Below are 72089 nucleotides of genomic sequence, written 5' to 3' on the forward strand. Positions count from 1 at the left end.
CTATTTCATCTTAGAAGCTGATTTGCAATCACTCAGTTACACCATAGGAGCAAATACAATTTTAAGGAGAATGACTAAGTGGCAGGACTTAGCCCTTTCTCAGACTCTACTTCTCAGTTTCTCAATACTTCTACAATGTTTCTGAACTTCGGGTTTGGAAAGCATTGATTGATAAGTTTCATTCTCCCTTACTATTACTATTTTTACAACAATCCATCATGAGTTTGTGGATGCTTTTTGGATTTCTTCTTTTTTTTTTTGATAAATAGACAAAAATATAGCAACTAACACCAAACCAAACAAGGGGTAACTCTACCCCGACACAAACAAATACAATAAAAAAGACTATTAACGAGAAACGAGTTGTTCACATGGCTTGTGTGCCCAAACCTTACCAACCAATCTGTATCCCAATTTGTTTTTTGAACACTTGCTCATAGCAAGCAGTTAACCACTCTTGATGATGGACAAGAAATGCAACTTAAAATGAGACCAAATCTATTTACCAAAACATATACTCCTGATGATGGACAAAAAACGTAATTTTTTTTAATCCAAAATTTACTTCAGGTGAAAGGGCGGTCATCTTAAATTTTATTAATCATTATCAAAGACTAAATAAATGATAATATGGGAGGACATAATCCGCCTTGCCCAAAAACTAAGAGAATTACAAACTCTCCCTCTCACAAACTCAGCCCAAACCCAACACAAAATCAGAAATCCAACCGCAATATAGGAACATTGATCCTCTTGACAAAGAGTAATGAGAGCTTGAGGAAAGTGAGAGGCAGCATCTAATACGACTAATATTCATGCCATCTAATAGTCGGCACAACGATTCCCCTCTCTTAGAGTGTGCACAAAAATAATATTCATGCCAGTAAGCATTGTTTTAATTGTCTTCAATGTATCAAATATCAACCAATGGGGGAAGTTTGTCATCCATTATATCAATTAGACTTGAATTATCACTCTCCACCTCAATTGATAGAATACCATTATTGCAGCAAAGCCGAAACCATCCAACAGAGCAAGAAATTCAGCTTGAAGAGAGGTAGCATAGCCATAGGAATTTGAAAAAGGCAAACAACAAATGGCCATCGGCCTTTCTAATTACACCTCCACCACCACTTGTTCCCAGGTTAACCCTGTCTACGTTTAACTTGAGCTCAAATAAATAAAGTAGGGAATTTCCAAGAAACCCACCTGATTTTCTTCCTTTTTGCTGCTTTAATGGGGATGTTAAGAAATGCAACTTAAAACGAGACCAGATTTACTGAGCAAAACATGTTGCTGGCTACATTCATCCAGTTGCACATCTGGAATATCAATGATATAAAATACAAGAGATGTTCCTAAGTGCAGCTGGGTGAATATGGCCAGCAATGTATTGTGGTCAGCAGATCCAAACTCCTTTAAAATCATAGAATTTCTTTTGGGTAATAAAAAATAATAGATTAGTTCTTAAAATTAGGTTAGACTATGGGCTCGTTTGGTGCGTCTTTTCGCACAGTCTTTCGGTTAGGGCTGTTCATGGGTCAGGTTGGGTCGGTTTATTACGGTTTTTCCAACCGACCCAACCTGGTCGGGTTACTTGACATAGAAACCGAAACCGACCCAGTGTTAAGCAAAACCGACCTAGTCGGTTTGAGTCGGGTTGGGTCGGTATGGGTTTTAAGTTCATCCCTGTGATAAAATCTTGCTAATTTTAAAAATAGTCATAAATTGAACATCATTTCAGCCATCTCCTATCATAAAATTTAAATGAAAAGTTAATCACAAAAGTTGTTCATTAATCACTATTCACTAATCCAAAGTTTCTTGCAACCATTCAAAAACTAGGTGGCCTAATGGGCTTTGGAACTTCATGTTTGAACTAGGAACTAAGTCGGTTCAGTTCGGGTTGGTTTCGGTTTTCACACACAAGATAACCGAAGCCAACCCAAATCATCGGTTTAGGAATTTGCACAACCCGAAACCGACCCGTGCTGATGAAAACCCGGCCAACTTGGGTTGGGTTGATCCAGATTGGTCGGTTTGATCGGGTTGGGCCTTTTTATGAACAACCCTACTTTCGATTGTTTACAAGCCCGGAAGACCAATTTTTTGTCTATTTGGCTCGCGAAAAATCTAGCCGCCAAAAGACGAAGCATCGGAAAGACATGAAAAGCCCATTTCAGGCTGATTTTGGGAAGCTTCAAATGAAGCTTCTCATGTCTTCCGCGTTTTAATCTTGCGTGGAAAAATGCACGTCTGCCAAACGTGGTTTGGGCTACTCAGATCTTCATACAAAAGCTCAATGCGTCTTTTGCATGTCAGAACTAGCAAAAGATCTTCCCAAAAAGACACGCCAAATGGGCCCTATGATATCGAAATCATGTCTTCCCCATAGCATAGATTTTTCATTTAAAACTCAATCATTAAATTGACTTTATAAATAAAATATAGGGTAAAAGACTTAAATACCCTGAGTTTTTCAAATGGACTTAAAATACATTGCAACTCTTTTATCATTTGTTTCCTTTCAAACTTTCAAAAAAAAAAAAAAACAAAGATTATAAATCTAAATAAAAATGAAATAACAGAATATCACTTTTTCCCCTCCAACCATTAGCAAGAATGGTAAGAGAGGCTTTAACATGGATCTTAAGATTGATTGATGAGCCCCACCCAATTCAAATTGAATTTTGTCTATACAGAATTTATGTTGCATGTTTTACCAACAATAGATATTGGATATACAAATACAAAGCAAGAAGACGATTTGAAATGACAAGTCCATATATAAATAGAAATAATGATTGAGAAGCAAATGCATCTTTAAAAGAATTAGATTTAACGATTCAAAGGTTTTGGCCTTATTAAGAAAAATGGAACCAGTTCAGGGGCGGTTTAGGGCTCCTCCACCATCTAAACTGGTTAGACCCCTGATACATCCACCATATCGGAGGAGTCTCGAGATGATATGTATCAGTCGATATATGTCGATACTTTGAACCTTGATGTACACAGTACACCACTCTAATACTAATTTTCAAAATTTTAAATAAAAAATGAAGGTCATCCTTATTATTCAAATAATGTAGGACAGATGAACAGAGAGCAAAGTTCATCTGTTAAAGAGAAAAAATAGGATTTAAATGAATTTATATAAGTTTCATTGTTTAAGTCCAAGTGGGGTTGGTCTACAATGTATTTTAAGTCCTTTTGAGAAATTCAGGGTATACTTAAGTTAATTAATGAAAACTCTAGCCCTGTTTGGTTCATAGGAATAGGGGTTTAGAATTGGAATTGGAATAGACAATTCCAATTCCAACTGTTTGGTTGAACAGAAGCAGAATCTCATTAGAAGGAATGACATTCCCTCATAAGGAATGGCATTCCCCCATATGAGGGAATGACCATTTCCTGCCCCTCATTTGGGAATGAAATCCCATTCTTGCTTATTCCAATTCACATTCCCATTCCCATTCCTGTCTAAACCAGACTATAGGGATAGACCATTCCCATTCTAATTCCGGCTGTGAATCAAACGGACCCTCTATGCTTAAGGCCCCGCTTGGTTTACAGGAATAGGGGTCTGGAATCGGAATTGGAATGGATTTCAATTGTTTGGTCGGGATGGAATCAAAACCCCATTCCCGTTCTTGCTGAAATGGCATTCCCCCATTTGAGGGAATGGCCATTCTTCCCTGCCCCTCCCTTAGGAATGAAATCTCACTCCTGCTGATTCCAATTCCAATTCCAATTCCAATTCCCATTCCTGTCTCAACCAAACAGATTATGGGAATAGGCCACTCCGATTCTGATTCCAAAAGATTTTGATTTTGATTCCAATTCCGATTCCGATTCCAACTGTGAACCAAACGAACCCTAAGTATTTTCCCCAATATTGTATCACTAGCTGCAAAAGACAACTATAATGCAGACTTTTTTCATGGGTTCTTTTTGGATTTGCAAGAGCATGAATCATTATTAAGCAAATATTTGCCAAGAGCATTTGTAACGAGTACTCAAATATTAGCATTTTACATCAGAACACTGGACGCATCAGAGCGAAATGGGTAAGGTAGCTGCTTCTACTCAAGTATACAACCAGGACCCTCAATGTTCAGGAAAATATTATTGACACACCCATCGCGAAGCAGCCCACAGCTACCCAAGGACTCAGACGCTCACCTGTATAGATACACCAAAAACATCAATTAATTTATAATATTCACAAAATAAGCAGCTTATAACTCTCAAACTTGAATTAGAAACCACCGTAGAAATGCGAAGATCAAAGAGACAACAGAAAGGACGAAGTTTTATTTCAGAATAAAAAGACCCAAGAGGTGCATCTATCTAATTAGTTTCCATGGGCATGGAGGATCACAAAACAGGGTAACTGGGTGAGCTGGTGAAGTTATGGCTATTGTTTAGTTCTTGAGCAAACGTGCATTTCATATTAATCTGAGAAATGAAAAGGACTTTTGCCTGCCTGTTGGTAGGGAGCTCTTGAATAAACACGATGCTCTTAAAATAAGAATTGAAATATCTCTTAGGTAAAGTTGCTGAAGTGATTAGATCCCATACTATAAAACAAAGCATCTATTAAAAAATTCATTATAAGAATTGAAATATCTCTTAGGTAAAGTTGCTGAAGTGATTAGATCCCATACTATAAAACAAAGCATCTATTAAAAAATTCATTATATCCCCCTAGCAAGTAACAAATTATGATGACTAACACGACTACAATACAGAAAATGTAATGGTGAAGCAACTTACCTATTCTAGCTGCCTTCCAGAAGAAACCTCGAAACCTGCCAGTTTCACACTTGATCAAATTTAGAACTTAAGAGAACTTGGATACATCATCATCATATAACCAAACAATACGCCAAAGAAAATTATTAGGTATCTTATGGACATTAATATATCACAAGAAGCATCACCATGCACCATTGATGATTAAACTTCTTGTCAAAATAAAAAGGGATAAATTGAGTGCACTCCACCTCAGTATTCTGAATTTAGCTGCAGAGCTACAACAATTCAAAATTATAAACACCTCAACCTATAACACCCATACCTGCCCGTGAATTGGCATAAATTCCGAGCTGGCACCTACCCCAACTGTATGGTGGAGCTAAGATTTGTTGGAGTGGACTGAACAGTAAAAACCCCAAATAAAAACTGTTCTATTTAGTTATCTGAATCAATAACAAATAATTTCAGAAATGACCATCAAGAAAGGCTGATGCAACAGAAGTTAGAATTGGTTAGTCTCTAGCTTATAAAGCATGTATTATGCCCCACAACATCCCCTATACTATAATGTAAGAGGTGTTAGTCAGAATGTATTGAGTGGCTCCTAAAGGCTCCAAGTTTTTCAATCTTACTCTAGATTTTATCAGAAAATAACTTAAAATTAATTTGCAAGATAAAATTAAAAGAAGGAAAAGCCTTTTGAGAATTGGTTTCGCATCAAAATCCCCAGACTATGAAAACCAAAACAAGCCTTTGAGCTGCAAGCCTCATAAACAACTAAATATTCTTCTTCTCTAATCTACTAATGACTTATACAAGGAATGACATCGCCAAACCTCAACCAGCAATATAAAAGAATAAGAATGGGAAGGAAAGGAATCTTGATTCTGTTGATAAAGATGGAAAACTCAGAAGGTTGAATCAAATACATTCATAATGCTTTGTTCTTCAAAAGTATTGTCCTTAAAATTCATGCTTGAAAAAATTCACACCAGAAAAGGATAAAGCATTATTTCCGTTTAACCATTATCATCCTAAAGAAGCTTCCAAACCATAAGTTCTGAGGACCTGGTAGACTGATGCCATCAATTTTCCACTGCATAAACTACCTGAATCTTTTTTCTTTTTCTTTTTTTTTTTTAGTTTCTTTTGAAGGGCTACAACAACAGGGGGAAGCCCATCCCCCAAGGGAAGATGGATACAAAAGAGAGAAAGGCTCACCCTAAACAAGAAGGACAAACCAGAAAAGAGCTGACTGCCAACAAATTCCTATGGAAGGTCATTCATCTATATTGTCCACATGCAGATACAGATATCAATAACAATCATACAGATAAAAACATAGATACAGGAATAGAAGGCGACACAAACATTTATGAAAATGTAGGTAGAGTTGTAAAGTGGGCTGTGCCAGGCTTGAGTTTTGAGGCCCACAGACCAGCATGGTACCGCCCATATCTATAACTATATCTATCAATTTTTATTTTCAATTTTATACTAGTTTATTCCAAATTTATTGTAATTTTTTTTCAATTTCATATATAAACAATTGTGTACATCAAAATTCATGTAGAATAAAATTTTAAGATTTTTTAGCTATCTTGTTAATTTATTTTAACTTTTCATTATTTTTATCAATTTTTCTAAAAACATTTGTGCCACCCATGGCCCAGCAATTACACCTCTAAATGTAGGACATGTGTTTGTATCCATTTCCTGGAATATAACTTTTACCCCTTTCATTTGTGGCATTTTTTTACAAAACAAATTATTATTATGTTTCATTTTCTGAGTTTTTTTTCAAATGTTACTGTCTTTTTCCCTTTTTCTTTCTGATTGTTAACAATCAACTTTATTGACTTATATAAACAATGTACAGTCTGAAAGTGCGAAACACCCCCTATAAAAGGAGAAAGCGATTCTTGATATAGTTGAAGACAACATGGAGTTCACAGCCACAGTAGTGAAGACAAAGGTAGGGTTGGTGGATTTTGATGCAGTAAATCTTCGGTTGGTGTTGCAACTAGTAGGGGCAAGGTTAGATTCAATCAGATACCTAATCAAGGTGTTTTCTAAAGGTTTAAGTTTGCAGGTGTGGATCACTACCTCCATTGAAGCTCAGTGGTGGAAGGAAGGAGTGGGAAGAAGAAGATGATAACATGGCAACCCTTCTGCCATTTGGTGGACAAGGAGAGAGGGTGCAGAGAAAATATAAAGTCACAAAAGGAAATTACAGGGTCAGTGAAGGAAAAAGGCATTGGGCAGAGGCCTTTTAAGAATTTCGGTTCTGAATTGGACAATGTGAATTGAAGGACCATGTTTACTTCTTATGCTAAGGTGGCATGGAACTCAAAAAGTCAGCGTCTAAAAGCAAATTTAAAATGGGTGGATGGCATTGGGGAGAAGGAAAAGACTTTCTGTAGGTGGTTTAGGTGAAGCAACTTCAAAAAGGAAATACAAGTTCGTTCTGGGTCACATGTTGACTTTTACAACTACATGATGTTGAAGGCAAATTTTCTAGGAGGGAGAAAATTTGCAAGGGGTTACCTCACTCATGTGAATACAGAATAATGTGAAGCTCTATCTTCGTCTTCCTCTGGAAGGGAAAGAAATCTGGGTTTGTCTCTCCAGGGGATGAGTAATAGTTTGAATAAATTGAAGTGGTGGTTAAGGATCAATGTTTCAAGGAGGAGAAAAAGAATGTTACTTAAAAATCAGCTCAACAGGAATTATTTAAGAGACCAAAAAGAGGAGCTTAAAGGTGGGAATGGCTTGTAACGAGATTTGTTTGAGAGCATGATCCCACTAATTTAAGGTCAGGGAGGAGTCACTGATAACTTATCACCTCTTATTCTAATCTCTTCTCCTTTCTATGAATAAATTTTATTTTTTATTTATTACCAGAAATAATAATAATTGGGTAGCCTTGCTACAAACCCCTATTTACAACTTTTCAAAATTTTGAATTCACACTACAGCCTTCCCCCTTGGGAAGCCACCTCCAAAGGGATGGCTTTTTCCCATTTTTTAATTACTCTTTGAACTTTGTATTTATGCACTGCTAATGAAAGTGATAAGGACTAGTGTGATGGATAGGCTGAAGCTCCTTATAATGAAAAAATCTTAACATATAGCCTTGCACATCTGAACCATATCCTTCTATCCTTTAGACAGTAGACAAAAAAAATCCCTCTTAATATATCATTTTTTTATGGATAAAAAATCATTTTATTATTAATCAATGGAAGCCATGCAATGAGGAGAAATTAGAAAGAAAAGAAATAAAAATGTTTTCTTCTCAGACCAACACCTCTGTCTTCCTTTTAGATATTCCCATAAAAAAAGAAACATTACATTACCCCCAAATGAACAAGATATTCACAGGTAAAGCCAGAAAATTTGCTTCTCTGATGTGGTGAGAGAACTGCCATGAAACTTAAGTTTTCTGTCCTTCTAGCAGTATCAACTCCAATTTGTCCTGGGAAAGCATAGACAATATCACCATTCAACTTCTGAAGACTACACCTATCCTTGAGTTACCTGGGTTACCTGGAGAACAGCCATCCAAATTTAACTTTATAACACCTTCGGTGGTGGAGACCAACTTTGCACTTAGTTCTGTCTTCCTTTTTTCTTATGAATTGGATGTCTTCCTGTTGAGGAATTTGAAATTTCTTGCCACGATCTAAAGATGTCATTAACTGAATAATCAGCAAACTTTTCCCTTGATAACACCCATTGAGCTACCCTCAAGCAAATCCTCTTTATCAAGACTTGAACTTCTCCTCTTGAAACACTCTTGCATTCCCCCCCCCCCCGCCCCGACCAAAGAATTGCAGCTCTTGTGCACCTCTAATAATACCTTTCTTTTCTTAGTTGATGATGAGAAGAAAGTATTAAAAAACATAGGCTAAATATCCACATTTAACTGCTACCGAATGCCAAATAAAGATAAGAAATCCCAAACTTAGAGACAAAGGAGCAAGAAATGACGAGGTGGAAAGTAGTCTCCTAATGTAGGACAAAGTAAGGTGTCTTACAAATCTTGGATCTGGTAGTGGGCTTTGTGAGGCAAAGGAAGCTTTGAGAGATCAAGGATGAAGGGTAGGGATAAAGAAGCAAGTAGGCAACTTGCTGTCCTCCAAAAAATGAATAAGATATTAAAAAGAAAGAAAAGACTCTTGCTGTCAGCAAAGAGATATATTACTTCGAAGAAGAAATAGGAGAGAGGAGGAAGAGGCAAAAAATAAACTAGCAGCAACCAGAATTCAATAAAGCAAACTTTATTTCATCAAATCACTTCAATAAGACTTTACTGATCCTACTTAAACTAACTTGATGTAAAGAAACAAGAAATTATCATGAATGATAATTATGTGATTGCTTTAAATAGAAGTCCAAAATTATCATGAAAAGTAACTTGGGTTCAACTATGACACTGGAAAAACTTGTAACCAATCAACTGGTATCATAAAAGTGGTACCAATCAGGTGGAATGGGAATATACTAAAAGACCTGAGAAATCAATTTAAAAAAAGCCCCAGCTTGCCAAAAAGATAAAATCTGGGCACCATTAAAAGCCCTTTGTTCTTTTTTTTTTAGCAAGCCCTTTGTTCTTGACTGATGCTACATCATTATAATTATTGTCAAAAATCCAGTTGTTCCTTTCCTTCCAAAGAGCCCACAGGATAGCAGCTGGAAAAATCCTCCAAAGCAGCTTGCCCCTTGGTTCAAACCAGGAAGGCAATTTATGAGGGTGCATGGGAATTCCAGATTACAGCCCAAGGGAAGTCTCCATCCTCACCAAACACAAGGTTGTTGTAGGACTGAGAAGAGAACTTACCAGAGGTCTCCCAAGACCAGATTCTTTCATCATCAAACTGTGGTTTGGGCTTGAAACCATGAATGTGACTTAGTAGCTCAGTTAGTGGACCAATTTCCCAATCATTGAGATCTCTTCTGAAAGTAGGGCCCCAAATTATCTCACCATTCATTGATTCAAAGTAGTCTTCAACCACAGCATCTTTATCCTGTGTGATATCAAAGAGAGGGGAACTTCTCACTCAAAGCAAGGTCCCCACACCATTTGTCAAACCAGAACTTGATGTGATTACCCTTGCCAACCTTGCATCTCATCCCCTTCAAGAAGTCAGGAAGAATAGAGACAATATTACTCAACAGGGCACATCCCCTTGGGAGTAGGCCAGAACCTGAGTCCCACCACAGATTTGTGAGCCCATACTTATCCACAATGATTCTTTTCCAGAGGCTGCTCCTCTCTTTTGCTGAGTCTCCAACACCATTTGCCAAGAAGGGCCTTGTTGACAGTTTTAATATTTCCAATGGCTATACCACCAGCTCTCCTTGATTCGCACACTGTTTTCCAGTTCACCAAATTACATCTCAAGTTGTTTCTCCATCCAGCCCATAAAAAGACTCACAATTTCTTCTCTAAGAGCTTAGCAACACTGGCAGGGATATGAAATAATGCCAGGTAATAAATTGGAAGTGAAGACAAGACACTCCTAATCAGAGTAAGTTTACCACCTTTTGATAGGTATTTAGACTTCCACATCGACAGTTTCCTGTCAAATCTATCAATAACCAGATCCCAAATCCTCCTGGTGCTGCTTTTGGCTCCAAGGTGCAAGCCAAGGTAGGTGGTGGACACGTTCCCAGTTTTGCAGCCCAAAATACTAGCTAGTTGGGGGTCAGAAATTTCCTCTGTCTTCATTAATTCACTCTTAGAAAGGTTGATTTTGAGGCCTGAAACAGCTTTGAACCATCTAAGAATGAAGCCCAAAAAAATCAGCTGATCAGTTGAGGAATTACAAAAGAAGATGGTGTTATCAGTGAATTGAAGCAGGGAGATCTGTTCGCTGTTCTCTCCAACTTTAAACCCATGAATGAGTCCACTAGCCATTGCCCTACAGGAATACTTAAAACCCTACTTTTAAGATACCTACAACTAGAAAATAAATTTTAAGAAATCAAAAATATCAATATCCCTAACACCCAAAAATTCTGAAATTGGTCAAGAAATTGGAAAACTGATTTTTTTAATCAGTAACAAATGCTTCTTTTTGGTCAACCATGAACATTACAGGTCTGTCAGGTCATAATCTTTATATGATACACTTCCTAACAAAAAAGGCTCTAACTTTGGAAATAAGAGGACCCTGTCAAATAGCTTGTACTGAAAAATACATCTGGAGATGGTACTTTAGGATCAGCAGTCCAAACTCTTTTGTTCCAACCAAGGGAAGGAAAAACTCCCTTTATAGTCTAAGGTAGTGATTGGAATCATGGTGCTAAATTCCTGTTTTGACTCCACATAAGTGCCACATAGGTAATTTGATTTTCATATGAAAAGAATATTTGGTTGGGCATGATTCAACTTCAAATGGCAATACCACTTTTACATTAGGTTATGTGCATGGTGGTGTGGAGGAGAATATTAAAAAAAAAAGACATTTCTAGCATTTGGGGCCTTTTCAACTTGTCCTATGCGACACCTAAAGACACCTATATATTTAAAACTATAGAAACTATTGTGCAGTATGTTTTGTGCCAAAACATCTCCCTTTCCTGATTTTCAATGTAATGATTTAAGTTAAAATGTTGAGGTTTAAAACACAATGGTATCAAAGACCCACTATAATATTAATAGTATTTTGTAATATAGACTCCCTATGGAAACAAAAGTCCCGAGAAAAAGAGGAACCAAATCAAGAGACACAAGAAGCAATAGAGGAAAATTTAAATTGTGAAAGCATAAAGATTGGGAAAGTGAGAAGCAAGACATAAATAATCCCACCAAAGGTCCTCTCATAATATAATATTGAAACCATTCAAAGATCACACCTTGTGAACTTAAAGAAAAGCAACTGAACCAAGAAGATGGCTTTCCGAGGAGAAATTATTCTAGCAAATTTATTTAGACCTACATCCCAATCATTACTGAAGGTACCATGCATGCTTTTAATAACATATCCTCTTCCAATGGAAATATTCACTACCACTTCCCTAACAATGCAGAATTTTTATCACTCAAATATCTAATTCCTAACCCCAACTTCCTTACTAAGAACCTAAGACAATTTGTTTTCCAATTAACCAAATGATTTCTTTTCCACCCCCAGTTCCCATAGAAAATCTAATAATTCTCTCTACCTTCTTTACTAGTCAAATTGGAGCCTTGAAAACAAAGAAATAAGTAAACTGGAAGATTAACATTGATTTTATTAATGTAATATCCCTCCAAAGATATGTAAATCTTTTTCCAAGCAAAGAGTTTCTTGGCATATCTATCCACCACCAAACTCCAAAAACCTAGATCTTAGATTACCTCCGAAAGGAAAACCATGAGAAGACATTGAAAGTAAGGATGCCTTAAATCCTAGGACTTTCAGCTAACCTTTCTAATTCTTCTACATCCACATTAATGATTAATCACTGCTAAACCTCTTACCTAAAATAGTTTTCAATCCCATATATCATTTCAAAAAGCTTGATTGATATTTGGATTAAAAATGGCTCCCATCTCTTGAAGTCAAATTGGACTGAGGTTACATTCAGATACCATATATCATTAATAAAACAAACTGTAAATAGCATAAATATTACATATTAATGATAAAGCGAACTAGAAATGGCTTTAATATATGTCATTAATAAAATGGGTTAATAATATCTTCCAGAGACTTGCATCTATGATCCTTCAGTAAAAATAAAAAAAAGGAACACTTAAAAACAAGTTCTCTAATAAATATATATAATTCTTATACAGATATATGAAAAAACATAGTGATATGGATTGGACCTTCTCTTTAAATAAAACAGATTGGCAAAACAGGATTCATGTAGCCGACCTCATATAGTTGGGATAAGGCATGGATGATGATGATGATGGATTGGATCTTATGTTCTTAACTGGATTGAATTGGGACTAATCCACAGTTGCTCTGATTATAAGTGAATCTGATATTTCATATTTGAGATTCACATCTAGCTTAGTCAAATTAGTTTTGAATTTGGATTCAGATGATCAAATACCAATGTCAGCTCTACAGATACATTCTAAACCTGGGAGGTGACAGTTAACTAATTTGGTACAACCTGTTTCTAAAACATTAAGAATTTCAGCAGGCATTAGATTGCCTAAGGAGTAACTATCAAAGTAAAGAATCAATTTATCCTCTGGATGGGACCAAATCTTCACTATGTCAATGTGTAAAGGGGAATGACCACATAATCTCCTATAGGGATCAAACAAGTAGGGTATTCCAAAAACCCCAACTGAAGGGTGAACATAGTTGATGAATTATATAGTTCCACATTTTCAGTAAACAGCAGTTACTTCCTTGCCTCTGATGTGTAAATGGTTTTTTCCTGAATTTTTTATAACTTCAGTAAACTCTCAACTTAAATTCCATGCTAAATATTAGCACCTCTGCAAATGGTTCTTTTCCATCCCACGGTTGGTCGTATTTGGGTTATTAGTAATAACAAACACGAGTCATAGATTATTCTAAAAAACACAACACCGATTGACTACAAAGGACCTGATCTCCTAGCCTCTGTTAAAATCTTAGAACTCAAAAGATTTTCAGAGAACACTTGTATTAGCAACCAAATATGTATACCATTCACCAAGCGCAGTAAAACAATATATATAATAGAAGAACATTACCCAGTTTTCTGTTCGAGGATAGCTGGGAACTGCATCTTCACGTAAGTGCAAGTGCAGATTACTAGCAGCACTACCGACAGAAATGAATGGAAATTGAAGAGCGCAGACTGCAAAATCCAGCAGAAATAAAAGCCTCAAATCCTATTATGGCAGAATTTTATAGAACCCAAAAGAAGTTTTTGAAAAAAAAAAAAGTTTCCTTCTTCTAAGATCTCCCTTACCATATTTGAGATCCTTCTTCAAGTGGCTGATTTTTCTTGCCTTGGATCTGCGGTGATTACGCAGGAGACTTAAGAAGAGAAAGGAAGAGGCCCATGATCCTACTGAGAAGAAGTTTGAAACTAGGGTTTATAAGAGTACCTTTTCTTGTATCCTTTCCCGGAATACCTTCAGGACGAAAGACCGTGAGAGGAGAGAAAAAAAGAGTGGAGAGCTCGGAGCTCCCAAGACTGCAAAAGAAACAGACGCTTGGCAGGTGACAAATGGCTTGTAGCTAAATTGCAGATGCGTAATAATAAACTTGAAACAAGGATATTTTCGTGAAATAGAAATAGAAGCAGGTGACTAATGGCTTGTCGCTAAATTACATGTAATTCATGTAAATTAGATAGAAAAATAAGGTCAGTTTGGTAATTCGGTCTCATTTATCCCATTATATAATATATTGGGTAAATTAGATGTAGGCAACGGTTAAGGTATACTCCCCGTTGTATATGGTACCAGTATCCATGATTATGGATACGTTAAGATTAGATCATAAGTCATCCATATTAGTATGATATGCTTTTATATTGGGTCATATTAGACCATACATACTGATACAGAGGTGTATCTTTTTTTAATTTGACAAAATTGTATATTGAGTACTTTTGAATTGTTTTTCATCTTTAATATAAGTTAAAAATAGTATTATGAAAAATGAAATAAATAATTTAAGATTTAATTTTAAAAAAAATTAATAAAATCTAAATATTATAAAAAATAATATATTTCATCTACCTTAGATGATTTATATATTTTATTTTACACATAATTATATGTTTAAAATGAAAACATTGTTATTATTTGAAAAAATAGTTATTATATAAAAATACTAAATAAATAAAATTTCCCAACAAAATTAATGGAAAATAGAAAATTATAATTATAAAAACTGAAATGAATAATTTAAAATTTAATTTTCCCAAAATATTTAATAAAAACTGAAAATTAAATATAATTTATTTTATCTATCTTGAATGATTTATTTGTTTTATTTTACAATTATGTGTAAAATAAAAATATTATATGTTAAAAATGAAAACATATTTACCGTTTAAAAAATAGTTGTTATTTAAATAAAATACTAAATTAATAAATAATCTAAGAACTTAATAAAATTTGAAAATTATAGTTATAAAATTGAAAGAATGATAATTATTGTACAATGTTAGAATGTTCTTGAGTCCCGGTATTGTTTATTGTAATATTTCTCTTCATATAACCTATTGAAGTATACATTTCTCATGTCTTTATATCTTATTCATAGATAATTCAACTTTTGGTTTAGTATTATTAATGTATTTATGTGATTTGTATGCATTTCACTAGCGTATTTAAGTGTTTCTATATCTATTGTTTGTATCCATTATACCTTTCTTTTTTTATAAAATAAGAAGCAACCGAGCTATCATTAAGTAACTGAGAACTATACAGATACTTGTAGTTGTGCCTTACAGCCACATAAACGAACGTGTGTGTAGTTTGATTATCTAGTTTATTTCTATACATAAAAGAGGATTGAGTTATATTAGATAGAAGACATCTAATTCTCGGCCAGTGAAGCCTCTCGATCCAGTACTTTGCCTTCATGCCTTCATGGTGGCATTTAAAAAATCTATTGGCTGTAGGGAATAAGAAAATATTAGTAATTTGGTTGCACCTAAGCTCATGGTTGCTTCCAAACCTGCAACTAAGGTTGCACTTCAGCATCATAGATGTTGACGGCCCAGCAAGGTTGTCCTTGTGTGGAGAGGATTCCTTTTGAGAGACTTTGGAGGATGTTCTTGTTTTATCATCATATGAACCATCAACCATCATATGAACTATCCAGCTTTGAGTAGATGAACTAGCAATTATTGCAGAAGTTTGCTCACAGTATTGCTGCTGCTTGAAAGTATGAGATCTATTTATAACATCAGCTGGGCTATGCCAGTAATTTTGAAAGATGGCTTTATTATGGGCATCCCATAGTAAGTAGAAAATTATGCATTCTCTTTCCCAAAATTCCTGAACTAGGTGCTTTGGGAGATGCCTTCTTAGTGTTTGGAACCAGTTCAACATGAACTCATGTATCATTTGGTGGGACCCATATTTATCAGTAATCCCCAATTGAGCCTCACACCAGATAGCTCTTGCAAAAAGACAGAGGACAAAGAGGTGCATCATTGATTCTACAGTTTGCTTACAAAATATACAGAGCAAGTCTTCGTCTCTCAACCATCTTGAACATTTGTTTTTTGTAAGGAGCCCATCCCAAATGAGCTTCCAAGTTAATAGTGCGCATCGGTATGGTATTTTCAACTTCGACCATTTAAATTTAAAGCAAGACTCAGAAGATGAAGGATCTGCAACTTTGAAGGTTCTGTAAGCTGATTTGATAATGTATACACTACTGTTGTTCCTCTTCCAGATTAGAAGATTTTCGTCTAAGTTTGGGTTTGGGGTGATCTGTAGTATCTTGTTAAGAGTTGTGGGGTCAACTAATGTTTGGAGTAATTCAGTGTTCCAATTTGCGCCAGACATCAAGTCTGCAACTGTAAATTTACTGTATTGAGTTTAAGCAGTAGGAGCCAATTGGGTAGTACCACAAGGCAAGGAAGGAACCCAGACATCAAGATTGTCTAGGTTTTTTTTGCTGTAAATAGACTCATGTTTGGAAAATACTTCTCTTTAATGACTTTACACCAAATGGAATTTTGAGAGATCAACAGTCTAAACTTGTTTTCTGGAAAGAGCTTGATTCATGAATTTCCAATTCTTAAAGCCTAAACCCCCATCTGCTTTTGGGAGACACAATTTCCTCCAGGAAGTCTCTAGATAGTTTATCAATCTTTGCATGGAATTTTTGGGGAACATTGTAGTCATCATAGAGAAAACTGGGATGGCTTGTATAATTGACGGTACTAGTGTTGTTCTTCCCGCTTGTGAAAGAAGCCTAGAACTCCGAGCATCTATCCTCCCTTGAACTTTTCTAGAATTTCTTGTGGGGCTAGGTACTTGGAATTCTGTATGTGAATTTTTGCTCCCAAGTATTTCAGACCATTCATGTTAGTGGCTTTTATCTTGAAGATATGTGAAAGTATTCTCTGGTGTTGCCTAGGAACTGAACGGCTGAACCAAATGGATGATTTGGAGAAATTTATTTGTTGGCCTGACAAATATTAAAAAACTTGGAATATTTGGGTCAGCTCCTTTATTTGACTTTTCTCTGCTTTATAGAAAATGATGCAATCATTAACAAACATCAAGTGAGTAATAGGAGTGCCATCTTTACAAATCCTAACCCCTTCAAGCCTTCCATTGAGAGGAGCTTTTGTTAACAAGCCGGAGAGAACTTCCATGCCTTTAATGAATAGGTAAGGTGAGAGAGGATCACATTGGCGCAGGCCTCACTTGAGTTTGAAGTGTTCAAAAACTTCCCCTCCAATTTTGATTAAGTGGGAGTGGACATGCATTGATGGATCAAGTTGCACCACTTGTCCGGAAATCCCATCTTTTAAGTACTTCTCTTGTTAACTCCCATCCCATTCTATCGAACGCCTTGGACATATCTAATTCGAGAGCCATGTAACCCTTGCCCCTCTTTTGAGTGTTCATCAAGTGAGTGATTTCCTGTACTAATAGAATATTGTCAGTGACTTGTCTGTTCTTCAGAAATCTAGATTGATGGGGAGAGATGAGACATTGTAGAATGGGTTGCATTTTGGATACCATCCATTTGGATATTATTTTGTATAGCACATTCGTTAAGCTAATGGGCCTAAAATCTGATGGGTTCTCTGCTATGTTACTTTCGGGAATGAAGATGAAGCTTGTGTTATTGAGTTCCTTGAGGAGATGTTCTGTGTTGAAAAAATGGGTGGTGAGATGAAAGATATCTTGACTAGTGACTCCCCAGTATTTTTTATAGAAAAAAGTTGTGAACCCATAAGGTCCTGGTGCCTTGTGGTGCCTTGTGGTGCCTTGTGGGGATGCATTTACTGCACCACTTGGCATATTTCATCCATGCTTGGGGTTTGCAGAAGCTCTTCTTTTTGTTCCCTTGTAAGTTGGGGTAGGTCAATCTCACATAAAGCAGAGGGACTAAAGAATTCATTCACTCCCCCGATTTTTAGCATATGGGCTTTGAAAATCTTAGAGATTTCATTTTTACTTGTAATCCAGTTCCCCTCTTCATTTTTCAGCCAAGTAATGTCATTCTTGGTGTTTTTCTTTTTGGAAACTTGGTGAAAAAAGATTGTGTTTTTATCCCCTTCTTTTAACCATAATTCTAGATTTTAGCCTCCAAAGTTGCTCTTCCTTAAGCAACCAATAATTATATTGGTTCTTCAAACTCCTGAGCCGATGGCTATCCCTTTGATCTATGTAAGACTGCTGGAGTTGAGTGATTTCTTCTATTAGCCTCTTCAAGTGTTTTTGTATGGAGCCAAAAGTTTTGAGGTTCCAACTTTTTAAAGTTTTCTTGCATTCTTTCATCTTTATTTTAATTTGATGAAAAGCGGATCCATGAGTCGAGATATTCCAGGAGTCCAAAATGATTTTATGATAGTCTTCATGGTTAGCCCATATGGGGAGAAAATGAAACTAGGATCTCCTCTTGTCCATTTTGTGTTGTAGGTTATGTTTGATTGGGCCACGATCCGACAACAAAATGGGTAGATGGTGGACTATGGAGTCGGGGTACATATCCAGCCAAGTTTGTGTTAACAAAACTCCATCAAGTCTTTCCAAAACATTAAAAAGACCATGTTGGCCATTTGTCCATGTGAAAGTTGTGCTTGTATGCTCTGATTTTATTAACCAAAATTGATTGATGAAATTAGACACATGTCTTGAGAGTTTTGGCCTTTGTCTTCTGAAGTTTTGGTGGTCCTCTGTCTTGTATATGTCATTCATATCACCTATTAGAACCCAAGGTAGCTGGATTGGCTCAAGAAGTTTTGATAGAGAGGCCCAAGTTCTTTGTCTATATTGTCCTTAAGGGTGACAATAATAAAAAATGATTTGCCATCGTTTTCCTTGGGGAAGGTTTTCCACTTTAAGTCGAATGAAATTAGTCTCAATATAGGACCACTATGGATATGGTGTTGTGCCAGCAACAAAGTGGGCCACCTGAGAGACCTTTGGTTTTGTTATTGACATAGTGAGAAAAATGAAGTTTTTTGGCAAGGGACTTAGATTGGGCTGTGTTCATCTTTGTTTCACACAGGAACAGTAAATCCGGTTTCTCTTGTTTACATAGTTGATACAAAGATCTTATTTTATTGGGGTGGTTTGCTCCCCTTATATTCCAAGAGAGAATCATATTAGCTATGTGAGAGAAACAAAGACTAATATGGTATTGGAGGGAATGTAAATATTAACAATATTAACAATTAAAAGAAGGAAAAAGATTATATGGAATACCTGAGTGCATTGAGGTAACGGGAGTTGGTCCAAAGATATCCAAGAAGAAAACTGGTTTTGTTCTAGACTTGGGTTCACATGCCGAGCATCTATATGTGCGAGTGGGTTATCCATTAACACATGGTTTGGACTTTTGTAGCTGAACCATGGATTAGTAAGGAGAAAACCTGAGCCCAACTTGTGAGAGTTTTGTCCTTGTTCTCCTTGAATGAGGTAGTGGAGTGTAGGCCTGTTTATGGGCCTTGAACCTATAATTCCTCTGGAAAATATTTGAAAATTTTCCCATTCTCAATTGTGATAAGATTTCTTTTGCTTTCGTCCAATATTCGATTGAAAGGCCTTCCACGTTTGCGCTTCCCAGCGAGATTATCTAAGATACCTATGTGACTATTGGTGGTTATGTAGTACATGTATCGGTTATCATCACTTGCTAAGTTTGTGATCCAGGGTTCTTTCTGTTTTCCTGCATGTTCGCTATGTAGCGAGGGGTTTTGGAGTTTGTTTGTTGTTGCATGAAGGGCACGTGCAAACGGGGTGGCAACCATTTGCTTCATTCTGACCATAGATACCTACTTGTCGGCCACGTGCATGTAACGTTCTACTATGACCTGCATTTTGGTTGGGTGCCTTCGTGTGACGAGTCGACTCAGATTGGACTGAGTTGTGTAGAACGGTCTGGCTGTCGATATCCACTGGGGATGGATCTGTTTGAGTTTCAATGCATCTTTGTTTGCTTGCACTGTGCTCATCTTCACTGTCCTCGTCGAAGCTAAGATCACTATGACGAATTTTGTAGGGTGTTGAAGCAATCTTGTGGGGATGATAGACTAGTAACTTGAGAGGCTTCTCCGACCTGAATTCAGCTTTCAACCACTCACTCACTCGGATGGTCGATAGTCCAATCCTCTAGGAACTTATTGTAATCAGTAACAAAGGAGTCCAGTCTTTTGCAATTTGTCCACGCATGTCCAACTAGTCCACAATTTAAACAAAACCTGGGAAGTTGCTCGTAACAATACCTCAACCATACTAGCATACCTTGATGCAGTATAAATCGTCCTATGTACAAGGGTTTTTGCAAGTCCAATAGCACATTTTTTCTCACAAAAGGACCACATTCTAGATGGCCGACTAGAATCTTCTTTTAATTAGGGATTACAACTCCTACAAAGTTTGCCAGGTAGCAAATATGACTATCTTCTACTACCCCTTTGGGGACCATGTGAATTTGGAGCCAAGCTTGTCGCTTTCAGACTTTTTCTACTATGCCTAATTGTGAGTCAGACCATTCCTCAAGGAGAATCCAGCTTGTATGATAAAACCATGGCCCTCCGTTTAGTGTAAAGTTCCTTTCATCTTCATCTCGAAAAGTAAACTCAATGTTGCCGCCCTCAATAAATTTTGCTTTAACTGAGATCAAGATTTTCCATAAACCTTGACGTGGTTTGCTATAGCTTCTTCATCCGCCTGTTTCCTTGGGAAAATGCATCCCTTTAATATTAGTCTTGAAACTTTAATGGCTTCATCAATGGGGTTAAAAGATGGTAAAAGTTGGTCTTCTATGGAAACAGATATGGCAAACTGTTATGCTATTTTCTCATGTGACTATGGTGATTCTCTCGGGGAAATCACTGCTTTGCCCTTATCTCTTGTAGCCATTAGGGAGATAACTTTACGTGGAGTGAAGGAGACAAAGGAAAGTGTGAATGGAAGCTCACTGTTGAGTATAAAAAAGGATGTCAATAGTGAACCCAAGTCACTACTGGAGAGCGTTACAAAGTTGGGGTGACAAAAACAGGGTGAAAAGTTTGAGGGTAGAGGAAAAGGAAAAACGAACAGCGTCAAGTGGGGGACATGATAGGGGGAGTAGGAAAGTACTAAGCTCAAGAAGAAGAAGAAGGATTAGGGTCATCCGGTGAGGGAATTATAGACTCTAGGTCAAATGTTCAGGAGTGATGAGAAGAATATGGTTAGTAGAAGCTTACTTGGTAGTGACAGATAGATACCCTCAACTTTCAATTGCAATATTTGAGTACCCTTAACTCCTAAAAATATTTTATAAAAAAAAACTCTTAAAAATAGATACTTGTCCTTATGTTAGTATTCCATCAGTTAAACATTACATAATATCAAAAATACCATTTTCATGTATAGAAGAGATCATTTCAAGTAACCAAACATCTCCCAACAATGACGTTCTAACATGGATAGCAAATATATTCAATTTTTTTTTATAATGGCATTTTCTGGTGATGATTTTGCTTCGCATAATGATCTAAAAAATACACAATAAGGGTATTTTTTACATTGTATAATGTTTAACTAACGGAATACTAATGGATGGGCACAAGTGTCTATTTTTGAAAGTTCAAGGTACTCAAGTGTTGCAATTGAAAGTATAGGGTACCTATCTGTAATTTACCCTAATATACGTATGTACTTTCAAATCATCGTTGATTTGAATAGTTCTGGTTGTTTTTACCCTGAACCGTCATTTATGTTGTGTTTGGTTGCAATGCAAATTTATTTGCACTAGTATAAATGTATGGGAGTGCAAATGAAAAAAAAAATGTAAATTTTGGTTTAATTTTGTTTGAGATTTTACTTTATTCAGCTTTTGATTTTATTTTACTTCATTTGTACTACAACCAAACAAAATAAGGTAAAATTTGAAACAAAAATAAATCAATATTTACACACAAATCATTTGCACTACCATAGTTATGCATCAGTACAAATAAATTTACACTGCAAACAAACACAACTTTAGGCACAACAATTGAAATGGTAAGAGAACTGTTGATTCAAATGGTTGAACTGCTAAACCATTCAACCTACAGCAATATGAGACAATTTTTTTTTATATAGATAATAAAGATTATTTTAAAAAAGATTACAAATGATACATATTACAAAATCCCACAAAGAGGCGAGTTAAAAAGTTTACAATTGAGCCCAAAAAAATGAATTCCTATGAACCATGTTTAGCTAAAGAATTTGTCAACCCATTTGTCGATCTTCTTTCCCACTGAGCTTGTGATTGATATGTTTGATATTAACCATCTGAGCTTTCTCTCCTTTGCAGAATTAGGTTGCAATTTTCAACTCTTTTATCCACCCAATAAACTAGTTTAGAGTCATCTTCAATGATTAAGTGTTCCAAGCCCATCTCTTTGGCAAACTCTAATCCTTTTAGAGCAGCTTAAACTTCTGCATTAACTGAATCTCCCACACCAATAGGACCAGAATATAAAGCTATGATCTAGCCCTCACCATTTCTAAAATCTCTCCCAATTTTGGATAGTCTTAGGCTACTTAGGCTACTACCATAAAAATTTAACTCAATAACTACTCCAGGAGTCTTCCACTCCACCAAAGGCTTAAGTCTTACAGCAAAACTTTTGGTAATTTGCTCCCAATTCCTCTAGAAATCATTAAAGAAAAAAGGTTGAAATAGGTCCAGTAACTTTGCCCAACTTATAGCTTTATCTAGGATACTTACCCATATACTAATTTCATCCCTTCATTGAAGATTCTAGCATTCATTTTCTCCCAAATAGCCCACACCAAAGCAGCTCTCGCACGCCTCCACAAGACTCTACCTCTTTTCTTTGGCCACCTAAAGGTTGTGGGGTCAAAGAGATTACAAATTTGCCTTGGTTATGAAATTGCACCCAAAAGGATCAAAAAACTTCTCCTAGAAGTCTACAACAAAAGGACAAAAGATTAGTAAATGGTAACAACTTTCTTCATTTACTTTTGCAGAGGGTACATTAGTTTGGAAAGATGCAAAGACCATGTCTTCTTTTTGCAAGACATCCAAAGTGTTTATTTTTCCAAGAGACACTTCCCAATAGAGGGCTCCCACTTTTGGAGGGATAGGCTTGGACCAAACCTCCTTGCTATGAAAAGGCTGAGGATTAGGATTTGAGCATAAAGATGATACAAAAGAGGCACAAGAGAAGGAACCTAGGGAATTAGGCAACTAAGGTGGCATTTGATAAATCTAAAAATTCAGATCTGAAAAGTTAAAAAGATATTAAATGTGTTTGAAATCTAAAAAGTGGCATGGTTGCTTTTTTACTTTTCAGAGGATCTAAATCCATAAGTTTGTTTGTGCTGGATCAACCCTTTACCATCCGAAATTTACTGATTTTACTATTTTACCCTTAAAACATACAATTTGGAAATGTTGGAATTCAATTTACATTATCTCATAAAAAATAATTTTCAACCTCAATATAATATTGAAATAATACAAATAAAAAATAATAAATTAATAATTACTAATTAATAAATGAAATGATTAATGATTATAAAAATATTAAAATAATTAATAATTACTAATTAGTAATTTACACAAATAAAAATTAAAATAATTCTTAAAAATTAATGAAATAATTAAAAATTACTAGTTAATAAAAATAATTAATAAATAATAAATAACACAAGTAAATTTAATAAAAAATATTAAAATAATTAATAAAAATAATTTATAATTAATAAAAGCATTATTATTATTCACCGAACCACCACTACTACTTGTTGTAGCGGCGGTGGCGGTGGTGGGAAGATAGGGAAGGGAGAGAGAGAGAGAAGACAGGGGGAGAGAGCGAGAGATAGAAGACAGCGGCGATGGAAAGACAAGAGAGAGAGAGAGATAGAGAGAGAGAGAGAGAGAAGACAGGGGAGAGATAGCCATCGCTACAAGTTGCAACGACGGTGGTGGGAAGACAGGGCGAAGAGAAAGAGAGAGCCGCTGCAACTTGCAGCAATGGTGGTAGGAAGACAGGGCAGAGAGAGAGAGAGAGAGAGAGAGAGAGAGACAGAGAGAAAGAGAGGTTAAATGTTTAGGTTTTTTGGGTTTGGAGGTATCAGGGGTAACTCGAGTCATTTACGAAAAAATGTAAGGATATTTTGGACATTGGGTCGACTCTGAAATGTGTCTGAATGCGTTAAGAGTTGGCCCAAGGTCTATGATTTTCAGATCTGGAAATCAATTTCAAATCCAATTTAAGAGGTACAATTAAGCAAGGGATGAGGTCTGAAAAGTAGCATTTTCAAATTCAGACCTCTAAAAAGTACAATCAAATGGCACCTAAATGTGGTTATCAAGAGAGGAGGGGTCAAAACAAATAGGTTCAAGAGTTTTAAGGAGCAAGGGACAATTGAGAAATTAAGGCTTAGTTTGGAAGGAATACAAATACAAATATGTAAAGAGCGAAACCTTGTATTTTGTATTAGGGTAAATTATAAAGACCCCTCTGTACCATGGGGTCCAAATACCTCTTAAACTTTCACTTTATGACAAATACCGCCATCATTAAAGTTGTATCACTTAACTTTAGAAAAAGGTTCTCATTCACCTATTTAAATTTTTTTAAATTTCCAAGTTACCCTTTTCTTATTTATTTGAATGATTTATGATTTGATTTGTTTTCTAAATATAACATTGAAGCCCTCTCGGTTGGTTTAATGGAAAAGTTTTAATGTAATTAACGTAACTACAAGGACTTACCCTTTTTTATTTTCTAAATTATCTTTAATTCCTATTTATCTCCACAGTTATCTCTAATTTAGTAGAGAGTTTCTCTCCTAAAATATCTTTAATTCCTATTTATCCTCTCCCATACTTTTTATCTATATATATCAAAAGAAATTTTGGACTAAAAAATTTAAGAATTATCTAAATATTCTAACAAAATTATATAATAACTTTAAAATATTTATTAAAAACATAGAAAATAATTTTATATTTTTATAAAATATATCACAAAATTATGTACTAACAATTTAAATTATGTTTTTCTAGATAATCAATTTAAATGTTTTTCAAATATTTAATAATATTTAATAGCTTTAAATAAATAAAATTCAAATAACAAAAAAATAAATATTTTGTAGATTATTTAAATATTTAAATAACTACATATCTATCATAACTAGATTTTAAATAGTTAAAATAATGAAATTATGTAATAAATTAAAAAAATATTTAAACCAGAAAAACAATTATAACATAATATTGAAATTAATAATAATGTATTATATTGCCAAATTAATAATGAAATTATGTAATAATAGTACAAATTATGATTTTATGGATAATTAAATTCAATAAATAACTAATATTTTAAATTTTAAATATTTTACATATTATTTAAGTATTTAAATAACTAGGTATTTTAAATAACAAAATATTTAACATAACTAGATTTTAAATATTTAAAATAAAAAAAAATTATGTAGTAAATTAAAAAAATTCTGAAAAGTAGAAAAATAATTATAATATAACATTGAAATAATAATAATTTAATATTTTTACATAATATTGTAAATAACCAATTTCACTTATATTAAGTAATAATTTTAGAAAATAACTTTCAAAAAATTAATATTTATTAATAATAATTTTAAACTTTTAATCTATATTTATTATATAATTATATATACTAAAATTAATATTTGTTGTATTTCAGTAATTATTTATTGTTTTTGTGATAAATGTATTTTCAATGATTATGTATAAATTTATTTTGTTTTGTTATTTAATAGAAAACTTTCAATAATTATTGGATATTAAATTACTATTAGTGAAATTTTTAAACTTAATTTATTGTACTTATTGTATTTATTATATTTTTGTTATAACTTATTGATTAATATTTATTAGAGATTAAACTATTTTTTGATATTATACTATTTATTGACTAAGTTAATATATTTTTAGTACTATTGTATTTTTGAAATTCTTGTATTTTTTTCATTATCAATATATTTTCAATAATTATGTATTTTTGCTATAAATTTTCAATAATTATTGGAAATTAAACTATTGTTATTTACCAGAGATGAGACTATTAATTTAGCTAAAGTTATGAGTTTTCATGAGTTGGTTCGGTTCTATTCGGTCATAGGCTATTTGACCAATCAAATTGACATAGTTAGGTTGGGGAGTTGGTCAGCTAAAACCGATTGATCTTTTGTGAAAACGGACCCACTCAAGTTGTATCGGTTTTGGGTCGATTTTTTGATTTGGTTAGTTGGTTCAAAAGATTTAAACTTAAAAATTAAATTTAAATTTAAAAAAGTATAGTGCAATTATTAAAAAATAAATTTAAAAAATAGATTTATGATATAAAACATTTTAGACTAAGAAATATGGAAATTTTTCTACTTTTTCATATTAAAAATTATATTTAAAATATAAAATATTAATATATATCCATTGTTGGGTCGTTCGATTTTGGTTGGTTTACAAATGGCCAAAGTGAAATTGATCCAAATTGGTCGAATTGGAAAAATTTTGAACCAAAGCCGACCTATAAATCTAACTGAAATTAATTGTTGTTATTTTTGTATTATAAAAAATTTATTAAAAGTAGTATATAAAATATGAATAATTATTAATTACTTAAAAAGTTAAAAATATAAAACAATTGTATACTCTTATGTGATTCTATTAGGGTCATTTAATAGAACACATCTTATAGTTTTACATATTTACTCAAACCTACCTTATAGTTTTCATTTTATTAAAACATTTCATATATTTTACAACTTATTTACTTAATCAACCTTTCATTAACGAGTGTTTGTTTTGACATTAGGCTCATGATTTTTATTCCAAAAATACCCTTAATATTTTTTTTTGTACAGAAAACAAAATTAACCAAAATATAGCCAATAGAGTGGTTGTTTGTGTCTTATAAAGGGCAAAAATGGTATTTTTTATTTTCTTTTGATTAAATTTATTTAAATGAACATTAGGGTCAATACTATCATTTTCCACTGTCATTTAATGGGAGATTGATTAAATCCATTGCAAATTATAAGTGGTGTTTTAATAAAATTTTAACTGTAAGGAAGATTATAGTAAATCCATAAAACTATAAGGGGTATTTTAGTAAATGTCCATTTTTATTATTTAGCTTTTGCTTAATAAATCCCGTACATCACATAGGTCCCCGCTAGTATAAATATATAATCGGGATTGGGAAAGGACGAAAACCTCAATCTCCATCCCCTATTCCAACCCCAATCAGGGATTTTTATTAATCTCCGTCCCTATTTCCACTTTGCAAAAACAATTCCTATCCCCAACCCCATTGGGTCCGAGAAATCGAGTCCCAACCGGAATGCCATCCCGAGGAGTATTGGTAGGAATGATCATCGAAAATCTTAATCATGCTATCAAATTGAAATTTGATATTTGGCAAAACATTCCTTTTTTTTAAAAAGCCTAGCTTCGGTTGAGGTTTGTATCCTGTGGACTTCCATTGAGGTTTTTGTATCCTGTGGACTTCAATTTGTTTACAATTTTATTTGAGGAAAGAAAGCAGAACACGATATCGTAGTAGTGTCAACTAGTCGGAGGAACAACGAAGGAAGAAGGAAAAACCAGTTTCATCCACTGCTCAAGTTTAACATTCTTCTCATGAACGTCAAGAAAAAGTAAGTATTAACTTGACCTTAATGTGTTCTATTACTACTTAACTGTTGCTGGTTTCACCCAAACCAACGTTTGTTTCTCTTTGTCAACATATTACATGGTTACCAGAATGGATGTTTGGTTTAGTCTGTGGGTATCGATGCTACTTAGGGTTAGTTGGTTCAATAAAACCCGTCATTGTCCAGCACCCACCTTCCCAACTCAAAGAAAAAGTGAGCTTCTTGGTTGCTGCTACCAAAGTAGGACAAATATCCTAGTGGGCAACGGAAATCTAGGCCTCAAAGGTTGCGTGTTGGAAAGTGGAAACACCAACCAGGTTCCGTTCAATCGTTCAATGTATCATCCTTGCCAATTTCGTGGGCGTTTGCTCTGTTTCTTCGATTCGGATCACACATCCGTTATGGAGCTCGGAAAAAATACAATAGCACCTTTTTTGAAAAAATAAAATTCCGTACTTCGCCATGTTTCAGCCATGTCCTTATTATATACAAGATTTTTTGAAAAAATAAAAAAGCGTATCCGATTTACCCTTTTCTTGCCTCAGGAATAAAAACTTCGATCCATCTAGCACCTTTTTTTTTTTCTTTCTTTTGGCAAGTACTTCGCCTTTGCTTTTGTTTAGTTTCTCGGTTTCTCTCTTATATTTTGCCTCGATTGGTATAGTTTTCCACTAACAAGTGACGACATCGTTATTGATACTTTCAAATGCAATGAGGCTTATCTTTCATTACAAGTTAGAGAGACCCGGCTATTAGCTGTCAATGTCATACCAACGGTGAAAGGGAGTGATGGGAGGAGCTTGGAAATCAGTTGGCATCATCTTAAACATGGAAACCAAGCACAGATGAATTCTAATCATGCTTGTGCTGCGTAGATGGACAACTTTGGTCTTTGCCCCCTTCAATCTTTCGGTGGGCAAGCTCAAGCTGGATTTATAGTTGGGTCAGTATGTTAAGATAGTTTTAGAAACCAGATTTGTAGCATTAATACCCACAGACTTCACTTTTAATTAGTGGGAAATCTTAAATCTGTGTGAACTAATTTGATTACCTTTTTCTCTTTCTTTTCTTTTTCTTTTAAGCTTCTTTTAAGCTTATGTCTTAACTGTCAAAAGGATCCAAATTAAGCATAAATGGGTTGGGCTTGGTCCAATTGATCACGTAGGTCTCAAGATCCAAGCTTAAATCCAGCCTTTTGCTCAACTAACTCCGCTAATTTCAGTTTCTTTTTTATGGTCTGGCCTAATTTGAAAGCTGCATAAAAAAGTTATGCTTAATCTTAGATAAATGGTCTTTTTTTTTTATTAATTCTTAGGTGACTGCCCCATCACCTGGAATAAATTTTGGGATAAAAAAGGGTCTTTTTTTTTGGTGTTATAGCTATCGGGAGCCTCCTTTATTTTCTTTAAATTTGGTTCAATACACACGCCCTATTTATATAGAGGACGTCTGTTGGTTGTGTTCCCGCTTATGTAGTGGTTGAGTATGTCATTTCACTTGCGAGGTGTGGTAAATATGGAAATGCCAATTCTTAAATCGCATACCATCATCGGCCGTGTTTGGTGGATGCTAATTCAGCATTTGGCCCATAATACTAGAAACTTACAAAAGCATGCCTCGCTTTATGTGCAAGCCCATAAAATTAAGGTTTGTCAAGCATCAGCAGCCCATAAAAAAGTAGTCGCCTAATAGAAAAAAAAAAAGAAAAGAATTTCTTAAGAACAAGGTTTGTCAAGCATCAGCAGCCCAACTGCCCAACCGGTTAGACGCACCCAGACCCAGCAGGCCAGCACAAACACCGCCAAACGCCAATTGGACACACACTCCAATTGCAATTGCAATGCACCCATTCCGTAGTTCTTACCACCTACTAACTGGCCTAACCTAACTATGTATTTAAAAAAAAATTAAAATAATAAAAAAATCGGAATATGCTACCAACAATCATTCCCAACACTGTATCAACATCGTTGGATCAGCTACCAACCATCGCTTCCCTGCTGTATATTAGAAACAGCTCTCATGAATGATTAAGAGATATTATAAATGTGAGGCTGCATGGGCTATTGAGACTGGATTAATAGTATTAGGTCACATCTCAGTTGGTGTTTGGCATAGTGCTGGGAACATATAATATTTTCTCATAAAGAGTATTGGGTATGTGGAGTTGCAAGAAAATGGTGTTTATTTTTTGTTTAGAACCTGCTATATAGAAATTTTTTGAGAAAGATAATATTAGTTTTGTTTGGTATCAATGCTGGTAGCAATGTTTTCAACATTGATTTACATTATCCAATGTCTATGATGATGCCACATCATTGCACTACTGAGAAAACATTGAATTTTGTATTGTTCCATGCCACATTTTTTCGATTTTTAAGATATGTTCTGGAGCAACATTTTTTTGAACAAACGGTGCCAAACAAGAGGCATTGTTTGAGGCACTATTTTCTTTGATGTAGTGCCTACGTGGTGTTGTTTTCTTAGAAAATGGCATCGATGCCAAACACCCACTGAGTTTGCATTGAAAACATCCCCAATACTTGTCATTGAAAGATGATCTCGACTGGAATGTACTGTGGGGCATTTTGGGGCGCTAATCTAAACTCCTCCCTAATTCTCCCATGGATAGCAAAATAGTGGGAAACTGTTGGGAGCATTGAGTTGGTAGCAGATGCTTACCCTGAACAAGTAAATGAACATTTATTTAGGGTAAATTGTTGAAACCTCCTCTAAAGTTTCTAATATAACTGTTGCTAAAACCTCCTATGAACTTTTTGATAGAATTGCGAGTAGACCTCTTTTATTAAAATCCTTTAAAAATGGCATAAAAAAATCCAAAAATACCTATGCAATTATTATTTGGTTTCTATAGAAAAACAACACAAATTTTATGAATAAAAATAAATAAATTTGTAGCTTTTACCTTTTAGCAATTGTTATAAGGTAAATTTAAAAAATAAATCATTTTCAGAAAAGAGATTGAAATTTGAGATAGCTATTAATATGAAAAAAAATAGAAAATAATCATATTGATAAAATTTATGACTCTTATTACCAGATTGTAAGAAAAGAATCTATTTGTAATTATATTAAAAAAATCAGAGGAGGTAATTGCAATTAATAAACCTAAACATGTTTCGGCAACAGTTCTAAACAGTAGTTATAAACCAAGCAATCATCTTTTAAACGGTTAAACCTGAAACTGTGAGAACTCCTCGCTAATACAAAGTTGAATTCCAGACATCTATACTGGTTTAGTTAAATTTCCAAGTAGCCAAATCGAGAAATTCTTAAAACGGAGTCCAGCTGGCGCAAAGTCGCAAACCGTAGCAGCAGAGACCTGGGATCAAATCCCACTGTATAGCCCCAAAAATAAAAATAAAAAACTTGCACCCCTCGTAGACGAAAGGCGATGGACCGTTTTCCTTTCTTTCTCTTTTCTAAATTGTCCACTAAACCTGTTGTAGGAGCCAGGAGGTCCATCTCTGGTTTCGTTCACTACAAACTTCCATAATGCTTTTACGCTACATCAGCCTCGTTGGCTTTCCATTTGCAACTCCGGACACGTGGCGCTTGAAGCTTGTCCATAACTACATATCTTGACGGTCCCCGACTCCTCTCCCATCGAAATCAAATTAAGGTGTCTCCAGTCAATTACCTCCATTCCTTCAACTGGTTATTCACTCTGACTCGGTGGATTGCTTGCAGTTAATCCAGAATTATACTTCTTGGTTCATAGCCGTAAATCTGAAGATTCTGTCAACATTGGTCGCACCTGCAAAACCTCCCAATTGTCCATAAATAAAAGTTCATTAATTGATGGGGCCTCCTTTAATCTAATCGTCTGATCAGTGGTTTAATGGTTTTGCATCGGATGGCTTTCCCTTCTTTACATGCCAGGTGCTACAGAGACGGTGGTTAGGCTAGCAACTAGAAAATTATATAAATAAAGAACAAAACAAAATTCTTTTATTCTTTTGGGAAGGGGCCGTTGAAGAAGATTTTATTGTTTTCGGACCTCCTTGAAAATGCCCAATAAAAAATGATTTTTTGTCTATTTTTATGCTGTTTGGGTCCCCTCAGCGACTCAGCCTGGCAGTGGCAGTTATTATTTCCTCAAAGTCCCCCACAGCATAAATTGATTTTTTATCTATTTATTTTAAATTAAAAAAAAATGAGTAAAAAAAGATGTAATAATGTAAGCAAGAGGACTGACACTCGTCATCCGTCCCTCCGTTGTGGAATTCTTCCTTGGATCTGAAAACAGATTGTGGCGTCAAGCAAGTTCCCTATCCATTTGGTTCATCATCTCTTCAATCCAAGCACTCTTCTTTTTCAAGAATGTTCTAACCAGGTTCTCTCCCTCTCTTTCCCCTCCTCGAGATCTGAGAAAAGTTTGTTCTTTTTCTATAATTTTTACCGTCTATGATTCATGCTTTGAGTCTGTAAGATTTAATCCTTCCCAGTCGTTTTATGAGTTTAAGTTTAGTGTAATTTCCGCTTCTTGTTCTCTGCGTAAGGATACATTGATTCATAAGGATATATTGTTTTGTGGTGGGACGGTTATTTCTTTTTTTTTTCTTTTTTTCTTTTTTTTTTCTGGTTGTTTCTTATTCCTATTTCATTTTCATAAAAAAATATCTTGAATATATTGATTGCATGGTGTTTCTGTGTGCTACTATCTCCGCAGAGGTGCTGTAAATATCAGGGGATTTCTTAATTGGGCTTCCCGCCTCCCTTCCCCTCTATTTTCTGTGCCTCTGTGGTTTTGAACCATAATTTGAACCCAGTGTTACTTTCGTTGCTTATGGTGAGTTTTGGAACTGAGCTTTTTTTTTCCTTTTATTAAAGATGATGATGGCTGATTTTTTTTTTTGGAGATTCTGAGAGATCTTGCAACTTATACTTACCTGGACGGCGGAGGAGAGATCTTGCAAGTTCTATATCATCTATTTTATTTTCTTTGCTGCATGAATTGAGTTTGAGTTGGGTAATTTCGGTATTTGGAATTTTAAGTGCATATATCAACGGTGGGGGCGAATCCGTTAATCAATCTAAAATGTGTTTATTTTGAATAAAAAGTCACTTGTTTTTTATTTCGCTGTTTTTGGATTGATTTTGTGTCTTAAAAACTATTATTGGTTTTCGTTTTTGTTGAGTGGCAGGACGGGGTGATTCTTTCAATTCATCTTGTTATCCTGAGTATCCTGAGTATCATGAGTACATGGGCATTCTTTTATTTATTTATTTATTTATTTTTTATTTTTTTACTTTTTTTTTAGAGTAAGACTTTACCACATTTTCAAGATGATCATGAATTGGATGCCTGATACTCCCAAAGAGATGATTACAATTTTTTCAATTTTTCATAATTAATTAAGTAGATAAGGTTAAATCTTGAATATTGATGCTTCGTTATATTGTTATCTCGTAAGGTTTGTTCATCATCATAGGATACTATATAAGTTTAGGCAGCCTCCTTAGAACTTGACTTTCAGCCTCAACTAGTTCTCATTCTGTACCTTTCAACACCTGAACAAACTTTTCTGTCTTGATGTCATTGAGAAATTTTACTGGACTTGGAACTTCTTTGAATTGTATTTGATTTTATCTTGTTAAGGTAACTTGAATTTTCTTGGATAAATTTGATTTATTGGTTTTTTTGTGTTTTAATCCATTGTTTTTTTGTAAGTTCCCCCACATACTTAGTTCTTATCCTACTTTAAATGATTTATTAATTGTCATCATTCATTAATACAAATGGAGCTTAAAAAATAACCTCTCACTAAACATATTCAAATAAAACCTGAATATGCGGTTCTAGTTATATCAACTATCATATTTATTTAATTTGACTTACTCGGATCCCTCTTCATAACCATCCAACCTTCACTAGTGCATGTTGTACTGTTTCTTCTAGAAACTTAGGTTGTGGATAGTTAAGTAATAGGACACTTGTAGCTTGGTCAAAGATCTTCTGATGATTTGTAGGAGTCCTTATCAATATGTCGTACTGGGCTCTAGACATGAAAGGCGGTGACTACTTTCTGGGTTGTAGCAATTTCCATAATGGAACTAAAATCTCTCTGCATCTCATTTGCAGTCCTAATATTTTATTTTATGGTTTTGAGACATGCCATCTGGTGTAAGACAGGTAGGTCCAATTTTCAGATCTGATAGTGATCTATGTAGGGTGATTAAATAACAAATAGATAAATTGCTTGAATAAAGAATCAAGAGAGAGAGAGAGAGAGAGAGAGAGAGAGACTAGTTCACCATAAGGACATGGACTCCAAAACTGAACCCAACCAACTTGTAATTGCTTTAAAACTAAGATGAACCAACCCATGGATAGCCCATAGTGATACTCAAATAAGGACTCTAACTTCTAAGCAACTCCAAAAATTCATTATAAATCCTTCTAAAACGAACTTAATGTAAAGAAAGCATAATTGCAGAAATTATAAAAATAGTAAATGACAACTTTACTATAAATAGTAATTATGAAAATTGCTATAAGTCTGAAAGTTACTATAAATAATAAAAAAGGCCATTACCCAATTCTGGTCCTAGCTGTTTGGATTCTGGGGCCTTGGGAGGCCTGGACTGGATACAGACCTAACCTTTGGCATTTTTTTTTCACAAAGTGGCTGCTCTTGTCAGCTCAGGATTTTACGATTACAATATGCAATGGCCCCTATGAATAGCAATTTTGGTTTTTAGTTTGTTACTAATAAAACTAATTCCTAGAAGACTTAAAAACCATATTTCTAAGACAAATTCTGAAATTGCTGTAGGATTTGGGAAACTGGTTTAGTACTTCCTGTATTCTTTCCCTGCTTCCATATCTCAATCACCATCCCTTAATCAAGCTTACATTTAACTTTGTGTGTCACTTTTTTAGTCCATGCATTTTTTTTTTTCAAACTAAGTTCAGAATTAGGTCCTATTTCCATGTTCACATTCAACCACTTGTTTTTACTTTCCCCCCCATAAAGACATAAACCTTAACTGACTTTGTTCTCCCACTTTTAAGATGTGAGATACGAAGAGATTGATTATGCCATGTTAGTAGAAGAATGGTGAAAAAGCAATATCATCTAAGAAGATCATAAACATATCCCTAGGCAATTAGAAGAATTTTGAACATACAGGGAGGCAGTTGGCAGTGCTTTGTTGGAAGATACTAAATTTCTATACATTCATATCTTAACATGAACATAATATTATTTAAGACCATACAGATCTATAATTTTTTTCCCAATCCAACATGTCAGACATTGAAACAAAGTGGGATAGCCTCATAGCCATAGATTTAGGATTAGGATTATGTCATATTTTAATGCAAGTCTTGTAAACCCCCTTGTTATGATTGCCATGAAAGGACTCCTCATGATTCTTGTGCATAGTCATGTGTAGAATAGCTGCAAAAGTCTCTCCATAAAGAATTCCATGCTATTTTACATACCTTTGACAAAAAAGGTTAACTAACTTCATTCATTTTTCATAGTTTCAGCCTTTCAGGATCTTTTGATGAATTATTAGTGGGAGTCATTGCTATCCCCAATAGGAATGTGGCTCTGCACATGTAAATACAGACTACATATTATATTCATGCAGCAGTTGTACTTACAAGCTCGAAGGTGTGCTCAATGATTTGAAAGGTGCACCTAGGTGCATGGGCAAGGCGCATTTTAAGGTTTGTGCCTCACCTAAGCCCTAGGTGCAGCATTTTCAAAAGGCGTGCACGTGGTGCACCTTGCACTTTAGTCGAGGTGTGCACCTTTTTATTTTTTTGTGCTTTTTGTTCTTTTTTGAACCTAGTGAAGCTTTGAGAACAAGGTATGTGCCTTATTCTATTTTTCCGCTTCAGCCAGTTCGCTCACTCACCGAAGCTTTGAGAATTGGCTGAAGCAGAAAAAAGGCCAACCATTCTTGAGGCAAGGTGTGCACCTTGTTCTATTTGCTAATGTTGTTCATTCATTCATCCTAATAAAATATCTTCTTGGAAGGCAATTAAAATTATAAAATCTTTTTTTTTTTTTTTTTTGTGTGTAGGGATTAAGAATTTAAGACCCTAACATAGACCTGTTTGGGCTTGCCTCAAGGGGCTTGGTACAAAGGCAGCTCATAGAATCAGTAATGCAAAATGTTTTACATCACATTAGCTATTTGAAGTAATGTAATTGGACAAAAAAAAAGAGATTAGGGATTTTCTATGCTTGAATATGTCTCGTGTTTGGTTTTATTTTTCAATTTTCATTTGAATATGTTTTACATGTTATGTTTATGTATTTTAATTTTAGGTAATAGGTTTTTTAATATTAATATAAGTTTGTATTTTTAATTAATATTATGTTTGATATTTTTATTTTCCTTGCATTTTTTAATTTTTTGGCATTTTTTCGCCTTGCTTCAAAAAGGTGTGTGCCTGGTCTTACGCCTTGCACCTTGGGCACAAATTACCCTTGTGCTTTTTTTGGATATCTTTTGAAGGGCTACACAACGGAGGGTAACCCATCCCCCAACTCATAAGCCCCCAACCTAGGTTCAGGAGGGATTCGATCCCAAGTCTCCGCTATGACCAGCAGGAGACCTTTCCAACAAGCTGGTTGGCATATTGTTCCTTGTGTTTTTAAAACACTTGGTGTGCTTCTATTGTGGATCCAACAATAGATCCCACTCATAGGTAACCAGCAGATTCAAAGTGTTTTTCATCTTCCCAAGAGGCAGATTGGCATACTGCCAAATTTGAAGTGTAGCTCTTAGGCTGAAGATCAGCTTCTTCCTTCATGGACTAACTCCATCAATCTTGGAAGCTTTAGAAACCAAGGAACCAATGAATAGAAGAGAACATCACTGGAATTTTGTTTGGCTTCTTTAAGAAGGTCAAAATAGCCATATTAATTTATCCTTGAGAATACATTCTTAAAACCCGATGATGAAGTTGGCATGGAGCCAGAAAAGACTGATCCATAGTTTGAAGAAAACAAGTTGAAGACTTGATGTGAGGAATAGGAAATGATAAAAAAATCGAAGGAAGGACTAGAAGGGTTACATCTAGGGGTTTGGAGAACTCAAAATTACATAATCCTAATAGAGTGGGGGCACAAATCAGTTACTGGAAAAGATAGGAAGAAATGATTTAGATTGTGAAAATTATTTTATCTTATTTGATTTGACCCTTCTGTGGTACAGTAAGAGCTCTGGAGGCTTTAATTGGCAAAAGTATTGTGGAAAAAGTGTAAGTTTTATACCCAATTCAATCAATATTTGACTACTACTCAAATATGTAAAGAAAGCTTGATATTTAATTCTCACACTAAAGCTACATCATAAAAGACCAACAAGCCCCTAATATAAAACAGGGGGTAGAATCTCCATTGAATGTGCAACCAACCAAAAGTTCTCACTTGATTTGAACCAGATTATGCTTTTGTAGTTAACTTGGTAGTAGCATAGGCTTGATATTTGATAGGAACCTGTGAGATTGGCTTGGAAAATAGCTCTCAGGTAGTGTCTGTCAGCCCTTGTTGGCCTGTAAATGTGCCTTGTTAATAGGCTTTCACAAAGTCATAGCTACAACCTATGAATATGGTTGCTAGAAGGTCCATGCAGTTTGCTTATAAGTCCAACGTGTATCTCGTATTATCTCTAATTCTTTGGTTAGGGTTTTTATGTAGCACAAATAGTTGCTTTGCATTGGGAAATAGGCACAAAAATTTGCTTTTTTCATATATATATATATATATATATATATATATATATATATATATATATATATATATATATATATATCCATTCAAAGTTTGTTTTAAGGGTTAATTACTTATATATACCCTCAATTTCTAAAAACAACTTATATGTGCCTCATTGGCTGGCCCTACATAACATTAACATGACCTCTGTTATTGCACCATTTAGAGCTGTTAGCAGCTCACTCCAAAGGTTTTCATAATACCGATCTTGCCCCTAAATGTTCAAAACTATGGAAAAAAAATGTTCTCATTGCACTATTCAAAATGTTCAACCATGTTCAACTATCCATTCAAAAAAAGAACAAAGAATCGAAGGCAATGCTGGGGGTGTTCAAATCAGTGGCTGAACCGGGTCGCAAGTGATTTCTGCCTAGGCCAGTGGACGGTGGACACCAGACATGAAGCCTGATTGGCACCAGCTTTGCATGTAGGTGATTTTTATCACCCACGATAAATCTGTTTAGTTGGGAGCCCAATGAAAGAATTTCTTTCTGGAGTAATTCTGATTTTTCATTTTAGTGATTAGTCAGAATTAAATTTCCTCCAAAGAGAGGTGGGGGAAAATTATAGCAGCCGGGCTTAGTTTTGCACTTGATTTGACAAGATCTGCAGGAAAAAAACTGGACAGAAATGAAAAATAGTAATAATAATACTAATAACAACAACAACAACAACAATAATATCCTAAAGATACAGGGTATATATAAGTAATTAATTAGTAAGTTCATGAGCCATTCTTCAGAGTATTACTTTAGAAAACTAAAAATGAAAATGTCTTGAAATTAAAAATAGGTAAGAATTATGGATTTAATTTCCCATAGTTGGACCATTGAGTGATATGGTAAATTTCTTGGAATGACTACACTGATTAATGTTCTTAAAATTTCTTGATTTTTTTATGTTATTATTTCTTTAATGAAGATCCAGTTCAGTAAATCTCTTGCATCATCTCAATTCCTAATTGAAAGCATACAAGTTGCTGTTTTATCTGTTTCTTTTTCTTTTCTGTAATTCTCCTGTTTCTTAATCCATATACTTTGTAGCCTTTTGTTCCCTATGTTCCCTCTATCCTACAACCATAATCTGATACCACACCTTATTTTTCTGTTTGACCTCTAATTTCTCTTGCTCGGTCAGTCCCAGTTGCCCCAAATCCCTTGGATGATCATACCTTTCAACCCTACTATGAGGTGTCCCTTCACAGGAAAAATGTACAGATGGTTCAAAATCATATTTGAAGTTATGAAGATATGTGGCTTAAGTGACGGATTTTCGTTTTGAGAATTCATGATTTGTCAATGCCTGAATATTTGCAACTTTGAACCTTGTTGAATTTATCTTCTAGTTCCATCAAGTGCTTCAGTGGTTTCATCAGATAACCATTTAGATGCATTAATAAAATGCTTATCTCAAGTGTGCAAGACACAAAGGTAAGGTAAAAAAGGTGAACAGATTTAAGAGGGTGTAGTCCATGGTATTGATATAATACATATATTCATTTGCATCAAGGGTTAACTCAATCACTTGGAACTAAACTCCGTCATTAACAAATAAGGATAAGTGAATATCCTGGCATTGAACTCCGTTACTAACAATTAGGGTTAAGTCAGTCTCCATGAATTGAACCCATTCAAAATCGATTAGGTTAAATCAGGCGTCATGCATTGATTTACATCATAATCAAATGAGGTTAAGTCAATCTCCTTGCATTTCACTCTATCATAAACAAATAGGGATAAGTGAAGCTCCCTTCATATTAGCAGTTGGACTATTTTTTGGATTTCAAGCATGGGTTTCTCATGCCTGTGACCAGTTGCTCAGGAGTTCATATTTATTATTGGAGTGCTAGAAGTATTTCTCATGCCTAAAATAAATAGAAGTGCAATTTTTCTCTAACATTGAACTCCACAAAAAAAAAAAAAAAATGTAGCCATTTAACTCCTTTCCAGTGGAAAAATTTAGGCGCTCTAGTTTATACCAATGTTTTAAAAAATGACCCGGAACCGGAACCATTATGGCCATTGGTTTTTGGGTCGACAGTTTGACGGTCTGTTTCGAATGGACGACCTGTTCTGACAAAAAATTAAAAAATATATAATTAAAATAAAAAGCCATAAACTGTTGAACAGGTCGAATGGTTTGACAGTTCAACTACTCGGGTCATCGGGTCGTTGACCAATTCAATGGTTTTTTGTCAGGGATTGGATTTGGGGTAAAATGGAACCAGTTGCCTAGACAGTTCCTGGGCTGAACGGTCCAACGTCCGGCACAACGACGGTTTGAAAACCATGGTTTATACAATGCTATTATTAGATACCTGAACATGTTTAATATAACTATTTGTAACATGGTTAAGTGCTGGTACAAGACAAGATACTGCATGAATACCTTTAAATGACAAATTATAATAGCTTTAACAATTTGCAGCTGTTTGTTTGTAAAGACTCTTTCAATTCTGTTTTTAACTGAAGTGAATAATCATATATGCCTAATTCTTGAATCTTGACAATTAAAACTGATTCAACTTAAGCAGGTAAGGATTAGATGGTGATTATTAAGTGTAACAATTACTTCATTCAAAAAAGGAAAATTTATATGAGAGTATGCACAAGAAAATACAAAAAAAAAGGAAATTTCACATACCTATTTTAGCTACACAATCATCAGAATTCAGCTATCTTGGGGGAAACGGTAAGAGAGTGTTTCTATTTGGAAAGCCTCAAATAGATATCCTGTAGAGAGACTGGGCCGAATGACCCCTAGCCCATTACTATCTTATTGTTAGTTCTTCCTTGCTGTTTTGTTCTTAATGGGCCTTTTTTTGTGGGCCTTTAATCCTTTTTTATGTTTTCTAAGTATGTTGATGAGGTGGATGCCCACTTAAGGGAAAACTTGTAATTTATCTAATCTTAGTAAGATTAATAAAAGATTAGAGAGGTGGAAGAGGAGATTATCGAACTCCTTCTTTCTCCCTTCTTCTCCATCTTTCCCTCTTCTTCTTGCTATCTTCTTCTTCTTCTCTTCCTCGTCTGCTATAATCTGAAATACTTTTACTGTTTTTTACTGGACTGAATCACATCTTATCCAAATAGATAGATAATGATTCTCGGGTATCTATAATCCAAGATTTCAAAGAGGAAACAGATTCTTCATTCTTGCTGATGTCACTGCATGATTTGCAGATACATAGGTCCATTTGACATGTAACAGCTGGGTTATATAAAGTACAGTATGATACACAAAAAGATAAATAGGATCTGGACCCAGACCATTGTATATGCATATTATTAACTGGATAAGGTTGCTCAATTGATGACTCAACCTTGCAATGTTCAAGGAGGAAAAATACCTGGTATTTAGCTGTTTAAGAGTTGAATTTAGGCTATTGTTTATGAATGATCAAAGTACAATTCTCTTGAATCAGAAAAGACTTAATCTAAAGATGCCAGCATTCAGCTGAATTGGGTCTATGTTGGGATGATGCATCCATAGTTGTTGAGGGAATGCCTAAGTGGCCACTCCTAGGTGATAAGGAATTTTTTATTGTCACCTTATGCCTAACTCTGGTGTTCTTGTATTGGGGGTGTAGCCAAACCAGTACACCTTTACGTTTTATTTCTCGTAGACTATGTAATATTTCTTGTATTTTACTATTAGTACTTTCTAGTTGCTAATTCACTTAGGAAAGCAAACTACCTATAAATACCTAGAGAAACAAGCTACATTAACCAGTTTTTGTTTCTATATTATAAGTCATCACATGGGTGTAGCAATGCTTAGGCAGGTGCCTCTAGATGCTTTTTTGGCACCAAGTCTTGTCTTGCCTTGGTTCCATGATAACCGTGGATGCACCTAGGTCCATAAAATTTGCCAGGATTTCTAGACAAGTGATTTAGGATTGAGGTGATACACTGTGGATCCAAGCTACTGTTCTTTTTTAGAAAATCTGTTAAATTGGTTGAACTCTGGAACTAAATATTTTTATGCATTATGTTTTTCTTGTCTTTTTTACTGGTAGCAAGATCAAAGAGATCTTATCAACATGAATATGGAAGTACAATTGGAGATTCCCAATAATAGGAGAAAAAGGAGACCAGAGAAAGTTCACTCTCCCAATAATAGGTCTCCCCTCCCTACCCATTTTCTAGATAATAAATAATTTATAAAGTTGTTTGATTATGGTACCAATTTGTTTTGCCTTTTTCTCCTTCCCTAGAAATGGTAAAATTGCTTTTATATCCTTTTTGAGTAGCCTGTTGCAGATTAAACTCTTCCCACTTAAAATATTTCCTGAGACTTTTTTCCTTCAAATATGAGGATCTTTATAGTTTTGTCTCTGATTTTCTTTAAGAATGAGTCTTCATGTCTCATATATGATGTAGAGGAAATCCATGAATCTTATTGTCCTACCCATTCTAATTTATTCCAATTCTATTGCAGTAAAATGTACAAGAGAAGAGAGTAATGGCAGCAGCAGAAGTAAGGGCTGCTTGGCAGCGAGCAGCTAATCGGTGTTTTGTCCAAGAAGATGCCAAAAGAGCTCCCAAGTTAGCTTGCTGCCCATCATCACCTTCATCATCTAAACCACAAGTTGATATTGGAGCTGGCGATTTACCAAATGGGCCAGGTCATTCCATTGCAGGTTTCATCCCTCTCAACTGGAACATTTCAAATTCCAATCTTCCACCTGATTCAAAATGGTGGCTTCAGTTGCAGCCCAACTTTGGTTATCAGAAGGATTTCACGTGTGAACAGTTAAATCCCTTGGAAACCGAGCTGGAAGTCCTGAAAGGTGGAGAGGTAAACAAGAACTATGGACTCGGAAGGGAGCACCCACTTAGCAAAGAAGACAGTACTTATGCTGAAAGTGGCAAGAATGCTGACTCTTATTTGGACTCATGTTGGCAAGTCCCTGCTACATGTGCAAAACTCGGAGCAGAAGCTAAAATGCGTGAACTGAAGGCTGCAAGTACTAAAAACTTACAGGAGATGCTTAAACATAAGGACATAGGGAACTACTGGTTCCAGGATGAGGAGATGGATTTTGATCCCAGCTTAATCTCAGAACAGCCTGAAAAGCTTACTTCTGACTCAAAATCCCCTTGGATGGGAGCTGAGAAGACTGAGCCATGGTGGCGAGCTGTGGATAAGGATGATTTAGCCTCCTTGGTTGCACAGAAGTCACTTGAGCATATTGAGAATTGTGATCTCCCTCGACCACAGACCATGCATGTTAGTAGAGGCCCATTTGTTTCTCATGAGTGTTTTAACTGTGACAAGATTCTCCCCTCATATTTAGAACAAAAGACACATGGTGTTTTTTCCCACTTCACTGATTTTTCATGGAGCAGTCCCACTTCAGGAAACATGGATGACAAAGAATTGTCTTCAGGCGAAGTAGGATCACTCTATGGTTCAGAGAAACCTTTCAGGTATTGCTTTACTTTATACTGTTTTTTTTTTTTATTATTATTATGTGGTCTAGTGTTCTCTTTAACTACTTTAACTGCGACACTTCCTTAGTGTTTGGATATAATTTGTCCCTAAGTTGCACCAAGTATCATTAAGGTTGTCTTTGGTTTGAAAGAAAAGGTAGGGAAAGGCAAGAAAACCTTAACAAACCTTGTATAGGTTTCCCTAACTTTCACTACTTATTCTTTCAAACCAAACACAGCATAAAATAACAAACTGGAAATTGCAATTAGTATACATTTGTACATCAACAGTAGAAATTAAGACTAATAATATATTTATAGAAAATCTATTTAAAGGGAGAAACTAACCAATAAACTGAATTATCTCGTACACTTATCTCCTTTTTATGATTTTTCATATTTTGTCAGAATTTAAATATTACAAATCCTCAAATGAAAGTAGTTGTATACAATATATCTGAAATTTATCTTGTTCCATTTCTCTGACATGAATTGTGTTTTCATATAAATAAATAATGGCTCTCCAGAAATTAGAGAGGAAAGACAAATTGGTGGTTGAACCTCATATACAAATACAACTAAGTCATTGCTTAGAACCTTTTATTAAATTGGGTATATATTGTTATACCATGTTGATGCCTGTAGCTAAGCATATAAAAAATATCTTAAAGTACTTTGTTTTATGTTGTTAAGAAGCACAAACTCAATTCCTGTAGTCACTTCTAGCAGCTCTAACAGCTACAGTACAACAAACAAGAATCGAACAGAGACCAGGGGCACTTCTGATGGTGATCTAAGCAAAGCTCAGCTGTTAGAGGCACTTTGTCACTCACAAACCCGGGCAAGGGAGGCTGAAAAGGCAGCCCAGAAGGCTTACACTGAGAAGGAACACATCCTCAAGCTCTTTTTTAGACAAGCCTCGTACCTCTTTGCATACAAGCAATGGTTCCAACTGCTACAGTTGGAGACACTTTGCCTCCAGCTTAACAAGGGCCAGCAAATCTCCACTCTCTTTCCAGTGGTCTTACCATGGATACCGTGCAAAGCTAGGCAATTGAGGAAGGGCCGGCATAAGGCTGCAAAGAGGAACAGAGTCAGAGGCCCATCGAGATACGACTTTAGTAGGTATGCTTTTGCTTTTGCACTAGGATTGAGTCTTGCAGGTGCTGGGTTGCTCCTTGGATGGACAATGGGGTGGTTGCTACCTACTTTCTAGAACACTTCACAGTTCCAACCAACTACCTGTATCTGGTTGACAGTTAAGCAGCAGATGAGGTAGGGATGCTGATCCTGCCAATCCAAAATCCAAAATGCTCTCCATGGGTGTGAAGATGCTGGTTACAGTGGAATGATGATTCAGATTTCAGGCCAGTGTTTATCGTCTCCCTACATGTATGTAGTTCTTGATTTATGTAGATAATGCTTTTCCAAGTATATATTTTCTGTACAAATGATGTAATTGGATGTTCGTGTGTTTGTACATATTAGAGAGAACACGTTGTGGAACAGGAGGGAGAGGGTCCTGTCTTCACTTCAGTAGTATGCAGTTGGAAAACATGTGATGGAGCTACATGTTGAAAGGAAGAGGGTGGGTGGGGTAAGGGGTAAAAATCAATATTTGATGAAAAAGAAAAACATGAGAACTGAAGATTGAGCTACTGGGTCACTTGAATAGTTCCCCCACTCCCCCCGCCTCACCCCAAGTTGCTTATTTATTTTTGGGTTGCATGGTATGAAAGTGAATGTGATTGATCACCCACTGACACTTACGTCAAACCGGAAAGCATTCTTTCCTTACAGATCACTTCACGTGAAAAAAGCTCCAATGAAATGGTTCATCTGTCAGTAGGGTGGTTGCTACCTACTTTCTAGAACACTTCACAGTTCCAACCAACTACCTGTATCTGGTTGACAGTTAAGCAGCAGATGAGGTAGGGATGCTGATCCTGCCAATCCAAAATCCAAAATGCTCTCCATGGGTGTGAAGATGCTGGTTACAGTGGAATGATGATTCAGATTTCAGGCCAGTGTTTATCGTCTCCCTACATGTATGTAGTTCTTGATTTATGTAGATAATGCTTTTCCAAGTATATATTTTCTGTACAAATGATGTAATTGGATGTTCGTGTGTTTGTACATATTAGAGAGAACACGTTGTGGAACAGGAGGGAGAGGGTCCTGTCTTCACTTCAGTAGTATGCAGTTGGAAAACATGTGATGGAGCTACATGTTGAAAGGAAGAGGGTGGGTGGGGTAAGGGGTAAAAATCAATATTTGATGAAAAAGAAAAACATGAGAACTGAAGATTGAGCTACTGGGTCACTTGAATAGTTCCCCCACTCCCCCCGCCTCACCCCAAGTTGCTTATTTATTTTTGGGTTGCATGGTATGAAAGTGAATGTGATTGATCACCCACTGACACTTACGTCAAACCGGAAAGCATTCTTTCCTTACAGATCACTTCACGTGAAAAAAGCTCCAATGAAATGGTTCATCTGTCAGTAGGGTGTCAATTGGACTAGATTTGGTCCGATCCGATTCAGTCCGATGTGAGTCCATTACAAATGGATCAGGTGCAATCCAATCCAATGAATATTTTGGATCATTTTGGACCGGTCCAATTCAATGTCTGGACTGTCCAGTCTTTTCAAATTTGTTTTAATTTAGATTAATTCTAGTCCAAACCTGGTCCATTGACATCTATATTCTTATCTTCGACGAGATATTGGTTCAATCCAACCTAATCCAATATAAATTCATTATAGATGGATTAGGTCCAATCCAATAAATATTTTGGACCATTAAGTCTGGATTGGTTCAATTTAGTATATCTTGTTGGTCCGTTCAATCCATCCAAATTGAGTTTGATTTGGATGGGTTTAATCCAAAACTGGTCCATTGACACCTTTATCTGCCACCTGCCATCAACTAACCTTACTACAGTAGCAATTGAAATGGTGCTGGGAAAGAGCCATCGTTCTGGGCTTGTTATCCAAAGTTATCTTCAACACCCATGATGAGATGATCAAGTTTTCATTTCGAATAATTTGCAAGTTCTCATGTCCTCTAATGAATCTACAATCCCATGAAAGGTGACACTGAAATCCTGTAATTCTAGCATGAAAGAAACCTTCATTGATGCCACGATCAGTTGGCCCATGGGGCAGCAATTTGGTCTTAGCCGAGAGCTCACTCATTGTCAGAGATCATGAGGGCTTTTTTGTCCATGCCGAGCTATTCCTTGCAAGGCTTTAATTCTCACACCATCTTTGAAAGTGACGATGAAGTTATTCTCAAGATCTTGTTGGAGGAGAACTCTTCACCTACTTGGAGCATGCCAGTTGCAAGAGTCTTCTAACTCACCTGGATGGTTCCTCATTACTTTTTCTTCTAAATGTAACACATCATCTTGCTAAATTTGCCATCTCCTGTAATTCTGTACAAACCTGATCATTAGAACCGGATTTTATCTCTTCTATTATGACCAAAGATGTAACTGAGATTAATAGTTGAATGAATTTGCCTATGGGCTTTCACATGGATAAAAGTAATTAACACTTAACAGGAACATAATAAGCCTTCAAAGGAGAAAAAAAAACAACTATTAACAGGGGCATAGAAGTTCAACCATTCAGGAGTTGACACACCACGAGCAGGATTTAAAGTATGGTCCATAATCTTATCGACGAGCTTTAATACATAGCGACAAGATGAAAAAACAACATTCCTAGCAAATAAAATAGAATGCAACAAGTGGACTTGAGATAAGAATAGGTTTGTTATGATAAGATAAGGATGTGAGAGAGAGAGAGAGAGTAGAGAATAGATAAGTTTCAATTGAATTAAGATTCTTAATTATACATAGGGAAATTCTCGATTAGAATATTGTACTTTGTGTATAGTGTTACTTTGGTCCCCGAATTTTAAAATGTCACAATTCAATGCCTAAACTTTCAAAACGTGCCAATCTAGTACTTGTCGTTAATGCTCAGTTTGGAAGGAGTACATAAATAAATTTGTAGTGTAAAACCTTGTATTTTGTATGTACTTGCACTGTACATATTTGTATTTGTACTCCTTCCAAACTGAGTTTAATGGACCATAAGACAACACCATCACACATCATGTGCAAATTAAATAGTTCCAAAATGACAAAAGTAACATCTTAAAAAAAAATTAGATTAAACGTTAAAAGAAAGGGGGAAAAGGGTTCTTTTCTCTTTGATTCGGGTTGAACAAACAACAATGAGAATTCTTCACACGCGAAGGAGGGCTCCCCTGTTCAATGATCATCTGCAACCGGCTATTGAGTTCACTTTTACCTGTATTTAAGCAACATTACTTTTTTGCATTAACAAATGACAGATCAATGCATATTTATAGGGCTGTTCATAAGAAGGCCCAACCCGACCAAACTGACCAACCCAGACCGACCCAATCCGAGTCGCCTTGGTTTTCATCAGCATGGGTTGGTTTCGGGTTGTGCAAATTCCTAAATCGATGATTTGGGTCGGTTTCGGTTTTCACACAAGAAAACTGAAACTGATCCGAACCGAATTGACTTAGTTCTTGGTTCAAACATAAAGTTCCAAAGCCCATTAGGCCACCTAGTTTTTGAATGGTTGCAAGAAACTTTGGATTAGTGAATAGTGATTAATGAACAACTTTTGTGATTAATTTTTCATTTAAATTTTATCATAAGAGATGGCTGAAATAATGTTCAATTTATGACAGTTTTTAAAATTAGCAAGATTTTATCACAGGGATGAACTTAGAACCGAAATCAACCCAAACCGACCCAACCCAACTCAAACCGACCAGGTCGGTTTTGTTTAACACTGGGTCGATTTTGGTTTCTATGTCTGGTAACCTGACTAGGTTGGATCGGTTGGAAAAATCACAGTAAACCAACCCAACCCGACCCATGAACAGCCCTACATATTTACATTGATAATAAGATGTAAAAGTACATCAATAAAAAAGAAGTAAATTTTCATTCAAGTGGGCTTTTGATAAAAAAAAAAAACATATGTTTATTGGAATTCGTGTTTGTATCCATTACAGTTAAAAGTCTATATGGTAAAAAGGTAAATTTGTCAATGCAAAACTAACCCAACTTTACAATTTATATGGTCCGTTTTACACTCTACATATTTGCATTCACACATATTTGCATCGTTTCCAAACGCAGCCTTAGCAAATGTGATCCAAGCAAACTACCCCATAGCTAAGAACCCCGTAAGTAATGGCTCAAGCAACTGTTCCAAGAGTTTGATTCATAACTGACCCAACTCTCAAACTTTCTAGGTTTGTACTTCGTGCAAGGTACAATATGAGTATCTTTAGATGTAAACAACAAACTCTCCTCTAAGAGATGCCGAAAAACTTTTGTGGTTGTAGAAATAAGGAAAGCCTTTGTTGGTGGTTCTATCCCTTCCTATTCTTGGTCATTTGTGTTGGGTTCCCTCCTTATGAGGTAGGATCCACTAATAAAGACAAGAAAAAGACAAAAAAGAAGAAAAGGGGTTGGAAAGTAAACAGACTTTTTTGTAGGGAGAATGATGATGCAGCCCAATGTCAGAATTTATAGGCTCAAAGTGCATCTGGGGTAGGTGCCAGCTCAGAATTGATGCCAATTTACAGGTAGGTATGAGTGCATAGAGTGTGGATTTTTGACATTTTGAATGTTTATAGCTCTGCAGTGGAAATCAGAAATCTTATTGGGCCTATCCATACTTCTCTGTTTTTTGCATTGACCTGCAAGGCAAGCCAATATGTTCTTTGGCTATTCAACGAATTAGAATAACTTACTATTCTCTCAATTCTAATAGTTCTCTAAGGGAAAATATTAGAAAAAGAAAAAGGTTTTGAAAAGAAACTTTATGGGAAGAAGAAAAAGATTTATAAGGACTGAAACGGAAATAGAGAAGGCAAATCGTTTTTTCAACATCTCTTCTTACTTCTTAGTTGTGCTTCCACTCTTGGTGAGGGATTTTTTGTTTGCTATCCATTTTTGTTGATGCTTTGTTATTAGAATCCAAAAGCTTTCTTGATGTTTATCATCTAGTTGTCACTAGATAGAAAAAACATTGTATCCTATTATTATTATTGATAGTGGATGATTTGGATTTCTGTCTCATGGTTTTTACTCTCACATTAAGGAATTTTTCACGTAAATTTTAGTGTCTATTACTTTTGCTTACTTTGTGTTTGATTGTCTGTTTCATTATTACACGTTTGCTATTTGTTGTTAAAATCTCTTTAATTTAAACAAAGAAAATATAGGGATCATTTTCAACAATTTATTCCAAAAAAATGTGTATGAAAATCATGGGTCCATGGCATAATGTATCTTCCAACCAATACCACATTAACTGTTGTTCCTTGCTTTTTGTTCTGTGTTTGGGTTTGAGTATCCAAACATGTCTTTCCAGTGGAGCCCATTCCCTAGAACCCCTGCTGGCGTTGTGGGTGCTCATGGATCAACCATCCAATCTGCTGGTGTACTTCATCATACAAATGGCAATGTAAAGAGAACAGGAGAGAAGGTTAAGACAACAGCACGGGAGAAGGGTTTCACGAAGAATGTCCTGAACGCTACATCTTGTAAAACGTTGGCTGTCCATGTTGAACCTCCATTCTCCAAAGCTATTAGTTCTGAAGAAAAGGAGGATTGATGAAAGCACTTTTAGAAATGGGTATGATGAAAAAGTATCCAAAACTTTTAGAAATGAAGCACCAATTAAATGGAGCTCAATTGCATATAAGTAAATGGAAATGTTAGTGCCAATGCTAAGCCCTCTAGTGTGAGTGAAGCTTATGTTAGGCATTGCTTGGCTTCTCCAGCATTTGATGCTAGACAGTTATTAACTGACAAGGCAAGAACAGAAATTCAAAAGAAATCGAAAGAGATGAAGTTGGCTGCAGCAGCAGCTGCTTCTACCGCAACCGAGAAGCTAATGATTCAAACTGTAGTTGAGAGCTCAAAAGTGCTACCAACAGGAGATGATTTGGGTGCTTATGTTAATCAACCAGTGTCAAATGGGAGAACAATCTTTCGATTTCGGATTTTCCGGTGCCGTATTCCACTTATCTTCCCCGGTGGCAAGAACCGGTATCCTCAGAATGTTAGGGCACGGAATGATGAGCAATGGTTTCCACTTGCAGAGAAAAGATATTATAATGGAGTTTATTTTTATCATTTTGAAAAATCTTTTCTCTCAGTTATCGAAAAGATAAAGGGTAATTGTGTCTTTTTGTACACTAACTGACAGTCCGTCAAGGATATGTACTGAATTGGTATATTTTGAAAGTTTGAATATTGAATTATCAGTATTAAAGTTCAGAGATCAAGGTGACACTAAACCCAAAACACGAAATACTAATAAAAAGTTTTCTCTTATATATATATATATATATCATGTAATTTTCATAGTTGATCAACACAGTTATTATAATCTTCTCTGAGGTTTCAGATGGTATCAGAGCATGCTGATATGACCTGACTTAACTCTCAAGGTGCTTCCCATGTATCTTTGCCACCCGCCGGAGAGTCCCTCTCTTGTTTTTGTTAGTTTATTAGCTTGTTTTGCTTCCCATGTAAGTTTATTATGTCATATTATTAGTTCGCTCTCTCGACATCGTCTACCTGCAATAGGTTTTTTAGCTCTATCAACGACTGAAATCCAAATAAAGTTATGTTCTGGCCTTTTTGTAGTGTCAACCAATGACCCAAATCTGCTGTCTTGCTGAACCACCGACATATGCCCATCTCTCCTAATTCTCATTCAATAGCAACCCAACAGTGTAATTACGGGGAAGTTCTCATCCGTCCCCGCTACAAATGGTACCTTCATCATTGTGCATCAGAGCATCATTACCCCTTCCTTTTTTCAAGCAGAGTTTCTGAGTAATGGGTATCGTATATGTTGGGACACCTTCATTGTTATTCATTGGTTTTGTTGGGTTTGATTAGGATATGGAAAAGATATGATACCTCTGATTAATTAATTGGAATCATAAATCTGATAACCAATAGGGTGTTATTTATCAAAATTTACGGGTAGATTTTAATTGGTCAAAACTCTTTCCATAGCATATCTTTTCCACATCATAGATTTCCCTAGGTTAAAACACATGTTATTGCTGGGATTATAGAATGTGCCTCACTGGTTAATTCGAATTTTCTATCTCATAGTGTCTGGTTTCGATCATCAATTAGCAATTGGTTCAACATCCTTTGATTGAGCGTTCATGTTCAAGTTACATCGATTAATCTCACCCCACCATTCTCTGAAATACCAGCTTGCAAAATTTGTGTTTTCATGGCGATTCCTCAAATCTGGTTTGCTATAAGATTGTGTTTGTTATGAATTAAGATTCCTAATATATATCATGTAATTTTCATAGTTGATTAATGCAGTTTTTGTCCTATTCTTTGCTATCCTATCACTCTTACCTTTTTATTGTTGGTGAACCTACCAAGAAATGAAAAATTCTCCATCTCCAAGACAAAAAAAGAAAAGAAAAAGAAAAAGAAAAAAAAGAAATTCACCATTTATTATAGCAGTGTAAATACATACAAAGTACAAGGTTTTGCATTCTATATATTTGTATTTGTATTTTTTACACCTACATATTTGTATTTGTACTCCTTCCAATAGATGAAATGGCATTTAACGACAAGAAGAATATAAAGGACTTCTTTTATGTCCAATGAAATATTTTAAAAGAAAAAGAAAAGAAGGTGATGTTTGGCATTGATGCCAATTTCCCAGAAATCAGCACTACATCAGACCCACATCAGCATTTGAAGAATCAATAATTTTTTTCCCTGTTTGGTTCGCTAATTATGCCAATTTCTAGGAAATCAGTAAAAAAGCGATCCTTGAAATCGGCCTGGGCGAGGGATCACCACATTTTGTGATTCTCCAATTTTTAGGCAATTCTGATTTTTGTTGGTGAGGTGGCATCCTACATGCCAGGGGTGAGAAGGTGTTCTAGTTTTTCAGTGATAAATAATCACTCTTGCAAATCAATACCAAACAATATCAAAAGTGATTTCTAAAAAATCAGCTAACATGGAGGAAATGATATCAAATCTATGCTATATATAAAAGTGGGAATGCAATGTGATTTTTTTCTGAACTAAAATTATCCTCTATTTCTTTGTTTGAGAAAAATGTATAAAAATTATTTTATTACAGCTTTAATCCCAGTTTTTATGGCTACTAAAATGTTCATAGTTGTGTATTTAATACATCTCTAATGGTAAGGGTTGAAAATGTAATTTTAATTATTATTTCCCACTTAATTTAATCATCTCTCATTAAGTCTTATACTTAAATTATTAAATCTCATTTTCTCTTATTAAATCCTATATTTAATGTAGGATTTTTAACAACATAAACCCATATTTAAAACTAACTCAAAACAAAACCATTCTTTGTCAAAGTGGTGGGTAAGAAATTCAACCATCGGAATCAAATTGATCAATCTATGAAGTCATAGTTAGGTAATAAAATTTTTAAAATATGAACAAATATAAAAATTTACAAAAATATAGAAAAAATTAGACACATTTATGATAATTAATCAAATTAAAACAATAAGTGTAAATATGTAATAAACAATAATTATTTTTATTGATAATGAAATTGAAATACATAATTTAGAACTAACCAAAAATAAAGTTATTTTGCTGTTTGGCAAAAATCAATAGTTCAACTTTTGGGTCAAATGTGTTAACATTTAATGTCATAAATAAATAATAAAAATTAATAAAATATAAAAATACATAAATGAAAAAAATACATAAATTTTGCAAAAAGAAAAAACATTCAGGCAGATGTATAATATCATATAATTATCATATTAAACAAAAAAGTAAGTGTGGCGTATTAAAATTATTTCTACACACAGAAATACAAAAAAAATATATATATAGAAAAGAGTGAACACATATATAATTCTATTTTTACACTACTATTAAAAATATGAATAAGGTTGTGGAACTTTCTTTTGGCTAAATTACTCATTTTTTGATTTAATTCCTATTTAATTGTAAATTGAATTACTATTGTTCATATCATTCCCACTATTTAAATCTTACATTTTTTGATAAATGAAGAAAAAAAAAATATAAAACATTATGAAAAGAAGAATCTAACAAAGCAAGTGGGCCAATGATACTTGAGACTTCACAAATCGATCCAATTACCACATATTTGAATGATCATTTTCGTCATCTAGAATTGTTATGTGCATAACATGTGCCCACTTACTAGTAACAAAAAAAAAAGTGTGATTTTTGAAAATTCATTGATTTTAGTAATCACCAATTTTTAAAAAATCAGGTGTAAGGAATCATCATGATGCCAAACATCACCAACATAGATGTTTAGTGGGTTGTGGAATCAATGATAGAGACTCACATCAATCATGAAATATATGGGGCCGACAACTAGTGTGGGTTCCAAGTATTTTATTATTGGCTTGGGGCGTTACCACTGGTTACACAACCATCGCATTTGGCTAATTTGAATTAGAAAAACATTGGGCCATAATTACATATGAACGAGTCAAGATTGGATGAACTTTCTTTGACTGCACTTATAGTAGTGCATTTTGAGATCTTTTATTTCTGGTGTTGAGAAGAATGAGGCATTTGACAAGTCTTTTTAGAAAGATCTTCCAAAAGCTCAAGACATCAAAAGACTGATGAACTTTCACAGATAGATTTTCAAAGATCAAAGACCGTTTGATTGCAATACAAGATCTTTTCAAAAGCTAGAAATACCAAAAAACCGTTTGGCAAACACACTTGTGCATCCCTCTCACATTCCCCTTGATATCCATATAACAAATCATTACAGAAAATTAAATTTAAATATAAAACTAATAGTAATCCTTGTTACTATATTTAAATATAAAACTAAAAACAAATTGGCTTGAATAGCAATCTCTTGTTACTATATTTGGATTACTAGCAATAACATCATCTTTTGTGAGCAGCAATTTTCTCTTGATCGCCTTATTTTGTTGTTAGGATGGTGTTTATGCAGTCTTTACATGGGTCCTTGTTGGAGGAACTCTTGATGTATCTTCTTGATTGTCTTGCCGATCTTTAAATTCTACTTAGGTGCCTCATCCATATTTTATCTTTGTGAAGGGGGGGATTAATGGATGCAATGGATCTTTTGGCTGTGTGTTACAATTCTGATGAAAATTTCTTTGTTGCTGTAGGAGGGAGCGAGATGTTTGATTCAGGAAGTTGTGGGCAGTTTTGTTTTGCCAAGGATAATGATTTTTATCTGTAGTTGTTTTCTCAGATACTTTGACTTTAGGTTTTCCTACCTTTCCCTTCCTTTCCCTATTTTTCCTTTAAACCAAACATAGCTTTAATGAAGACTAGCTATCGGTCTTTTGCATATACCATGGGACTGTCTATAAAATATCTTTTTGTATAAGTCTTTTAAACTATATATCAAAAATATATTATGTGCGTAAATCAAGGAATATGTCTGCCCATTGTATATCTAGGAAGGTAAAACATTACGATTTTCAGTTTTTTTTAAGGATTGTCGTCCTCCATCTGTAGTGCCTTTTATTGTAATTGATAATTAATTGTAATGATATAGTTTTTTTAATGGGAAAATCTATGTATAATGTCGAAAAGACATGGTATTGAAAGAGTTTTGACCAATCAAAACCCATCCATGAATTTTGATAAATAAGACTTTATTAAACGTGATTCCAATTGATTGATCAAACATTTGTCAGATATCATATATCTTTCCATATCATAGTCCACCCATTAATACCTGCAACGGAGCAAATGAAAGCAAAAAAAGAAAAGGTACAGCAAATCCCGACTCCCACTGTTTGATGGTTTAATTCAGCAATTAGACCTTTGGGACACAACTTGAATGACTCTTAATAAGTGATGTCTGATGTCTCGATCTCCTTACATCATTCACCATTCATTGATTGGTATCGACAAATGGAGAAACTCTATTACAGTACTTGGATGGGAGTGCATCTTTGTACACCAGTTTCTGTTAGGGGTGGTAATTTGGGTGGGTTGGGTTGGGTTGGGTTTGGTTTGGGTTGAGTTTTAATTCAATCCATCTAACCCGTCAACCCATTAATGACCCAGTTATATAAAATTAAATGGGTTGGGTTCAACCCGAACCCGTTTTAACCCAATTCAACCCACCCAAACCCATTAATCTTATGTTTATGGACTTAAAAAACAAACTCTCTCTCTTTTAACAAATAAGTTGGTTGTAGCTTGATGGTTATTGTAGTTATTATTTATATAAATGGTGAAGGTTCAAATCACATTACATGTATGTTATTTTTACATAAGCGGTGAAGCCATTTGACTATGTTTGGATTCTGGGTTTGACCGAACCACTTAGGTTCAAACTGGTCAGACCAACCTAAACCACTTAGGTTCAAGGGTGGTTGAACCGTTTAGATCTGGATCGATCTGGTGAGATTGGACCGGACTGGTTCAGTCAATGGTGGCTTGACTTGGACTTGACCATATCAGGTTTGTGCATGGGTTCGGGACCGGCTAACCCGAACCGGGTCAATGTAGCTAAAACGGGTCGGGTTGTGTGAATATTGGTCGGATGGACGATCCAGGTTGGGCAAAAGTGTGCAGAGGCCGAATCATCCTGCCTAAAACCGTTTCGGATTCGGGTCGAGTCGAATCAACTTGTACCGAGTCGAGTCGGTGTGTGTAAATATTGGTTGGACCGGATGGCCCAAAACGGACAGAGCAAGCAGCACTGAACCATCCCACCCAGGGTCTATTTCGGATTCGGGTCGACCCGGATTAGTATATGCTGGATCAGGTCAGACCGCATTGAACTGGTCTAGACTCGGGTCAAATTGATTTGGATTTATGTTGGGTGAAGTGTATTGATTCAAGACAAAACTAAATTTAGTCAATTATTAATAGAAAATTAATGCATTAATTATAAATTATTTAATTCAAATGAAGAAAAAAAAAAGGCTAAGGAATTAATACTTATGTCTATAATCGTTAACCCAATGGTTATCCACAACCCAACCCAACACATTTAAATGGGTTGGGTTGGGTGATGGGTTGATCACATAACCCACCAAGTAAATGGGTGGATTGGGTGGGTTAGATACTGGATGGGTTAGGTGGGTTCAACAGGTTGGGTTAAAAATTGCCACCCCTAGTTGCTATGGGCCGTCTTTATGTGGTTGACAACATCATTATGATGTGTTCATAAATCTAACGTGGTGTTCAGTGGTGTGGATACATCATGAGATATTGTGTTTTCAAACACGTCACCCCAAAACTATTAGTGCAGTTGCAACGTGGTATATCAAACCACACTATATCATGGATTAGTTTACACCACAAGGCAAAATATCATTCACAGTTATTTCTCATGGACATTTATCTTCAATATGTTTCTATGCTTCACACTACTCTATAGTGTGTCTTTCAATGCTTCGCACTACTGTCAACATATTACCGTTGCATTTAGGGCTCATCACTATGAAGCCCATGTCTGCTACCTCTCTATCTCATGCCAGGCACTGTTTCTACTCTAAACACCACTGCATCATTGGACCATCAGATGTAAGTGATTCATCTCTGTTTTCCACTGTCATTTGGTTTTTATTTTTTTGTGCAATATTTTCCTCTTGTCGTTTGGTTTCATTGGTCATTACAAGGCTTGCCGCTGCTAATTCATTGCTAGGTAGAAGCTCACCATTGTTCACCATTTCCCATCGTTAGGTATGCAAATGGATCAAATCGAATTCGAATCAAGGTATATTCAAATTCAATCCGATATTGTTCATTACAGATATGATCCGATTGGATCTAATAGGCAAGGATTTGAATTCAAATCCGATCGGGAAGTCAGATATTTGGATTTAATTTGATCCAATTTGTTTTCTTTCAAAATAATAAATTATTAAAAGAAAAATAAAATATACCAATTTAAATAAAGAAAAACAAAAAATACAAGTATTTTTTTTAATTATTTTCATCATATATATACATGTTTTTATAAAAATAAATAAATAATATAACAAATTTACAAAAATACAGTATAAATAATATATTTATAAATAAATAAATAACATATATATGTATTATATATTTATATAAAAAATATATAACATATATATCAGATTGGATCTTCTCGAATTAGATAGGGGTGATCCGAATCCAATACGACTTTTGATCGGATCCTATTATCCGACTCGAAGATCCAAACAGGGGTGATCTGAATTCGACCAAATATGATCAGATCTCGAATAAAACCATATCATGATTTGATCCATTTGCACCCCTACCCTTGTTATTTGTCGCTCAACAACTATCATCACCACTAGTAAGAATTTATGCATCTACTATTGTAAAATTAGCTAGATTTTGGGAGAAGCATGCCTAATTTCTCATTAATGTCATATCATGTGTTAACCCATGTTGTAACTGAGATGCATGGAATCATAATGCAAGGTGTGGACTGAAATGCAACAGTATACAGAGGTGTGGTGTGGATCAATCCACACATCTTTGTCCATGGTGTAGAACAATTACCTTGTTAGGGGGTGGTGTGGATGAAAAACACACCACCCAATTTCTCATCTACACTATATAATACCCCCTAAATCTTAGGCTGTATTTGATTTGAAGGAAAGAAATGATCGGAAAGCCTATTAAAGATTGATGGAGACCATTCATATTTTGTATCAGATCAAAATGAGAAAACAAAAGTTGGCCACAAAAGTGTTTATAGCCATGATAAAGTGAGGACCACATAATTTTTTTTCCAATTTTTTTCCTCCCAAGCAAATTAAACAAAGTAAAACCTTAAAAAAAAAAACAAATCGGAATTTACATTCAATTCATTTGTATTATCATATATTAATTAATCTTGTGTGCACAAAACAAAGTGGAGAAATTATGATAATTTTTTTCAGAACCATTTTATATGTTTGGTTTGAAGGAAAAGTTAGGGAAAGGAAGGGAAAAACAGAGAAACCTATACAAGCTTTGTAAAGGTTTTTCTACCTTTTCCTACATTTTCCTTCAAACCAAACATAACCTTATTGGGCCATTGGCACTATTGGTGAGTACAAAATATGATAAAAAAGTACAAATTTTGCAATGGGTGGGTATCCGACTAAATCTGAACCATTTGCAACACTTGTAACGGTTTAGATTTGCAGTACAAACTAAAAATAGCCTTGTGTATGTTTGCTGTTGCTCATCACTTGTTTTTAACTATAATTTTAACCAATTGGATTAATTGATCATAGAATTCAATGGTGAAAAGCTATAAATTTGTGTTAATTTCATCATAACATAATAAAAGTAAAATTTTCTGAAGTTGAAATACTTAGTGGGTGTTTTACAGCATGAATTGTTTTTATTGTTGCTGGTTCTAAAAATAAATTAAAACTATCTAGTTTGAAAACAGATTGTTTCTTAAAACAAAAGTACAATAACCATGCCATATTTGTGTATTTTTTATTTTCAAAACATGTTTTTGTCTGATCATTTAACGTCATATTTCATAAATCATATAATTTCTATATTAGAATTTTTATTTTTTATTTTAAAAACCATTATTTTATTGGTTCCAAAAATATATATTATTTTTTGAAACAAAACTAACTTGTTTTTCTATTTGAAAACAAAAACAGAGTTCAAAAAAATATTTTTGTTTTACTGAAATGGTGATTACAAAAACAAATGAAAACAAAGCATTCATGTTATAGAACGCCCCCTTAATTTGTATTTTAATACTTATGGTTCTTTGTTTTTCCTTTTTCTTTGATGAGTATAAAATTACCTGGTGTTTATTTGATAAAATTATAAACTTAGTGTCAAGTCATCACAATAAAATATGCCACAAAAAAAATTATAAACTTAGTGTCAAGTCATCACAATAAAAAAAAAAGAAAAAACAAATTGCCATATATAAATATGAAAGCGCAATGATTACAATTCATTGTCATTTATCAAAACATTGCCCACAATGGATAAAATACATACTTGGTTGATCATCCTGTCTTTTAGCTCCTAATTATTTGTCTTATGGTAGGATCGGAGCCATTTATTGGTTTGGTGGGATTCATACCCTGCCACCACAGTCGCAATACAATTCAGCGAACACCCCCCCATGAATAATAATGACGGTGTTATTTAGCTTTTAGACGCTAGTCTAAATTTTTGAAAGGCCTATTAATGTGCAAAAATAATTATAAAACATTAATATTTATAATGCTATTATAATAATTTTAAATTATATTATATTATTATACTAATTTAATATGAAGATAATAATAATAATAATATAAGTCTGTCCGATTTGTTTTTCCTTTTTTTATATTTTGAATACCAATAATCCAAAATACTCCATTAAGACCTAAACTCAAAAATGCTTGAAATGAAGCCTCTTGGTTTCCAAGCTTTTAGAAACCCTTTTCCAACTTCCTAGCATGTGCACCTAACACATATGTAATGAATCAATCGAGGGTTGGATCGTTGGTGTGTTGGATTGTTCTAGCATTGATGCAGAATCAAGTCCCACAATCAGTACTCTAGGGAAAAAAGGTGAAGGGGAAAAATTACGGGTGAAAAAAATCTTGCTTCATTCTACCAAAATAAATACATGTAATGATGATGATGATGATGATGATGATTATTATTCATAACACGTGTACTACATGTTTTTTTATAGAAATAAAAGGTGCTACATAAGATGAGGGTAGCATGCCCCACAAAGTAACCAAAGCAAATAAAAGCTAAATTTCTAGGAATGATACAAAGATTGAGAGGTACATGTGTGCTAGAAGCTGAAAAGGGTTTCTAAAAGCTTGGAAACCAAGAGACTTATTTCAAGATTTTTTGAGTTTATGTGTTTTGGTCTTTTGCTCTTTGGAATGGAGTCTCCTGGATTTTTGGTATTTCAAAATATAAAAATTAAAAAAATAAAGAAAAAAAGAAAAATAAATCAGACGGACTTACCAAACACATTTGCAGCTTCTCATAAGCACTTCTGGGGCTTTTCACGTTCCAGAAGCCAAAAGGGCCCAAAAATAGTTCTCAGAAAGTATATTAAGCGGGCTTTTCAGGTCATAAAAGCCCATTACGAAAAGCCATCTTGAGACCGCTTTTCGCTTTTTTGCTTTTCCAAAAGCGCATTTTTGGTTTTTTTGTTTATTTAAAATTTTTAAATGATAAAACCGCCCTTTAATCCAAGAAACCCTACTCTAACGATGGTTTGCGGCAGCTAAGCATCTGAGATTGGGTAAACTTTGTGTTTGTTTTTTTTTTTCGTTACTTTTCTATAGTTCAGATCTATAGAAACTAAACCCCTATTTCATTATTTTTGTCTTTATTTTCGTTTGTTGTGATCATATTTCTTTATGCAAAATTTATCGTGTTCAAATATGCATTTATTAATATGTTTTTTCTTTTTCTAGTAGATTATTATCTACATTTTCATCCATCCAAGATCCATTTTCTTGATTTTGGGGTTTCATTTCAAACCATAGGTGTAGACTCTATTAATGGTTATATTATAATGGAAATATTTTGATGATATGTAATCTGTTAGTAGTTTGTGTTTTTCATTGAACGATGTATTTTGATTATATTCCATTGAATGTGGTCTGTAAAGATATTTGTTTGTATCAAGGTTTTAAGAATTAGATCAGACACGGAACTGTCTTGGCCACCAGTTCTCATATTAAACAGTCTGGCTGTCCAGTATGAATGGATTGACTATTCTGATTAAAAAAGCAATAATTAATTAAAATAAAAAATGATCAAAATTATTGTTTGAGTTGACAGTTTGACCACCTGAATCAGCAATTCATTAATTAAGTCAACGGTTTTTTGCCCAGGAACGGCTTTAAGGTGAAACGGAACCAGTTGCCTGACTGGTTCTCAGGTCAACTAAATCACTGTCTAGTCCAGTCCGATTTTCAAAACCATGGTTTGTATATTAGTTGAAAATTTATTTCTTTGTATGAGGGTAAAATTATATTTCTAACAACAAAAGCCCCTTTTATCCCAAGCAACAATGTTATAAAAGTGATTTTTAAAGAGAAAAAGTTGCTTAAGTATCTCACCAAACACTTATTAACCGATTTTCTTAATATAGATAGATAGATAGATAGATAAAAACAATGAAGTCTAGAAATTTTCTCCTTTTTTAATTTTTTTAATTTTTTAATCCATGTCATCTTGAAACTACCAATTAGAAACTCTACTTTCCCCAAAAAAATATTCCTAAATTCTCTCTCTCTCTCTCTCTCTCTCTCTCTCTCTCTCTCTCTCTCTCTCTATATATATATATATATATAACCTCTCCCCACTATCTCCAACTTTTTCCTAACTTATCTCTAATTTAGTAGAGAGTTTCTCTCCTAAATTATCTCTAATTCTTATTTTATCTTCTCCCCCACTTTTTATCTACATCTATCTAAAGAAAGTTTGAATTAAAAATTTTAAGAATTATTTAAATACTATCCGAGACCTGTGTGATGCACATGCTTTATTAAGCAAGAATAAAATAATAAAAATCAGATGAAACCTATTTTGGGTCTAATCAACTAAGAAATATATAAGATGATCCAAAATAGAAGTTAATATAGTATAACAAACCAATCATCTATATCATACCTTTAAAAATTACGTAATTTATGTTGTTCAATATTTCTACTATTTTGAAATAAGTTTTTATAATTTATGGTAGTTTATTTTAGTTATATTATTTGGTAATTTAGTGCAATTTCTAGTAGTTTAGTATAATTTATCCATAATTATTGGTAATTTTATGATAAGGCTTAGTAAATTTTTAATAATTTTTTGGTAATTTTCAATAATTTTATGATAATTTTGTACTAAGTCTTTGTGTTTGGATATTTATACTAATTTACGATAATTTGTGCTGATTTTTAGAAAATGATGGTAATTTATTTTGGTTATTTGATAGTTTCAAGTAATTTCTAGTAATTTAAGATTATTTATCAATAAGTATTCATAATTTGTGCTAAGTCTTGGTAATTTATTAGATGATAATTTACTTGTAATTTCTGGTAATTTGTCATATTTTGTGGGAATAAATGGTAATTTTTTTATAAGTTCTTCTAATTTATGGGAATTTTAATTAATTAATTTATTTCATTTAAATTTTATTTTATTAATGTTTTTAGATACTTCTACTAATTTATAATAATTGTGATCATTTTTGGAAACTTCTACTATTTTATGATAATTTTTTATAATTATTGGTAATTTATGGTAAATAATGGCAATTTATTTTGGTTATTTGATAATTTTAGGTAATTCCTACAAATTTAAGATGATTTATCAATAGTATTGGTAATTTGTGATAAGTCCTGTTAATTTATTTGTAGTTTCTATCTTATTTTGTGGAAATAAGTGGTAATTTCTTGCTAATTTCTTCTAATTTTTGGTAGTTTTAATTAATTTGTTTATTTCATTTAAAAAGTATGTAATTTATGTTTTTGGATATTATTACTAATATCTGATGATTTCTAAAAATTTCTTCTTTTTATGATAAATATTTATAATTATCTGTTATTTATGGTAACTAACGGTGATTTATTTTGGTTATTGGATAATTTTAGTTAATTTCCAGAAATTTAAGATAATTTATCAATAAGTATTGGTAATTTGTGCCAAGTCCTGGTCATTTGTTATATGACAATTTATTTGTAATTTCTGGTAATTTAGCATATTTTGTGGAAATAAGTGGTAATTTTTTGCTAAGTTCTTCTAATTTTTGGTATTTTTAATTATTTTACTTATTTCATGTAAAATTTATTTTTTAACGTTTGTAAATGTTTCTACTAATTTATGATAAATTGTGATCATTTCTGGAAATTTCTTCTATTTTATGACATTTTTAATTATTGGTAGTTTATGATAAATAAAGGTAATTTATTTTGGTAATTTGATAATTTCAGATAATTTCTAGTAATTTAAGATGACTATGAAGTCTTGGTAATTTATCATATTTTGTGTGATTAAGTGGTAATATTTTGCTAAATTCTGGCAATTTATCATTTTTTCTAAAAGTATTGATAACTTTTTGCTAAGTTCTACTAAGTTCTGTTAATTTCTATTAATTTAATTATTTCATTTAAAATTTGTGTAATTTCTATCATTTTATATTAACTTATGCTATTTTTTTGGAAATTTTATAATATTTTTTCAATAATTTTTCATAATTATTGGAAATTTATTGTAAGTAATGGTAATTTATTTTGGTTATATTATTTGGTTATTTCATGCAATTTCTAGAAATTTAAGATAATTTATCAACAATTACTGGTAATTTTATGGTAAGTCTCGGTAATTTAACATAATTTATATTATCTGTAACTTTTTACTATTTTATGATAACTTTATGCCAAGTTTATGTTTTTGGATATTTCTACATTTTTTTTATAATTTTAGTACTATTAATAAAATGAATGATCCTAAAATATTAACAAAAAATGATTAAGAATTATGAAGAATTTCATGAAGAATATTTAATGAATAATTCTTACTAATTAAATAACTTTGAATAATTACTATTCTTATTTTATGAAATAATTAATAATTATTAATATTTTTTTCTTTAAAGAACAACTGTGAATCAATAATTATTATAGAAAATTAAAATATAAACAGTAAATAAATTTATCAAAAAAATAGTTAGGGCAAATTATTAATAATTAATAATTATTGTTACTGTTAACCATATTTAGTATTATTAACAGTAATAACTACTAATTATTAACAATTATTATATTTAATATTATTAAGAGTTGTTTAATATGAAATGATGGTAATACATTAACTGTAGTTTAATGTTACAGTGAATTATTATTATTTTCGGATATTATTAATAATTCTGTTAATATTTAGTAATTTTAATAATTATTATTATTTTATATTTATTAATAGCAATTTGTAGTTTAAACAGTACTTATTATACTGCGTAATTATAAAAAGTTTAAATGGTATGAATATGGGTCGGATTAAACCTATATCCATATGATACCTGGTCCATTTAACTTAAGCCACGTCACTTTAGATAAATGAACCGGGTACAATATGGATATTAGTATAGTCCCGAACCGTACCAACCCATTTTAATCACCTTCTTTACCCGTATTTATATCTACAATTCAAATGAGATTTAAACATCACCCAACTGGTTTAAATCAGCCATGTCTGAGTTTAGAGCCCCCCAGAATTTTTTCTCTATCTATATGAGATTTAACACGAAAAGGGAGAAAATTAAAATAAAACATACCTGGATACTTTCACAAAATGCTTGGTTTAATGGAAGACAACCCAGCCTTTCTAGATACTGTCTCTACCAGGCATTTTAGAGACATTTCTAGCTTTGGTTCTTTCACAAAATCTGAAACAGTGGATGTATAATATTTGAAAGAGTAGATATTTGAAGAAAGGTAAAAAACAGAGGTGGGTTGGCCTTGTTTTCCTACCTATAATGTCTCCTCTCACGATCTGGATTTAGGAAATGTGAAGTGGGTGGGCCAAGCATGAAGAGGTGAAGAAATGAGAGAAGGAGAAGGAAGTGATGAGGAGGTTTATGAGGAAGCAAGCAAAGCAAAAATAAGAGGGGCTGAGAGTTCTCCACTCGAGTACGGAGAACGCTCAGGCCATGAGGGTGGCATCCCTCTATTTGAGTATATATATAGATTCTAACAAAATTATATAATAATTTTAAAATATTTATTAAAAAGATAAAAATAATTATAATTAATTTAATAATATTCATATTATTAATAATTATATATTTTTAGAAAATCCATCACAAACAATATAAATTATGATTTTCTGGATTGTTCAATCTAAATGTTATTCAAATAATAAAAATATAACATTAAAAAAATATTATTTAAATATTTTAATAAAAAATTTTAAATTAATTAATAATATATAGTTACTGAATAACTTTCAATTATAATAAATAGATTAAGATTTTAAATATTTAGTTAAGTAACTAAATATTTTAAATAACAAAATATTTAACATAACTATATTTTAAATAGTTAATGTTTTAAAATTTAAACAATGATATTATTTCAATAAATAAATAATATTATAAATAATTAATTTCATTTATACCAATTAATAATTCTAGAAAATAGATTTCAAAAAATATTGTTTATTAATAATAGTTTTAAAAACTTAATCTTTATTTTTTATATATTCATATATACTAAAGTTAATATTTATTGTATTTCAGTAATTATTTATTATTTTTTTGAAAAATATATTTTCAATTATTATGTATAGATCTAATTTTCTTTTGTTATTTAATTAAAATTTGTAATAATTATTAGAGATTAAATTATTATTCACGGGTTGGTTCGGTTTAGTTGTAAGTTGTTTGGCCAACCAAACTGACTTGGTCAGGTTGGGGGGTTGGTCACTCAAGTTATATCAGTTTGGGTCAATTTTCGATTTAGTCGGTTGATTAAAAAATTTAGACTTAAAAATATAAATTTAAAAATTAAGTTTAAAATTAAAAAAATTATAATGAAATTATTTTAAAAATTAAATTTAAAAAATAAATTTATGATATAGACTGTTTTAGCCTAAGAAATATTGGATTTTCCCACTTTTTTGTATTAAAAAATATAAAATATTAATATATATCTATGGTCGGGTCGTTCAATTTTAATTAGTTTACAAATGGCTAAAGCGAAATTGATCCAACCCAATCGGGTTGGGAAATTGTTGAATCTAAGCCTAATGAAAATACTAGAAATCGGGTTGGTCAACTTCATTAGTTTGATCCAGAATAGCAACGGGGCAGGGCGGGGACGAGGAGTCTCTTCCTGTCCCCTTCTCTACGAAAATCCCCATCCATGTCTCCACAGGGATCCCCACTCCCTATGATTCTTTATAATGCCAACCATTATGTTTTCGTTTTTTATTTTATTTAAAAATAAAAATAAAACAATTAAAATTTACAATTATATTAGAAAAGATTCAAACATATTCAACCATATTTTAAAAAATATTAACATATAGATGTATGCGTACATATACATATATATTAGTAGAGATCCCATGGGGTGGGGATTCAGATCCACACAAGGCAAGGAATGCTCTCCCCGTCCCCACACTGTCCCCACCAACGTGATAAAAATTTCCCCATCTCCATCCCCGTGGGGTGAAAATCATCCCCATCCCCGCCCCATTTGGGGTAGATCCCCACCGGGATTGGGGAAAATTGCCATCCCCAAGTTTGATAAACAACCCTATCTAAAATTAATTATTGTATTTTTGTATTGTAAAAAGTTATTAAAAGTAGTATATAAAATATAGATGATTATTAATTATTATATAAAATAATTGTATACTCTTACATGTTTCTATTATTTATATTTAACTTAACAAATCTCGTGCATTGCATAGGTCCCTGCTAGTTATTTATAAAAATGTGTTTCTTAAAAAGCTCGTTTAGAGGTATTTGGATCTACTAACCACAACTAGGGGTGCTCATGGTTCGATTTAACTGAACCATGGGCTAATTTTTTAAACCAAATCGGGGTTACCAATTCGATAACCGAACCAATATTTATTATAGAAAAAATATATAAATATATAATAAACTACTAGAATTATATAATATTATATTTAAATAATAAATAATATATATTTATATATAATGCATATTTATTAATTTATAATGTATAGAAAATATAATATATATATACATATAAAATATATATAAATATATGTATACCGATCAATTTGGTTAACCACCGATTTTCTATTTTGGATAACCGAAACCAAACCAGTACCTTCGGTTTTTTTAAATATTGAACTGAAATTGAACCGACCTGTTTGATTAACCAAAATTTCTGTTTGGTTTTGATCAATTCAATTTTTTTATTTTCTTTATCTCACCCCTAACCACAACACACTGTTGCTCACGTTCATCCAGCCACATATTAGGAGCATTTCTTGTATTTTATATCACCTATATTTCGTGTCATTGGATGTATACATAATGGACATGACCATCAAGGGCGGAGCAGGGAGGAATCGGAGAGCCATGGCCCTCTATGGTTCAGAAAAATCTCCACTTCCTATGTAAAATTTTCCCTCCCCCCACTCCACTTTCTATCTAAAATTTCCCCTCCCCCACTCTCCATCTCAATGGTTGTTCTTATGGGTACATCCATACTTCATTTAAGTTTTGGCCCCTTATAAAAATTTCCTAGCTTCGCCCCTAATGACCAATAACGTGTTGTTGCAAGGAGATCCGCACTCCACTATAGAGAGGAAAAGCCTGAATTTTACTACATCATCAATTGCTCTACTAATAACTCACTCAGGTCTGGCAAAATTGCTTTCAAGGGGAATCACATTCACACAATTGGAAACAAGCTCAAATACAGAAGCGATCGGGCATAGTTATTAATCTTAACCACCAAGGTGACGGTAATTGGCATGCTCCCCCTCCTGGTTCCTTCAAGTGTAATGTTGATGCTACCTCTTTCACGAACAATAACCTCACTGGGTTTGGGAAAGTTATACGTGATGAGACTGGTGCTTTTGTGAAAGGTTACACATTCACAATTCTTAGTCTATTCGTTTCAAAAGAAGGGGAAGTAATGGCCCTTATAACAGCAATTAAATAGGTGACCATTATAGATATCTAGAATGTGGTATTTGAAACTGATGCCCTACTAGTATGGAAAACCTTTTATGCTTCAGCTTCAAACTTGTCTGAATTTGGCTCTCTCGTTCATGAGTGTTACTCGTTGTTACATTAAGATGTAAACTTTGGTAACTTGTATGAAAAGGTAAACTAATAGCCCACAGCTTAATATGGCTTTTTGTTGTTTCGTTAATGCTTGTATCCGGCATAAGCCTCCAGCGTTTGTGGAGGACTTGCTTCTTTGTGATATTTCTGATTGATTATTGCATTGCAGGTTATTTTCACAAAAAAAAAAAAAACTTGGCTGCAATCTAATCCGTCTCTCTGGATTTTGACTGCATCCGACGAGCCGACCGTCCGACGTGGCATCATACCAGTCCTAATCTGCTGCGTGGCCCCAGTAAACTACTCACCCGCTTCTTAAAATGACACGCGCACATACACCCAACACCCCCCCTCCCCAACAGGATAATCAACTTCCGTTTCTGAAATTGAGCAGAGAACGACGCAACATCCTCCTCTCTCCTCCGTTTCCATCTTCTCGTCCGCGGAAGAATTCAGAGAGGATGCCATTTTGCGACGTCAACAAATACCAAGGCTGCGGCGGAAACAATGGAGTTAAGATTTTTTACAGAACTTACGGTCATGGAACAACCAAAGTCCTTCTCATTATTGGTTCCGTCCTTTTCTCCCATTCTTTTTTTCTCTTCGAAATTCATTTTTTCATCTCAAAATGGTCTCTGGATTTTTTGACCCTTGCATGAAACTTCGATCAGGTCTCGCAGGGACTCATGATTCCTGGGGTCCCCAAATTAAGGGTCTCACGGGTGCAGAGGTGCCCAATGATGCCGTCTGGACGACCGGCGACCAATACCTCAGTGACCGAGACGAAGCCGGAGATGGTGATGCCAACACGGGGATAGAGGTCTGTTCGTTTGATAATCGTGGGATGGGTCGTAGCTCTGCTCCCACCAAAAAATCAGAATATACGTAAGTTCCTATTTTTTTTTTTCTATTTAGCTTTTATTTCATTTATTTCATTTTTTTTTCTGTAACTCCATTACTGATGTTTTTCTAAATTGACTCTAGCTGTTTTTTTTGGGGGGGTAAAATTTGGCAATATAAAAAAAAAAAAAAAAAACTGAGAAAGAAAGAGTACATATATATTTCAATGCTCTCCCTAATGCCATAGAAGGAAAGAATAAAGCAACAGAAAAATTGTACTGTTTTGATGATACATTGGTGATTGAGAATAGAATTTCCCAAGTAGTGCTGACTTGTATGTAATGAATGGCAGAACGACGATCATGGCGAAAGATGCAATAGCTTTAATGGACCATTTGGGCTGGAAAAAAGCCCATGTCTTTGGGCATTCAATGGGTATGCTTGAAATATTTACTTATGTTCCAGAGGCTTTTGATTTTTCTAATAACAATCCCATCTTTAAAAAATCCAATTTGGTCACTAAAGTTGACCCTTTATTCCTGACTATCCATTTTTATTAGAATGAAACTGAATTGTTGCCTAGAATGTTTCTTCACTACAAAAGATACTAGAATTGAATGAACTAGATTCATATTTCTATAGACGTTTTAGTTGTAAAGAGTTCCATTCATTCCTAGCTCCTCTTAGGGAGCAGAGGCATTCCAGTAACTCACCTTCAGTTTGTTGATGATATTGTTATTTTCTGTGAAGGAGTGAGTTAAGCAAAGTGGAGAACCTTAAGATCTTAATAAGTACCTTTGAGAGGGTATCTAACTTGAAGGTAAGTCTTGATAAAAGTTGTGTGGTTGGAGTAAACTTGGAGAATAGGGAGATTGAATCCATTGCAGAATGCTTAGGTTGTAATATTTCTTCCTGGCCTTTGACATACTTAGGACTACCCTTAGGAGTCAACCCTAACGAAAGTAATTTTTGGCGGCTTGGAAAAAGAATTACATTTCAATAGGGGGTAGGCTGACATTAATTAAGGCTACACTTGCCAACCTTCCAACCTACTTCATTTCTGTGTCCAGGATTCCTCTAAGGGAGGCTAAGAAACTGGAGAAGAGAATGAGGGACTTTCTATGGGAACTAGGAGAGGTGAAAAAGGATCACTTGATTAGATGTGAGATAGTTACTAAACCAAAAGAAGAAGGGGGTTTAGGTATAGGGAACATAGTGTTGAAGAATGTAGCCCTTCTAGGGAAGTGGCTATGGAGATGGCCCAGAGAGAGAGAGAGAGAGATTATGGCATGAGGTGGTGGCAAGCATTCATGGTTGTGCAGGAAATGGTTGGGATTCCGGGATATCTCGTCGAGCTACCCTTACTACACCTTGGAAGGCTATACATGGTATTCTCCCTCGCTTCCTCAGATTCATTGGGTTTGATGCTTGTTCTGGTAATGCTATTCTTTTCTGGGAGGATATTTGGGTGGGTACTCAACCCCTCAAAGATTGTTTCCCTTCGCTCTATTCCATTTCCCTTTACAAATATGAGCCAATTGCAACTTTTCTCCCGAGCCCATTAAACCCCTTATCTTTAAATTAGGACTTTGGATTTCGAAGAGAGTTAAGGGATGGTGAGTCGAATTGTGTTATTGAGCTAATTCATTTACTAGAATCCGTTTGCTAGGACCTCACTTCTTCTGATCAACGGATTTGGACTCCTCTTCCAAAAGGTACTTTTACTTGCTCTTCCTTTCTAAAATCCCTCAGTTCTAACCTCTCTTCCCAAGGATTCCTTGTCAAAGAAATCTGGGCGCGACCTATTCCCCCCAAAATTGCTGTATTCTGCTGGGAAGTCTTCTATGGGAAGATCAATACTTTGGAAAACTTACAGAAAAAGAGACCCTCGCTTTGTCTTTCCCCAAATTGGTGCTCCTTGTGTAAGGCCGAGAATGAGGACTGTGTCCATTTGTTAATCTCCTGTTCCTTTGCTACAGTTATATGGAGGTGGAGCCTTTGTCTATTTGGAGGTAGGTGGTCTCTGCCTTCTGATTTAAGCTTGTTATTCAACCCATCTGTCTTTGTTTGGCACACTAGAAGAGGTAAGGTCATGTGGAGATGTGTCAGGGCAGCCACTCTGTGGACTCCTTGGGAGGAAAGGAATGCAAAAAATTTTTTAGAGAAGGAAAGAGGGTTAGATGAAATGAAGGATTGTATCCTAACAAGAGCAATCCATTGGCTGAAAACTGTGGATATCTTTGATGACTTCTCCTTTGTTGATTTGTGGAGAAATTGGCTAGTAATAGCCAACACTTCAACAAAGAAGGATAGAATTCTGTCATAATGGGTTCCGCCTTTGGAAAGAGTCATTAAGCTGAAATTTGATGGAAGCAGCCAAGGCAATCCCAGGCCTTCAGGTATAGGGGGTATCCTGAGAAATAAGGACAGCAACGTAATTTCCCTATTCTCAAGACCAGTGGGAGTGGGGGATTCCACAAGGGCAGAAATACTTGCTGCAGAGCAGGGAATTCAGATCGCCAACCAGCTTGGGGTAGAGCATCTCCTAGTTGAAGGGGACTCTCAGGTGGTAACCAGGTGGCTCCTAAACTTGGATACCACCATTTGGGGCTACAAAGATCTCATAAAAAAAGTAAAGTGGTTAACCAGCAATATGAGAGTGGAGGTAAAATGGGTTAGTAGGTCTGCTTATTCTTTGGCTGATGCTCTAGCCAAACAGGGGGTATATAGGGAAGATCTTTTTTGTGCTTCTATGTAAGTTATTATTAATTCAGAAATGTGTACTTAACTAGCCTGGAGAGGTTGCAACTCGTACCTTTCCATGAGGACTTTGTACTATTTTATTGCTGATTTATAAAATCATTTCAATTATCAAAAAAAAAAATTGTTTATCTTACTTGAATTAAAGTAAGCCTATTTTGTTTTTCTCTATTTCAGGCAAAAGTGTATATTTATGATAAAGCTCTAGTCATTTAAATCTCTTTTTAACTAACTCTTGGGATTCTATTTTTGTTTCAATTATTGATTGAGACTTTTAATGTCAATTATTCATGTTTGTCATGATAATAGGGGCTATGATTGCTTGCAAATTGGCTGCGATGGTGCCTGAAAGGATATTGTCTTTGGCCTTGCTCAATGCAACTGGTGGAGGTTTTGAATGTTTTCCAAAGGTTCTCTCTCATACATATGTATTCTTTGTCTCTGCAGTATATACATTCTTTTTCTTTTCTTTTCCATATATGTCAGTCCAAGTTGAACTGACTACTACTACTACTACTTAAATGGAGTTACAGCATTATAGTATCCTGTTTCTCTTTGGATTTTTTACTCACTTAAATGGAGTACCTTATGATTTGGATCATCCAAAGAATGCATCCAGTCCATTGAAATCTCTATGACAGTCCAGTCCATTGAAATCTCTATGACAGTCCAGCCCATTGAAATCCCTATGAGATGACAAGAGCATCCCCTTGATGTTGGACACCAGGGTTTAATCAATCAAGCTCACATTCTTGAATATCTGAGCATTCCTTTCCCTCCTCCAAATACACCGAAAAAGTCATTGGAACCAAATCCCATGAGATTTTACCTCTCTTATTCAAACCTTTCAAAACTAGCTTTCAAGAAAGGAAACGATGGA

The 72089-nt window shown here is 34.3% G+C and overlaps 3 protein-coding genes across 23 annotated transcripts in view; 2 read left to right on the plus strand and 1 right to left on the minus strand.

Annotated features, from left to right (window-relative positions):
• Positions 1-3948: 3948 nt before the first annotated feature.
• Positions 3949-14002, minus strand: LOC148864407 (uncharacterized). Of its 2 annotated transcripts, XM_088978803.1 has the most exons (5): positions 13811-14002; positions 13672-13718; positions 13451-13557; positions 4777-4811; positions 3949-4182 (listed from the first exon to the last, which is right to left on the minus strand). In XM_088978803.1, exons 2-5 carry the CDS (start codon positions 13672-13674, stop codon positions 4115-4117), a joined length of 213 nt encoding a protein of 70 aa, XP_088834929.1. In that variant the 5' UTR covers positions 13675-13718; positions 13811-14002; the 3' UTR covers positions 3949-4114. The 2 variants fall into 2 exon arrangements, with proteins under 2 accessions (XP_088834929.1, XP_088834930.1); XM_088978804.1 differs by having other exon boundaries at positions 13672-13960.
• A 17650-nt stretch (positions 14003-31652) lies between these two features.
• Positions 31653-44300, plus strand: LOC148864408 (uncharacterized). 20 transcript variants are annotated; one of them, XM_088978824.1, is made up of 4 exons: positions 31653-31925; positions 41770-42761; positions 43494-43889; positions 44024-44300. In XM_088978824.1, the coding sequence occupies exons 2-4, from the start codon at positions 41794-41796 to the stop codon at positions 44025-44027; spliced, it is 1368 nt and encodes a 455-aa protein (XP_088834950.1). In that variant the 5' UTR covers positions 31653-31925; positions 41770-41793; the 3' UTR covers positions 44028-44300. The 20 variants fall into 20 exon arrangements, with proteins under 20 accessions (XP_088834950.1, XP_088834945.1, XP_088834948.1 ...); XM_088978822.1 differs by adding an exon at positions 35088-35346 and having other exon boundaries at positions 31658-32016; positions 43503-44300; XM_088978806.1 differs by adding an exon at positions 35082-35346 and having other exon boundaries at positions 31659-31925; positions 43491-44300.
• Positions 44301-67912: 23612 nt separating this feature from the next.
• Positions 67913-72089, plus strand: part of LOC148864409 (uncharacterized) — a 9321-nt gene continuing 5144 nt past the window's right edge. The window contains exons 1-4 of the mRNA XM_088978827.1: positions 67913-68179; positions 68281-68494; positions 68802-68884; positions 71519-71619. Coding sequence (XP_088834953.1) covers positions 67930-68179; positions 68281-68494; positions 68802-68884; positions 71519-71619 — 648 coding nt within the window. The 5' untranslated portion in view covers positions 67913-67929. The remainder of the gene's footprint in view (positions 68180-68280; positions 68495-68801; positions 68885-71518; positions 71620-72089) is intronic.

The sequence above is a fragment of the Nelumbo lutea genome, chromosome 3, assembly GCF_056320005.1.
Source record: "Nelumbo lutea isolate HS-2025 chromosome 3, American lotus-T2T, whole genome shotgun sequence".
Classification (NCBI taxonomy): Eukaryota; Viridiplantae; Streptophyta; class Magnoliopsida; order Proteales; family Nelumbonaceae; genus Nelumbo; species Nelumbo lutea.

Excerpts from the sequence above, each read along its gene's own strand:
- LOC148864407 (XM_088978803.1), bottom strand. Across the intron at positions 4,812-13,450 it reads ATCCTCGAACAGAAAACTGG|GTTTCGAGGTTTCTTCTGGA; the intron begins GTAATGTTCTTC and ends TGAAACTGGCAG. Across the intron at positions 4,183-4,776 it reads CTGGAAGGCAGCTAGAATAG|GTGAGCGTCTGAGTCCTTGG; the intron begins GTAAGTTGCTTC and ends GTATCTATACAG.
- LOC148864408 (XM_088978817.1), top strand. The coding sequence starts at position 41,794 with ATGGCAGCAGCAGAAGTAAGGGCTGCTTGGCAGCGAGCAGCTAATCGG. Across the intron at positions 42,762-43,490 it reads GGTTCAGAGAAACCTTTCAG|CAGCTCTAACAGCTACAGTA; the intron begins GTATTGCTTTAC and ends AGTCACTTCTAG.